Below are 72,089 nucleotides of genomic sequence, written 5' to 3'. Positions count from 1 at the left end.
GAGGCCCGCTGTATCCTTTTCGTGGTGGCTCCGCGGCCTGAATTGCGTAAACCCTTGCGCTTTCCTGTTTCTTGAACGGTGGCTGCTTGGAGTCGGACCCTCGGTGGTGAGAGTTCCATTTCCTCTTGGGGTCAGAGGTTCGCTGCTCGATTCCGCGCGTAGTCAACATACCCGCACGGATCGTATCCCTTGTAAGGGTAATGGCCCGCGCTACCGCCTCATCAAAGGTTGGAGGCGCTGCGGCGTTGAGCGGAACCCTAACAACAGGAGGTAACCCAAAAATATACCTCTCGATCTTCTTTTCCTCCGTGTTTGCCATGTCTGGCACCAACTGGCAAAGTTCGTTGAACCGGTTGTTGTAGGCGTCGATATCCGTTCCTACCATGGTGTGGTTCCAGAATTCCTGTTGTAGATTCTGGATTTCCGCGCGAGAGCAGAACTTTCTCATCATCATCTCCTTTAGTTCCTCCCAGGTCTTGTGGAGAGCAACTTCTCGCCCCAATGTTTTCGTTTGAAGCTTCCACCAAGACGAAGCTGCCTCTTGGAACATGCAGGTCGCGTAAAGGACCTTCTGGTTCTCACTACATCCGCTGATGGAGAGAACTGTCTCCATCTTGTCAATCCAGTTGTAGAGCCCAATGGCCCCTTCGGTTCCCTTGAATGGCCAAGGCTTACAGGCCATGAATGTCTTATAGGAGCATCCTTTGTCCAAGGCTCCTGATTCGGGTTCTGGGGTCTCATTCTGACGACCCTGACTAGATTCGGCCTTGCTGGCCTCATGTGTTGCGATCGCTTGCGCGATTATTTCCGCGAGTTCCTCGGGTGTCATGGTAATTCCTTTGGCTCTAGTTGGAGGCATTCTTGCTTTAAGAGTGAAAATATATCAGACTTAGCGCATGTACTCTGAGCACATAATGTTATCATTATTTACTAGACAGTGTGACCCGTGTTCCTAAGTGTGTGTATAGTTTCTTTTGAAAATATTTTCTTTGAAAAATATTTCATGCGATTCCCCAACGGTTATAGTCTAGGTTAAAACTTCTTTTCCTAGTTCGCTATAACCAGTGCTCTGATACCAATCTGTCACACCCGGCCCTGAGCGGCGGAAACAGCCGGGCGCGCGCGAGTGGGAATTGATACTTAAGCACGGGCCATTGCAAACATTCAAAGTAAGATTTTCATTGCGCATGAAAAGTTTAATACAAATACATTACATTGTTTAAAAATTACATAAAAACATCCAAGTATAAAAATTGTTGAAGATTTCCACGCCATATCCCCATGCGCGGCGGGAACAACCACGCGCATCGAAGGGATAGAACTAAAATCTTCCAAAAAGCTAGTTTAGATGTTCAGCGTGAGGTGCTCTAAGTGTGACTCCATGCGCTACCTAGTTATCTCCTGAAAGACACGTAAAAACATTTGAATCAGTATAAACTGAGTGAGTTCACAAGTCTTAGTAACTTGATAAATCGTATTGCATCATAATCTTGATACAAATCATTCTGAAACATAATTCTGATAGCATCATTAAAACACATGCTTGGTAAAACATAGTTATATCAACATATTCTGATAAAATCGTTCCGCGGGTTACGCGCGAACATTTCTGGGAACTGTGCTCGTCTATGCAAAGTGGCGCTGCCACTACGAGCTAAAATAAGTAATACCGTCCCGCGGGTTACGCGCGAACGTTTCAGGAACATGTGCTCGTCCATGCAAAGTGGCGCTGCCACTACGAGCTAAAATAATAATTCCGTCCCGCGGGTTACGCGCGGACGTTGTGCCGGAAAACAAGGCGCTCGTCCATGCAAAGAGGCGCGACCCCTACGAGCGGGTTCAAACCCATAGTACTGCCCCATGACCATACTAGGCACTCGTCCATGCAAAGAGGTTCGACCCCTACGAGTGGGTGGATCAAACCAGCAGTCCCTACCCTTAGAGTTCCAATGGTAAAGTGATCACTTACTCGAGTTCTAGCGCACATACATCGAAAACCTTAGATAACCGTTTGCATTACTCATCATGAAACATAACTTAAACACATAATCGCTTGCATAGCTTGTAAGTATACCATGATAAAACATTATTTAAGTACGTGTCCCTCGCCCCGAAAACAGTTTAAAAATAGTGAAAACAGTGAAAATAGGGGCTGTGAGACTCACCTGTGGTTCTTGTTAAGGGATTAATCGAGATTCGGGTTTTCTTGGTGTTGGCCTCGGAATCGAAGGTCTAGAATACGATTAAATAACAAGAAGTATATATATTAAGATCAAGAAATAGGAGAATATGAGGTTTGGAAAGTAGATCTCAAGTTTATAACCTCGGCTTACCTAGTAACTGGAACGGAATCGAAAATAACGGATGCTCGGGAGATGCTTAGTGCAAGTTTGCAGTTCTTTGGAGTGTGTTTTGGGTGATAATTTAGGTTACATATTTATAGGCAAACTCAAGGGAACACAATCCCTTGCTTTAGGGGATTGAAATCTTTTCATATCTAGGTGTAATGATGATAAAGTATGGAAATTATTATTGTTTATTGTTTACTTAAAAGTGGAGGAGTGAACAAAAGATCTTGATTTGATTTGGACAGGACATGCAGGTCTGGGGTTGGTGAGAATAGGGTGGCTGACAGTTGACTTTTCATGTTACAGTGTGCTTTTTCAGGTACTTTTATCAGTGTACAGTAAAAAGTGGAAAATCTCTGAAACACGCTACTGTTTCCTTTTGGGCGGGAGTAATCTCCTTATGTCTGGAGAATAGACTAAGTGTTCTGTGCGCATCACTTTGTGCGCATAGCTTTCTGCGTGAAGGACATTTCTTTGCTGCGGGTAGGTGCGTAACCTTCTCGCAGTTGGGGATATTGAGTTTCATTTGTAGATTCTCCAGGTGGTCTTGGTATTTCAACATAGTGATCAGTCATGTTGAAGTCAATTCCATCTTGGAGCTTCAGACAAACTAGCTCTCAATGTTCCCGCCATGCGGGGAGGTTAGTTCCCTTCCGCACGCGCATAAACGATCTAGGATGCACCCGCCTTAGCATCATGCGGGATGGTCAATCCATAGACAACATAACGTTAAGTTACATGAAAACATAAAGCCAAAACATTCACGCATGGCGCATATAACATATGCTCACGCTGGTTCTTAACATGGTGCGCTCGCGCAGGGCGCACATAACAAATGCACGCGCTGACTAACATGGCGCGCTCGCGCAGGGCGCACATAACAAATGCACGCGCTGACTAACATGGCGCGCTCGCGCAGGGCGCACATAACAAATGCACGCGCTGACTAACATGGCGCGCTCGCGCAGGGCGCACATAACAAATGCACGCGCTGACTAACATGGCGCGCTCGCGCAGGGCGCACATAACAAATGCACGCGCTTAATATTTACAATCACCTAATTATTAGGTTGATTACTTAGTTTAAGGGATTGGGAATTTACCGGGTGTCACAACTTCCACTTGGTTTGCATTATGGATCATGAGTTCACATCTGGCCACCTTTCGCATCCAAAGGGCTATGACTAGTTGGGCAATTGGGCCTTTTCACATTCACCTATTTATGCATGAAGTATGGACTATGGACTCGTATCCACTCTGACTATCACTAGAGGTGCACAAATCGGGTATTAGAAAAAACCGGGTTCAGGTATGGAACCGGGTACTGGAAAATCGAGTATTAGCAATAATCGGGTCGGATTTGGGTTCGGGTCCGGGTATTGGCTTGAAAAACGATACCCTGTGCCATCGGGTTCTGGTTGGGTATAGAACTAGGTATTCTAAAACCGGGAATTTGAATACCCTATTTTCGTGTATTGAGAAAACCCAATTTTCGGGTTTTTTTGTCCTTTTTTTCCGAGTATTTTTAGGGTGCATATTAGATTTTTTAAGAGGTTGCACTGTTTAGGGGTAATTTCGGGTAATTTTAAGGTATTTTTCGGGTATATATCGGGTATTTGAAATACCCGGTTCCGGGTATGGAACCTGTTCGGGTTTTCAGGTATTACCGGGTACAAATCAGGTCCAGTTCGGATTCAGTGTTAGTACCGAAATGCATACCCTATATGTACCCTATGGGTAAGGTCGGGTACGGATTTGGGTATAAAAAAACCGGTTCCGGGTTTTTTTCGGGTCCAGTTCCGGGTTCGGGTTTTTTGTGCATCTCTAACTATCACCATTCACAAACCTACTAAACCAAAACTTTATTATAAAATTAATTTCTTTTCTTCAACATACCCAACTAGAGGTGCAAAAATCGGTTTTTTTAAAAAAACCGGTTCGGTTATTAACCGGACCGGTATTTTTTCACCCGGAAAAAAACCGGTTCGGTTAATAACCGGACCGGTTAATAACCGGTTTTTTTATCTGAAAACCCTAACCGGTCTAACCGGTTAGGACCGGTTTAGAAACCGGTTCATACCGGTTAATAAACCGGTTTTTTTATTAACCGGTTTTATAAAAACCGGTTTTTAGGTTAACCGGTTTTTTTTTTTTTTTTTTTTTTAAATAACCATTATTTTTTCACAGTATAAACAAACCGGTAACTACAAGGCAAAATGGACTCACTCCATTCTTTGCTTTCGTTGTTAGGGTTCTTTGCTTGGAAGATTAAAAACACATAACTTTCATTTATAGCTTTTACATTAAAAATACAAACATTAAATCGTTATCGCATATTCGTATCTCAAAAATACAAACATTAAAGAATGCTTAGACACGATTACATTAACAACTTGCTGTTTCTTACTCATTATTTGCCTCCATGTTTGCTGTTTCTTTAACTAATTTTCTTCGCTACCCGATCCCGAGCTATTCCTTAGGTAATCGTCGTACGCGGCTTCTTCATCGGTCATTGGTTGAGTGTGTCCTTGATTGACCTCGTCTTCATACAAGCCCGCCTCATACTCCATTTCCCCCTCGAGTGAGCGTTGATGTTGTGCCCTATCTAAAGAGTCCAAGTAATCCTTGTAGCAAATCGACATCTCTACAGCAGGTGGAGTGAGTCGAGTCCTCCTAATCGATATAACCCTGCCAGAAACAGAAAAAGCAGACTCCGAAGCTACCGTGGAAGCTTGGACCGTTAGTAAATCTTTGGCCATGGCGGCGAGGATCGGAAACTCATCCTCCTTACCTATCCACCAAGCCAGCAAATCAAGACTTCTAAATTCATCCGGAGTCATGTGTTTCACAAAGTTGGTACCACCATACCTTCCAAGTTCACTGCTTGGGGTGTTTACCTTTTGACGTTTACCGGCGTCTTCCCAAATCATGTAGTACATCCCCATTTCAAGGTCGGTTTGGGATTGGGATTGGGCAACAGCTCTTAACGAGTCATGAATTTGGGAAGACGACCCGTATTTTGTAAGGTAAACATCATACATGTTTGACAAGGTGGTGTTGAAAGCATTCTTTAAAGTTTGGTTATAATAGGGGTTTTGATCGTCGTTTAACTCTAGCTCGTCACAAATTTTTTCTATTAAAGCTTCAACACCACCAACATTGATGCAAGGGTTTAACGCAGCAGCACATGTCAAAACAGCGGGTAGTTCTTGAAAATATTTTCGGAATTTTTCTTTCATTTTTACACCCATATCAAAATAAGGTGCACCCCGACAATGAAGTTCACTCAACTTTGTGCACATGACAGCAATTTTTGGTAAAGCAATGGGGCTTGTTGGATAGTAAACCCCGGATAAACTAGTTGTGCAAGATTTAAAAATTTGAAGGACCTCCGTAACGATCTCAATCAATAACCAGTTTCTAGGATCGTACGGTGCACATTTACCCCTACTTGACAAAATTTGATGAAACGCAATTAATGATTCTTTTTGTTGGATGGCTTTCTCAAACATATCACAAGTCGAGTTCCATCTTGTTGGACAATCCCAATTTGGCCCCAACCATTGACAATTAGCTTCTACACAAAATTTTTTGTATCTTGAAAATGTTTTATTGTTGCTAAAAACATCTCGTAACATTCTTTTAAAATTGTTTCTTTGCGTTTCGATCACGTTTAACCCATCTTGCACGGCCAAGTTGATAATATGTGCAATGCATCGGCTATGAAAAAACGCTCCATCACAAATAGGTTTATACTTTAATTTTAAATGGCCAACCGCGGCCGTATTGTTGGATGCGTTATCAAACGAAATTGAAAAGATTTTATGTTCAATCTTGTATTGTCGAATGACTTTATCCAAGAGTTTAAAAATATTTCTACCCGTGTGCGGGTAATCAAACAATTGAAACGCAACGGTTCGTTTCATCATTTGCCACGACTCGGGGTCAACCCAATGAGCCGTCACACAAATGTATGAGTCGGGCGAACCATTAGGTACCGACCACACATCCGTTGTTAAGTTTACACCAGTTTGTAAGTTTGAAAAGTATGAAATTAGTTCGGATTTAGCGTTTTTCCATGCTTTAAGACAATCTCTTCTAAGGGTCGAACGACTTACGTGTTGGTAGCGTGGTTGAACATACTTTTGCATCATCTCCGTGAATTGAGGGTTGTCGAAGTGGTTGAAAGGAAGTGTTTGTTGAATCACAAAGTTTGAAAACTGTTGACGTACCGCTTCAAGGTCGTACGTAAACACCGTTCCTTGATTCGTCATCTCCGGCTGCGAACTACTTCCCGATTCGTCCTTCAAGGCCTTGCAAAAGGGCCTTTGTACATGCGCTTTTAAAGTGGAGTTTGCATCTTTGCCATAAAACTTCAAACAATGTTTGCATCGAGCTTTTTGGCTACCGTTAGACATTTCGCATAGGTCGAAATGTTGCCAAACATCTTGGTTTCGTTTCGTGGGGATGACCCGAACGACCGTTTCTCCCGTGTTCGAGGCACCCATGTTGACGGATGAAGCAGCACTTTGGGAGGCCATGATAATCGACTACGAAATAAGAGCGTATGGAGTGGTAATGTGGTATAATTGAGCGTGAGATAACAAAATAATCGCGTATGAAATAAACGTTTAGAGCGTTTGGAGTTGTATAATCGAGTGTGATCTAACCAATACCCAACCTAAACTATATATAGATGTTTGTGGGGGTAAAATGGTAAAAAAAAAAAAACGGTCAAAAAAAAAAACGGCTATATAACCGTTTTACAACGGAAATAAACCGGTTTTTAACCGGTTACTAAAAAACCGGTTAACCGGTTTTTCTATAACGGTCATAAACCGGTATATAAAAAAACCGGTTAACCGGTTTTTTAGTAACCGGTTATTTAAAAAAACCGGTTTTTTTTATAACCGGTTTGTTAACCGGTTTGGGCTCTAAAAAGTGTAACCGAAATACAAACCGGCGGTTTGTAAACCGGTCAAACCGGTTTTAAAAAAACCGGTTTTTTTATTGGAAACCGGCAAACCGGTTCCCGGACCGGTTTTTTTGACCACCTCTATACCCAACCCAACCAAACCCAAACTTTTTACACCCATTAGCGACCTAACTTTTACCATTATTTATTAAAAGAATATATTTTATGATTGTTGTTTTTTATTAAAAGTAGTTAGAAATATAAAAGATAATAATTTATTTCAAAAATAAATAAAATATTTAAGTTTAAATAACAAGTTTTATATAAAAAATACTTACGAACCAATAGAAAGAGGTCAAATTCCAGACAAGATAAATCATTAATATTTATTTTATATTGGAAAATACATTTTTTTTAAACGAACTCTGTTTTTAAGAAAATTTATAAATGTGTGTTCATAAAAAAACGCTGAAGACGACTTTGTTTTTAGATTTTTATAAAAACTTAATTATTCGACATTACTAGAAAAAATTAAGATTAGAACTAAAACTAATTGTTGTGAAAGAAAAAATGAAAAGAAATTACATTCATTCATAAATTGATAAATGGCAGAGAACTTGCAAACTAGGTTGCCCTCACAAACTAGTTTGCTTCAAATTAAAGTTTTTTCAATTATTTTTTATTTCAAATAGCGTTACAAACTCATTTGGGGTTGCTAATGGGAGTGTTCTAAAGCACATGCGGATCGAGGTTTGTGGGTTTTACCCATTTGGTTAAACATTTCACGACTTCACATGTTCTCTCGAGTTTAATGTTGTAGTCTAGGATTTTGATTCATTGTGTTGTTGAATCTTTTATCCGATAGCTTGTAGTGTTAACAGTTGATTTAGCTCATTGCGTTAAGATCTGATTGTGCATTCAAAGACGTTCTTCCGCTCATTTGTATTCGTGTTACTTGATTAATGTGATTTCAGTTTATCGTCAGCTTTGACTACCATTTTGACCATATAGTGTCGTCAACATATAGATGATTATGATGAATCATATTTTCTCGATAGTGATTATTTGAACTCAGAACTTTTGTCATAATTTTTTATTTACGATAATCATAGGTTTTGAAAATTTTGTCTTCTTTATATATATTTTTATGATGGTAAATAAAAATTAAAAATAACATGAATTATGTTTACACACTTGTTAATTTTAATTAAAATATGGATTTGTTTATTCCTACATGAGTTATGTTCTTCTTCAGCTCAATGAAGCGGGCTATATTTAATGCAATATGTTCAACTGCTCCTTATGTTATGGAGTGGAATAATTGGGTTCCGAAAAGTATAAAGATGTCGTTTGAAAAGTGGAGAAGGATAGGCTATCGACAAGGGTTGGCCTTCTTTAGGGAACATACCAGCAGATCCGATTAAGTGTGGTTATTGTGAGGATCTTCAGGATATGGCGGACCATTTGATCACTTCTTGCTAAATTTCAAATTGAGTTTTCAAGCTTTGTTAGCTCTTGGTGTCACATACCCCTATTTTCGCTTTTTCAGTCCATGATCTTCTAGAAATTCAAAAAAACGGCTCCATTGGCTAAGAGGAAGAAGAAAGCCCTTCATGGTATAACATTGATGGCTTGTTGGTGCCTTTGGAAGGCAAGACATGAGGCCATTTTTTAAAACACGGTTACAACGGAGACTAAAATTATGGAGGATATCAAATCTTTGAGATTTTTTTGGATTAAAATTGGTCTTCGTTCAAATCTCTTTTTGGAAAGGTTGGTGTAATTTCAAGTTTACATTTGTTTTGTTGTTTGTGGCTCTAGCATATTGCTAGTTTGTGGAACTAAATTGTGAAAAGTATACACTACTTACATGATAAAGATCCAATCCCCTTATTTCCCATGAAGAAGAAAGCGTGGATGCGAGATTCTACTCATTTCCGGTTGGATCATTGGATTGGTCAAGATATGTTAAGCTCTATTTATTCAAGATTATATGCATTAGAAATAATAAAAATCGCCTTATTAAAGATAGGAAAAGTAATAATGCGTGGTTTTGGATTATTGGGTCGCTCACCAGACTTAGAAGTCATCCCGTTCTGGTTCATGCTATGATCGATGATGATACCACCGATTTCATTGGTTTGGGGGTTGTCAGCCATTGTTGATAGTGATGGTTGGGTTTTGGATGTTTTGTGGTTTGAGCAGTGTTAGACCCGCTCTGATAGTATGAGAATTGTCAGAGTATTTGGATCGTATATTTCATTTAAGAAAACACCAAATATAAATACAAGGAGATAGCTTAAACAAGGAAATAGTAAAAATGGAAGAATGCAAATCATGGGATGGCAATATACAATTTTCTTCTTTAGGTTTGGGATTTGTGCATGAATATTAGAGAGGGAGGGGGTGGGGGGTTGAAGAAGAACAATTTGATTCATTTCGGAACTTGCTTTAACAACATGAGTGATGAAAAATAATGATTCGTGGGCTTGGGAATATGAAAATCAAATGGAGTTTGTGATAAAATATATAAGAAAATCCACATAAAAGAAGGTGTTTCCCATATGGCCAATATAAATTATTTGCAATAGGAACATTCCCAAGAAAGTTAATATTTTTGTGTGGAGACTTCAATCGAATAGATTATCAACAAGGGCTAACGTTTCTAACAAATGTTTGGATATTCCTTTTATAATGTGCATGTTTTGTTTTGAACACATGGAGACAGCTAAGCATATTTTTATCTCGCGTGTTGCTGTTGAGAAGGCGTGGATCTTGGTTCGGAAATGGCTTCAGATTTTAATTATTTCACCAACACAACCTAATACGATACAAATTTGGCTTCAGCAGTGTAATTATTTGAACAAGAAAAATGTGGTGGAAGCAATTATTTTTATAATGTGGTGGGTGGTTTGGAAACATAGGAATTAAGCCATCTACAATGCTAATGAGCTAATGATTTGAAGGAGTTCATTGTTGATTCGATAGTCCATTTTTTATTTTTATCGATTGTTACTAGAAACAAAAACATTAGAATTTCGTGGATCGGGTGGCTTCTAAACCCTCTTCTTTTCATGTGATTTTATTTTTATGATGTTTGATCTGCCTTTTCTAACCATCATCTTTTACATATATATATATATATATATAAAATTGGTTGTTAAAACAAAAGAAATTTGTCATTTGAAAAAAAAAATCTGCCCTTAACCATTTTAAAAGCATTACATGTTTTCTATTTAAATGAAACGTTGTCCGTTTGCCTGTAATCAATACTTTTCATTTTAATTAAGATAAAAACAACATTTTCAGATGAATAACACTTGTTAGCATAATCCCAAATATTTATCTTTCTTTTTATCTTTTAAATTTCTTTTAGATTTTGTTCCAGTAGATCTTGATGTGTGGTGTGATAATATCATCTTCACTACTAAATAAATTAAAAGATTACAATAAAAGTATATCCCGAATATCTACAAAAATAAAACACATGTTTAATATTAAAACATTAAACAACCACCCCAACTCAAAAATGTGCTCGAAACTAGACAAGAAAGAGGTAAAAGTCAGCTAACAAACCTCCATACGGACCCACGAAGAATCAACTTAGATTCCTAGTACTCGGATGAGAGGATATATATACGGGTTTTTAGATACACCCCATAGTGTTTCCTAAACACCCTTCCATTAAGCTGTGGATCGGGCGATAAGCTGCTTAATGGTTGGGTGTTTTAGAAAGTTGTGTTTTTTTGTCATTTTACTGCTTAATTTTTTTCCTGTGCAACGGGTCCCTGATGGCTGAGGCTTTGGCGTCTGGCTTGTATTATCCTACGGGGGTAGTAGGCTAAGGTGTATTGCTAATCGCCGTCCAAAAACGTTTCAACACGTCATCTGGTGATTCGTGTATGCTCTGCGTGTAAACAGGGGTGGATATATCCTCAATTGTGTACAAGCCCAGTGCCCTGGCAAACTCCTCCATCAACAGATAACGCCAATTCTCGAAAATACAGAACCGAACCTCCGCCTTACTGGTATCCGCACCCTCAACCAGCATCGGGACCTGCAAATCTCCCTCCGGGCGTGGCCTGAAACAATATTTACATGTTGGTTAAATCTACTTTATTTATAAGTTAATTGAAAAGGAAAAAAAATACTTGAAAACGAACGTAGAGTAAAACTCTAACGTGAGATCCTGGTACGCTCCTTGCTCTGCGGTAAACAATCTCTCCCACGGTGTATCCTTCCCAACAATTCTTTCTATCCTGTCTTCTGCCCGAACCATATTTATAATTATAAACTCCCTAAACAAGGTCGAGGAAGGTTGTGGCTCCATTTTCCGAAGCTGCGTAAACCGGATTTGATAATCGGACTGTGGGTCAAACCTCAAATGCTCGTAAACATCAAGTACTTCGTCCCCAAAAATGTATGTATCCGCCATCTATGTTTAACACATAAATATAACCGGTTATTGCCAAACCCGTAAGCCAAACCCGTTTCCTTGTCAAACCCGTAACCCAAAACCCGTTTCATCATCAAACCTGCCCGTAAGCCAAACCCGTTTTCTAACCATCCTGTAACCCAAACCTGTTTCACTAACAAACCCGTAAGCCAAACCCGTTTTCTAACCATCCCGTAAGCCAAACCTGTTTCACTAACAAACCCGTAACCCAAAACCGTTTTCTAACAATCCCGTAACCCAAACTCGTTTCATCATCAAACCCATAACCCAAACCCGTTTATCATCAAACCCGTAACCCAAACCCGTTTCCGGTGAAACCCCTTAACCCAAACCCGTTTATCATCATACCTGTAACCCAAACCCGATTTCTATCCATCCCTTAAACCAAACCCTTAAATCAACCAATTTGATTAACAAACCCGTAAACCCTTAATCTAAATGAACACCTAATCAAAATAGAGTAAAACAGAAGTATCATAGTTACCTTATTGTTGTCGGGTCGGAGTTAGTGTTGTTAAAGACAGAAGAAGTTCGGGACTATTGGGGGACGACGATTGAGGGTTTTTGTGTGAAATATGGTGTTGTTTGAGATGGAATGTGAAAAGTGATGGTGGGCGGTGGGTTAGGGTTGTGTTTAACTTTGATCCGCGGCTTATCGCCCAATCCGCCGCTTAGTAGTATTTTTTTTAATTTAACTATCTAAGGTATAAATAAATTTTATATAAAATAATTTTATATATTCATAATATATAAACAGAATTATACTGATAAAAACACAAATTTGATATGGAAGCAATACTAAATTACAAAGTTGAATATATAAACGAATTGAAACTAATAACAATTAACAACACAAATTTTATATTAAACCAATAATAAATTACAAATTTGAATAAATACAACAAAAGGCACTGGATATTACATCAAATTCTATATAGAGACTAATTTCTAATATCATCTTCTGATAAGCACTCCAAAAATAGCATCAACACTGTAGTTTTTTGCCATGGCTTTCCACTCACCGGCACAAGTCACCGGAATCCGTGTCGGCCCACGGCTACAGGTTTGCCCCACTAGAAATGGGGAATAATCAATCATTACGCCCGGGTATCTCGGCCAACAACAGCTCCCCAGCCACCCGGAATGTCAATTCCGGAGCACTCCTACCGGAACTAGTACCGTAAACAGGTACCGTTATGCCCGCATATTTCCTCCATTAACTGGCCCTTGCGATTTATCATGCAAGGCGACTGTTTGTGGGGACACCGAATTCATCAAAGATCGGTGCCATCTTCCTTATTACATTGGAAACCCACCCCATGGAGGTTGATACGGGACTTTATTATTACAGAGCTACCAATGCTTCCCGACACAATCACCAAAATCCCAAGTAAAGGACACTGTCGGGATATATGAAGGGGGACTACTAAAGTGTTCCGCTTGCTCATGGCAGTTGCACTGGTAGCTCAAAAGTTCAAAATAGCATTTACACAGTCACCACTATTATTTTTAAAATATATGTAAACAACCGAATGCAAAAAAACAAGGTTGAAAAATATATATTTTTAGAATCTATTTTATATATATTAATATATATATATTTTAAAATCTTTTATATATATTATTAATAAATATATATTTATATATATATTTTTAAAATCTATTATATATATATATTATTAATATATATATATATATATATATACATTTTTAAAATCTATTATATATATATTATTGTTATTTTGTAATAATAACGGACTCCAAAATAACATTCACACAGCCACCACTATTTCAGAACGAAATATTATGGCTGTGTAAATGCTATTTTCGAACTCCGTCGTCATTATTTTCCGCCAACATATGGTTTTATCTGGGCGTTTATTTTGTAATAATAACGGACTCCAAAATAACATTCACACAGCCACCACTATTTCAGAACGAAATTATTATGGCTGTGTAGATGCTATTTTCGGACCCCGTCGTCATTATTTTCTGGTGGTGGTGGTGGTGGTTTTGGTGGTATAATCCGGTGATGTATTGATTGAAATGTTGAGAGTTTTTTGTGTTTTTTGGCGGGTTGAACGGTTGTAACCCGTGGGTATATAACAGGTTCAAAAAAAAAGATCTGATCCTCAGCGGATTGACCATTAAGACACGGATCCGATCTGCAGCAGAATCCACCGCGGATCGACCACTAAGCGGCGGATCCGATCTACTTTTTGAAGATATTTATTAATATTTTAATATTTTTGGTACTATTTCATATTTAAAAAAAATATTTTAACATGACATATTTAATTATTTACATATTATCGAATTTTTTTTAAATATCATTTCTTATATTTTTAAATAATTTTTTATCATGTTTTATATTTTTAAACATTGAAATTAGAACTTGTTAAAAATATATTATTTTAAAGTTATATATTGTATCGTGTTTTATTTTTTTAAATAAACATATTAACAAATATATTTGTTTAAATAATATAGTATTTTTAAAATATCATTTCTTATATTTTTAAATAATTTTTTATCAAGTTTTGTATTTTTAAACATCGAAATTAAAACTTGTTAAAAATATATTATTTTAAAGTTATATATTGTATCATGTTTTATTTTTTAAATAAACATATTAACAAATATATTTGTTTAAAAAATATAGTATTTTTTAAATATCATTTCTTATATTTTTAAATAATTTTTTATCATTTCTTATATTTTTAAATAATTTTTTATCATGTTTTATATAAACGGATTTATACTAATAAAAACACAAATTTTATATAGTAAATTACACTGGATATTACATCAAATTCTATACAACGACTAATTCCTAATCATCTTCTGGTTTATTATTAGTTCTTCTGGATAAGCACTCCAAAAATAGCATCAACACAGCATCTCTTTGTCGCGGCTCTCCACTCACCGGCAAGCAAATCACCGGAATCTGTGTCGGCCCACAGCTACAGGTTTGCCCCACTACAAATGGGGTAGAATCATTAAGCCTGCGTATCTCTGTTGGTCGGAGCACTCCAGCCACCTGGTTATCAAATCCGCCAGGATACACGGGATAACTTTAAATAAGGTACCCTATACAGGTACCGTTCTGGAAGCTCTAGCGATTTACCATGGGTGCCATCTTTGTTGATACAGGAAACCCAATACAGGCATCGGTGTCATCTTTGTTGACACAGGAAACCTCATGGTAAATCGATAGCTCACGTTTTCAAAATAACATCTACACAGTCACCTTTTAAAATCTATTTTATATTGTCGCTGGATGGATTTACGAAGGGGGGCTCATGGACCTCATCGTCATTATTTTCTGGTGGTGGTGGTGTTTTTGGTGGTATAATCTGGTGATGTATAGTGTTTTTTGTGTTTTTGGCGACTTGAACGGTTAGAACCCGCTGGTATTTAACATCTACGAAAATTAACTATGATCCGCCGCGGATCGACCACTAAGCGGCGGATCCGATCTACTTTTGAAGATATTTATTATTATTTTAATATTACTGGTACTATTTTATATTTTTTTTAATTTACATTTTTTATCATTATACAAAAAATATATTAATAAAAATATATTGTTTTAAAAAATAAATTATTTATAAGTTAGATATTTTATCATGTTTTATATTTTTAAATATCAGGTTTTATATTTTTAAATATTTTTTTTAAATTTATAAAAACACAAATATTATTTTAAAAATTAAATTATTTTAAAGTTATATATTTTATCAAGTTATTTTTATTTAATAACACAAACATTTTAACCCTAATTATTTATAATAATACAAAACATCTTAAACATTTTACAAATCATCCTAAATAAACTGTCTCTTGAGTTTGCACTCGCCAAGTTTCCCTTATTTGCATATACTCTTTTATATGATCTTCGTACAAAGACCTCCATTCGTGCGCCACTTTGTTGGCGTATCCTTCCCATTGACGTGCTGGTAGCGGCACGGGGAAATTCTCTTCTAATTGTATGTTGAGCCAATGATTATCCTTAACATTTAACACTACTATTACCGGAATCTGAGATAGTGGTTCCGGACTCATTCTCATTGGGAAGTAACTCTCACTGGAGGTCAGATGGAGGTTGATTAAAACATAGTCATATGTCTAAGCCACTACGTGTCCGTGCCGAGGTAACTTAAACCACCTACTCTTTTGCTGGAATAAAGCAGACGTTGAGTAGTCAAGCGAATCACGAACCGTGTCATAATTACCGGTTACCTCGTAGTTCAACCTTTGGCTCCACCAGGATTTGTTAGTGACCATCTCATTCCTCATGCTTGCTCTGACCTCCTTCCAGTTCTGTTGACGCATGCCTAAGCCGACAGCGATTGCTCTGAAATCGCAATTACCATATGGCTTTACATCTTTTATTCCTGAAATGAACGGGTATGCCCAGGTGGGAATGAGGTGCCTATAACTTTCTATAATTGGGACACCCATAGGGTCACGCAGTAATGGAAAACCAAAGTCGGTTGGAGTCTCATGCTTTTTAGATGAGCGTTTCGGTGGTTTAGGTATCTTAAACCGGGCATGTGACTGAGACTGGGAACACGACAACGATTGGGTGGGGGCTTCGGGTGTTGGTTGCCGTGACAGGGGGGCGTAGGAGTTGTGTCTGTGGGGATCAAAAGACATGGAGGGGGCGTAGGAGCTGTGTCTGTGGGGATCAAATGACGGGAGGGGGTGTAGGAGCTGTGCCTGTGGGGATCAAATGACGAGGAGGGGGCGTAGGAGCTGTGTCTGTGGGGATCAAATGACGGGGACGGGGAGTACGACCTGTGTCCGTGGGTATCAGTTGACGGGGAGTACGAGCTCTGTCTAGGGGTATCTCTTTTCTTGGCTTGTTGGTTTAGATTTGGACGCCCCCTATGGTCCTCTCGTTTCTCAGGCTCCTCCTTGTTTGATTTCCCAGGAAGAACAGACATTATCTTTGAGAATGGACTTTTTTTTTGCATTCGGTTGTTTAGTCCCAGAACTTGTTTTTTCACATCTTCCAGTTCCGCTTCATAGTCTGGTTCTTCGTGTCCAACAGAAGCCGGACTGAAATCGAGCTTCCTCCTAAAGGGGTCTATGTATTTTAATGGAATGCGTATATTGTTAATAGTGTGCCAGTTAAGCTTACAAGCACACGGCAAGCCCCATGATGTTTGTAACCGGTGGTCGCACTCCGCCCCCGTATCTAGTAATATGTCAAGCAAGGTCAGCTCTTTGTCAAGTTTAGCGATAGCAAAAAGTGACACCCTATTATGTAGCTTTTGAAACAAAGTCAACTGATGGTACTTCTTGATCCTAACACGGGAGTCTTCAAGGGTCGCCCTGATTTCTTCTATTTGGGAATTCACGACTTCAAGGGCAAACTCCGTAATAGAGTCTAGCGAATTGTTCGGCCCCGAAAGGTATCTCTTAAAGTTTGCGTGCTGGCCCTCTACTCTGTTTGTTGTATGCTCGCCGAAGTTTAGTCGGTCGTCAATCCAGCACGACACGAACTTCTCTTTGTAGGGTACCAACCAGTTGTCGCGAATATAATACCAAGCCTCTACAAACGAATAATAAAAAAAAACAATTTAGGCAATGTACAACTAGAATCTAAAATCATGTGTACATAAAGGACAAAGACTTACCACGTCTGCTGTGTACAGCTAACGTTGCTTCCATTTGAACGCAGTTGTAGTCGTACATAGATTTTGTTGGCGACTCATACAGTACTTTCCACCAGTAATTGAATGATTTAAAGATATCTTCCTGGAAAAGACTCTTATGTTTTCTCTGTATGTTCTGCATGATGTGCCACCTACAAAGGTTTTTGGTAGCATTGGGAAAGACTGTTTCACAGGCATTCATCAAGGCTTGGTCCTTGTCAGTCAGGATGACACGCTGCTCCCTGCAGTCGACGAGCATATCTTTAAGGCGTTCAAGGGCCCATGTGAAGTTACACTTTTGCTCCCTAAAGATAACTGCATGCGCAATACAAAAAGACTTTGATGTTGACGTGTGACAATCGTCAATTTCAGGTTAACCCCGTTAACTCAACTCCGTCAATTCAAACTTTAAGATCGTTGAATCTATAACGCACACTTCATTACATTTAAACTAGGGTTTAAATGACGCTTAACACTTACTACATGTGTAGTCTTTCGGGATTTGCACCGAAACGCAAACGAGTTGACGCGAACGATTGATAAATAAACGACAAACGTCAAAACACTAATTATGTGATAATTATGTGTTAGGTAAATGTGTGTTACTTGATTGTTATGTGGAATGTTAAACAAGAAACAAGAACCAACTAGTTTAGGCTATAGATGTAACACTTGAAAGATTAGGGACTAGAGTGTAACTTGTATTATTATAAATATAACCTATTCATAAAACCCTAACCTATTAACCCCCCACCCGATCGGCCTCTCTCCCTCCTTGCTCCCTCACGGCTGCCGTCCACAAGAACACACATACACACATCAAATCAAGTGATTAATCCAAGAACTAGGTGCTAGGAAGGTATACTTGATCACCTCTTACCTCTTTGTTGTTTAATTTTGATGTTTAATGGGTTAAGTATAAACCCTAATCGGCCGATTATGTTCATGTATATGATTGATATGATTGTTGTTAGTTGGATAATGGATTGATAACTAGATTGATGTTGTTGCATGATTCATTGTTGTCTTTGATTTGAGTTAAAACACAAACCCTAATCTTGTATGTATGGTGTAATTGAGATGCATGGATAGTAGTATTAGTGTCTAGCATGTTATATGAGTTATTCGTGATCCATGGCTAGTGAAATTGTTAAGTTTTGAGGTGAACAGAATCTGGACAGAATGTGTATACGATGTTCAAGTGACTGTAACGAGGTGTAAACGTGAAAATTGGTTGAGATTGTGGTTACTGCAGTAAACTAGGTTGAGTCTAGTTTTCATGAAGTATAAGTTTGTAATTTTTGGACAAGTATAAGTGTACTTTTATTATTTTACAAAAACGTGGTGCAAAGCTGAGCTGTTAGACCTGCTGTTAGGTTATGTTGTAAATGTTATATCTCATGAACTACGAGACCAATTGGGTTGGTTCCACTTCTGGAAGTTGACTCATTGAGTTAGGAACCAAACCCAAGTGGTCTTGCATTTATTGGATTTTACGTTTAACGGGAATCGCAAATAACATTCTGTTGCGCATGAATCTGACTGATATGAGTTTGCTGTAATGTTTTGGTCATTATAAGAAAAATATGTGGAATAAAAATAAGATAAAATATGTTCTGGAAACCTAAGATATGTATGCTTCTGTGGTAATTTTTGGCGAATTAATTGAGACGTTATGATCGGTGAACTAGTGCAATCTTTCAAGTAGAAATTCTGTCATAACGAAACTAGCTGCTGAGTTGTGTAGGAATGCATGAAATATGATAGTTTTTATATAATTGTTGTATTTTGACCAAAATACCCTTGCGGGGAATAGTTGTTAGTTGATTGCCATGAATTGACCAAATTGCCCTTATGGGGAATAATGGTTAGTTAGTCTTTGTTTGTTGACCAAAATGCCCTTACGGGGATAATTGCTAGTAAAGTATGTTATTAGTACGTGACACGAAAGTAATTGCTCACTCATGTATCGTATCACAATTGTACTTGTTTAAGTCACACACAATTCACAAACGAAACACGAAATCTGTTACGTGCATAGGTATTATGTGTCGAGTCTAGAGACTCGTTAAACGTACCGATACTTAGAAAATCTCTTTGTTATTTAGAACGCTAGAGAGTTTCTACGACGCACATCACTTGGTGATCTAGATCGGGATATTCTTCGCAAACAGTGAGTTTCACTTACCCCGCTCTTTGAACTGTTTTCAAACGTTTTTCACTTGGGGGAGATAACATACTCCGATAAACATATTTTCTGAGATAAACGCATATTTAAGATCTTGTTATAAATTATATATCACTTGTAAAGGCTAAGCGGCAAACGTAACATTTGAAGTCCCACACATCGGACCGGTTAATATTTGGAATAGCGAGTCACTGTTGAGTAGTACTACTGGGTTTGACAAACCCCACCCGACGTTAAGCTCAACTGGAGGTTGAGTGGGTGTAATTTTGGCTAACACTTACCATGGTCTGGATTGACCTGGTGACGGGCACTTGATAAACAGTCAGCTTCGGTCGCGAACCACTTAGCGATACTTGTTGTATAGATTAGCTACCTATCGATATATAATTTGACATAACACTATCTGGTAATGCAAAACACTTAAACGTCGTAACGGGGTTACGCAACACTTAAACGTCGTAACGGGGTTACGCAACACTTAAACGTCGTAACGGGGTTACGCAACACTGAAACGCCGTAACGAGGTTACGCAAAACGCTAAACGATTTATCTTATTTAACTTGTGAACTCACCAACCTTGTGTTGACACTTTTAGTATGTTATTCTCAGGTAGCCGAGGCGGGCGCGCGGTTTAGGAGCATGCATTAATTGAAAACATCTTTATTCTGCAAACTTAATTTTAACAGTTACATTTGGTTTTAAGTCGTCCTGCGTGACGCAACTTTTGAATTAAGGTTTTACGCTTCCGTACTTACTTACATTTAAACGTTTTTCTTTGGTTTGATTATAACTAATGATTCCGATCCTGCCAGTTCACACCCTCGGACGGTAAAACTCCGTTAGTGGATTTTGAGGGTGTTACAGATTGGTATCAGAGCCATTGGTTATAGCGAACTAGAAGCTGCATGCATACTAGACTATAACCGCGACGACCCATTAGTTATAATGATACGCACTGCATAGGTTTGTGTAGTCTTGAAATCTTATTTCTTTACCCCTTTCACTCATACGCGCGCATATACACGGGTTACCTGTAGGAATGTCGACGCCACCCTCATCATCATCCGATTCGATGACGCATGCTCACGGGAAGGAACCGCAGTTACCTACTGCCTCGCCACCCCGTGTAGTCCCGGAACTCGAAGCTCCTGCACCGAAGAGGTACCGCCTATCCGGAGGCCTGTATGAAAACGACGTTAGCTGGGATTGGTACCCCAACATGATCAGACGTATGGTCTACCGTGAACAAGTTCCCCCATTGCCTCACCCGAACCACCCTGCTTACCCTAACACTCTACCACCCATAACCGAACCTGTGGAGCGGGTTCTCGCAGCTGTCGTTTCTTGTTTGGAGCGTGATGTGGGTTACATGCGCTACACGAGAGAAAATGTTTCCAGACTGTTTAAAGACGGAACCGAGACTCAGGAGGAGATTGCCCGCATGGCAGCGGCAATGAAAGAAATGCAAGAGACTAGTAAGCAACAAACGAAGGTTATGATGAAGATGCAAGCCGAGATGATAGACTTGCAAGAGCAACTCCAAGAAGCAAGGACCCGAACCGAAATAGCACTCGAGCGTTGCGATGACCTACAAATGCAACTTGCTCAGAACGCAGCAGAACCTGAGGCAGAGCCTGAGGCCGAGCCCGAGGCAGAGCCTGAAGTAGAACCTGAAGATGATCCCGAAGAGGAGCCTGAGGAGGATCCCGAGGAAGATCCCGAGGAGGAACCCGAAGAAGAACCGGAGGAAGAACCGGCTGAGGAGGAGGCACATTCAGAAGTGTCCTCAGATGACGACATCTAGTGATGATGATACTTAGATGGAGGGGTTGTCTCCATCCTAACTATTATTTTTCTATGATTTTAAGGATTGATTGGAAATACTTTGTAGCAAATACAATGGTTTTAATCATGAATTTTTATTTAGACTAATATGTGGTTGTGATGTGATGTTGTTTCTTATATTTTTTTTTCTTACCTATCTTTTATTACATGTATGGTGTGTTGTATATGAAAGAAAAATTCATGTTTAACATTTTATACTGTGATTCTAGGAAATGGCCGGAAGAAACGCTGGACGGGGACGTGGTAACATCAGCATGACTGCAGCTGAACTCCAAACTCTGCTGAATGACCATGTTGCTGCCGCTTTAGCTGCACACGTTCAGAATCAAACAGGAGGTCCGAGTGGAACATGTACCTTCAAGAACTACCTAGACTGCAAGCCCAGTACGTTTAAGGGCACAGAGGGAGCTATAGGCTTCCTGCGTTGGGCTGAGAAGGCCGAGTCGGCCTTTGAGATGTGTAACTGTCCCCCTGCCAGTAGGGTCAAATTCGCTGCTGGGACACTTGAGGATTCCGCCCTCACTTGGTGGAATTCGAACGTCCAGATCCTTGGATTGGAGCTGGCTAACGCGATGAACTGGGAGGAGTTCAAAAGCATGATGCGAGAGGAGTACTGTCCGAGGGAAGAAATTTCGAAGTTAGAGTCGGAGTTTTGGTCGTTGAAGATGGTGGGTTCGGATATTGAAGCCTAAACTACTCGTTCGCACGAGTTGGCGGTGATGTGTCCGCTGATGGTGGATCCGCCGAGCAAGAGGATAGAGATGTACATTGATGGGTTAGCACCACAGATTCAGGGTATGGTGACGTCTTCCAGACCAGCCACGATCCAACAAGCGATCCGTTTGGCTCACAAACTGACGGATCAGGCTGTGACCCAGGGTGCGTTACCACCGAGGGGTTCGACTGTTAAAGCCCGTGACCACCAGAGTAACGACAATAACAACAACAGCAACCCGAACAGCGGGAAGAGAAAGTTAGACAACACCAGATCTTCATCCTCAAACCTCCCACCGCAACACCACTACCGTAAGCCCGAATTTACTCGGAGTTTCAACACTCAGAATCACAACAACAACAACAACAACAACGGTAGCGGGCAGGTTTCGAGCAGATATGCTGGGAAATATTCAAAGTGCAACAGGTGCAACTTTCATCATGTTGGTCAGTGTGACCGTGTCAAGTGTCAAAGATGCGGAAAGATAGGTCACCAAGCGAAGGAATGTAGAGTTGACCTTGCGGCGAAGGGTGCTCCTAAGCCACCGATGACGACTAAGGGATGTTTTGAATGTGGACAGGAAGGTCATTTCCGGAAGGATTGCCCCAAGCTGAAGCAGAATGACAATAATGGGGGTAATGGAAGTGACAGTAATGGTGGAGGAAATGGCAAAGGAAGAGCGTTTGTGATTGGATCGGGTCAAGCCCGCAATGATCCGCATGTGGTGTCTGGTAAGTTCCCTGTAAACGATTGTTTTGCTTCTATTTTGTTTGACACTGGAGCTGATAGGAGCTTTGTGTCAAAAGCTTTTAGCCAACTTTTAGACCTTACTCCAACCCCGTTAGACGCTAAGCTTCCTGTTGAATTAGCTAACGGTAAAATTGTAATAACAACTCATATACTTGCGGGATGTAAGTTGAAACTGTCAGGTCATGTCTTTGACATCGACCTTATTCCTTTTACGCTTAGTAGTTTCGATGTCGTTGTCGGCATGGACTGGTTATCCGAGAACCGAGCGGAGATTATATGCCATGATAAGATAGTCCATATTACCACCCCTTCCGGCGAGATCATTTCGGTCCGAGGCGAGAGAAGCGGCATGACCACCAGCGTCATTACCCTTTTGAAGGCACAGAAGTATCTACGAAAGGGTCATCCGGCAATTTTGGCGCAGATTGTTGAGAAACCCGCGGAGGAGAAACGAATTGAAGACATACCGGTTGTGCGAGACTTTCCGGAAGTTTTCCCGGAGGAATTTCCCGGACTCCCTCCTATTCGTCAAGTCGAATTCCAAATCGAGTTGACACCCGGTGCAGCACCCATAGCACGAGCCCCGTATCGACTCGCACCGGCGGAACTTCAGGAGTTGTCCACTCAGTTGCAAGATTTGTTGGATAAATGTTTTATCCGACCTAGCTCATCGCCATGGGGAGCCCCTGTCTTGTTTGTCCGAAAGAAAGACGGGACTTTCCGAATGTGCATCGACTACCGGGAGTTGAACAAGGTGACGGTCAAGAACCGTTATCCTTTACCCCGAATTGATGATTTGTTTGACCAGCTTCAGGGATCGAGTTACTACTCGAAGATCGATCTACGATCCGGTTACCACCAGCTGAGAGTGCGCGAAGAAGATATTTCAAAGACGGCTTTCAGAACACGGTATGGTCACTACGAGTTTTCGGTTATGCCTTTTGGCCTAACCAACGCACCAGCCGTATTTATGGATCTCATGAATCGAGTATGCAAGGCGTACCTCGACAAGTTCGTGATTGTTTTCATTGATGATATTCTCGTCTACTCCAAGAACGAGACTGACCACGAAGAGCACTTAAGGATAATTCTGGAACTACTGAAGAAGGAACAACTGTAAGCTAAACTCTCGAAATGTGAATTTTGGCTTCGCGAGGTTCACTTTTTAGGGTATGTGATCAACGAAAATGGTATCCATGTCGATCCCGGTAAGGTAGAGGCCATCAAAAACTGGGAAGCACCTAAGACTCCGACTGAGGTGCGACAATTCCTAGGACTGGCCGGCTACTACCGGCGTTTCATCGAGGGATTTTCAAAGATTGCTCAACCCCTCACCGCTTTGACTCACAAGGGCACTAAGTACAACTGGGGTGACGCGCAAGAATCCGCTTTTCAACTGTTGAAAACCAAGCTTTGTAGCGCCCCTATTTTAGCCCTCCCCGAGGGAACGGAAAATTTTGAGGTACACTGTGACGCATCTATACAAGGTCTCGGTTGTGTGCTGATGCAACTCGAGAAGGTTATAGCCTACGCCTCTAGACAACTACGGGTTCACGAGAAGAACTACACGACCCACGATTTGGAACTCGGAGCTGTGGTGTTTGCTCTTAAGATATGGAGGCATTACTTGTACGGTACCAAGTTTACCATTTACACCGACCACAAGAGTCTCCAACATATCTACGATCAGAAGGAGCTGAACATGCGACAGCGTCGTTGGGTCGAGCTGCTTAAAGATTATGATTGTGCCATCAAGTACCACCCTGGCAAGGCCAATGTGGTGGCCGACGCCCTCAGCAGAAAAGAAACGGATAAACCCAGACGGGTGAGAGCATTGCAACTCACGATTCATGCCAGCTTACCCGATCAGATTCGCGATGCGCAACTGGAAGCTTTGAAAGATGATAATCTTCCATCGGAACTCATGCGGGGCATGAGCAAGCAACTTGAAACCAGATCGGACGGGGTCCGATATTTTGAGAACCGGATTTGGGTTCCACGATACGGAGAGTTGAGAACTCTAGTGATGGACGAAGCTCACAAGTCCCGATATTCTATCCACCCTGGCTCAGATAAAATGTATCATGATTTAAAGACACTTTACTGGTGGCCGAACATGAAAGCCGACATTGCCACCTACGTGAGCAAATGTTTGACTTGTGCCAGAGTCAAGATAGAATACCAAGAACCATCTGACCTTCTGCAACAACCGGAACTCCCAATGTGGAAATGGGAACACATCTCAATGGACTTTATTACGGGTTTGCCTAAGACACCGACAGGATGCGACACCATCTGGGTGATCGTTGACCGGTTGACTAAATCGGCGCACTTCCTAGCAATTAAGGAAACAGACAAAATGGAAAGACTGACTCGTGTCTACATGAAGGAAGTAGTGTCGAGACATGGAGTGCCTGTCTCGATCATTTCCGATCGAGATTCTCGTTTTACCTCACACTTTTGGAAGTCGCTGCAAAGCGCACTGGGCACCCGTCTCGATATGAGTACAGCATACCATCCTCAGACGGATGGGCAAAGTGAACGGACTATTCAGACCCTGGAGGATATGTTGCGTGCATGCGTCTTAGATTTCGGAAAAAGTTGGGAACCCCACTTACCCTTGGTAGAGTTTTCGTATAATAACAGCTACCACGCAAGTATTAAGGCAGCGCCGTTTGAAGCGCTGTACGGACGGAAGTGTCGATCACCACTCTGCTGGGCAGAGGTGGGTGATAGCCAAATCACTGGTCCGGAACTGGTACTCGAAACCTCAGAAAAGATTGTTCAAATCCGAAATCGCATGGCAGCAGCACGGGATCGCCAAAAGAGTTACGCCGACAAGCGCCGAAAACCTCTCGAATTTCAAGTGAACGATCGGGTGTTACTCAAAGTCTCACCTTGGAAAGGTGTGGTTCGCTTTGGGAAGCGAAACAAACTCAACCCACGATATGTTGGTCCGTACCGGATAACTGAGCGCATTGGTCCGGTGGCGTACCGACTGGACCTACCAACAGAACTCAGTGGCGTACACGATGTATTCCACGTATCAAATTTGAAGAAATGCCTATCTGATGAAACCCAAGTAGTCCCTTTGGAGGAACTACAAGTTGATGAACAGTTACGGTTCATTGAGGAACCAGTCGAGGTTTTGGATTGGGAAACCAAAACGCTCAAACATAGCAAAATTCCAATCGTTAAGGTTCGTTGGAACTCGAGACGTGGACCGGAGTTCACATGGGAACGCGAGGATCACATGATGAAAAAGTATCCTCACCTTTTTGAAGGGCTAACCAAACACCGAAAACCGCGAAACCCGGCAAACCGTCAAACATCACCGGAGGTATGAACTAAATTTCAGGACGAAATTTCTTTCTACTAGGGGATGATATGACAAACTGAAAATTTTTCTTACTTTTTCAGGCTCTCATCACGACTTGACTCAAATTTTCGGGACGAAAATTCTTTAAGATGGGAATGATGTGACAATCGTCAATTTCAGGTTAACCCCGTTAACTCAACTCCGTCAATTCAAATTTTAAGATCGTTGAATCTATAACGCACACTTCATTACATTTAAACTAGGGTTTAAATGACGCTTAACACTTACTACATGTGTAGTCTTTCGGGATTTGCACCGAAACGCAAACGAGTTGACGCGAACGATTGATAAATAAACGACAAACGTCAAAACACTAATTATGTGATAATTATGTGTTAGGTAAATGTGTGTTACTTGATTGTTATGTGGAATGTTAAACAAGAAACAAGAACCAACTAGTTTAGGCTATAGATGTAACACTTGAAAGATTAGGGACTAGAGTGTAACTTGTATTATTATAAATATAACCTATTCATAAAACCCTAACCTATTAACCCCCCACCCGATCGGCCTCTCTCCCTCCTTGCTCCCTCACGGCTGCCGTCCACAAGAACACACATACACACATCAAATCAAGTGATTAATCCAAGAACTAGGTGCTAGGAAGGTATACTTGATCACCTCTTACCTCTTTGTTGTTTAATTTTGATGTTTAATGGGTTAAGTATAAACCCTAATCGGCCGATTATGTTCATGTATATGATTGATATGATTGTTGTTAGTTGGATAATGGATTGATAACTAGATTGATGTTGTTGCATGATTCATTGTTGTCTTTGATTTGAGTTAAAACACAAACCCTAATCTTGTATGTATGGTGTAATTGAGATGCATGGATAGTAGTATTAGTGTCTAGCATGTTATATGAGTTATTCGTGATCCATGGCTAGTGAAATTGTTAAGTTTTGAGGTGAACAGAATCTGGACAGAATGTGTATACGATGTTCAAGTGACTGTAACGAGGTGTAAACGTGAAAATTGGTTGAGATTGTGGTTACTGTAGTAAACTAGGTTGAGTCTAGTTTTCATGAAGTATAAGTTTGTAATTTTTGGACAAGTATAAGTGTACTTTTATTATTTTACAAAAACGTGGTGCAAAGCTGAGCTGTTAGACCTGCTGTTAGGTTATGTTGTAAATGTTATATCTCATGAACTACGAGACCAATTGGGTTGGTTCCACTTCTGGAAGTTGACTCATTGAGTTAGGAACCAAACCCAAGTGGTCTTGCATTTATTGGATTTTTCGTTTAACGGGAATCGCAAATAACATTCTGTTGCGCATGAATCTGACTGATATGAGTTTGCTGTAATGTTTTGGTCATTATAAGAAAAATATGTGGAATAAAAATAAGATAAAATATGTTCTGGAAACCTAAGATATGTATGCTTCTGTGGTAATTTTTGGCGAATTAATTGAGACGTTATGATCGGTGAACTAGTGCAATCTTTCAAGTAGAAATTCTGTCATAACGAAACTAGCTGCTGAGTTGTGTAGGAATGCATGAAATATGATAGTTTTTATATAATTGTTGTATTTTGACCAAAATACCCTTGCGGGGAATAGTTGTTAGTTGATTGCCATGAATTGACCAAATTGCCCTTATGGGGAATAATGGTTAGTTAGTCTTTGTTTGTTGACCAAAATGCCCTTACGGGGATAATTGCTAGTAAAGTATGTTATTAGTACGTGACACGAAAGTAATTGCTCACTCATGTATCGTATCACAATTGTACTTGTTTAAGTCACACACAATTCACAAACGAAACACGAAATCTGTTACGTGCATAGGTATTATGTGCCGAGTCTAGAGACTCGTTAAACGTACCGATACTTAGAAAATCTCTTTGTTATTTAGAACGCTAGAGAGTTTCTACGACGCACATCACTTGGTGATCTAGATCGGGATATTCTTCGCAAACAGTGAGTTTCACTTACCCCGCTCTTTGAACTGTTTTCAAACGTTTTTCACTTGGGGGAGATAACATACTCCGATAAACATATTTTCTGAGATAAACGCATATTTAAGATCTTGTTATAAATTATATATCACTTGTAAAGGCTAAGCGGCAAACGTAACATTTGAAGTCCCACACATCGGACCGGTTAATATTTGGAATAGCGAGTCACTGTTGAGTAGTACTACTGGGTTTGACAAACCCCACCCGACGTTAAGCTCAACTGGAGGTTGAGTGGGTGTAATTTTGGCTAACACTTACCATGGTCTGGATTGACCTGGTGACGGGCACTTGATAAACAGTCAGCTTCGGTCGCGAACCACTTAGCGATACTTGTTGTATAGATTAGCTACCTATCGATATATAATTTGACATAACACTATCTGGTAATGCAAAACACTTAAACGTCGTAACGGGGTTACGCAACACTTAAACGTCGTAACGGGGTTACGCAACACTTAAACGTCGTAACGGGGTTACGCAACACTGAAACGCCGTAACGAGGTTACGCAAAACGCTAAACGATTTATCTTATTTAACTTGTGAACTCACCAACCTTGTGTTGACACTTTTAGTATGTTATTCTCAGGTAGCCGAGGCGGGCGCGCGGTTTAGGAGCATGCATTAATTGAAAACATCTTTATTCTGCAAACTTAATTTTAACAGTTACATTTGGTTTTAAGTCGTCCTGCGTGACGCAACTTTTGAATTAAGGTTTTACGCTTCCGTACTTACTTACATTTAAACGTTTTTCTTTGGTTTGATTATAACTAATGATTCCGATCCTGCCAGTTCACACCCTCGGACGGTAAAACTCCGTTAGTGGATTTTGAGGGTGTGACACGACGTCACACCGACAAACTGAACGAACGACCACTTGTACATGTTGGTGTTGTACGTCGTGTCAATCAACAACAAATCTGGGAACGCACGCCACATGGTATGCGACTTCTCGTGACAAAAGAAAACTTTCTCCGTCCTATTGGTGGAAGGATTCTCCCATGTGTAAAAGGTAAACCCATGGGTTTGAAGAAAGTTTTCAAGTACATACGTTGGGTTTAACAAAAAATTAATAAATATTACAAATATTCTTATTAAACATCATTATTATAATAAAATGATATTATAAATAATATTCTTATTTAATCTTACAGAATATATATATTTTATATATGATAAAACAAAACAACATATATTCTAAATAATATATATTAAAAAGACACTTACAGAATAATAATATTCTGAAAACAAGTACCTGCATGGGGGCTTCACCAATTTTATCTTGGTCATCAATAAGCTTCACGACGTTGTATATATCCCTAGTAATACATTTGTTACCGGGAAACCTTTTCTTTATGGCTAACTTAATTTGAGCAGCCCTCAGACCCTGCCTATGCAACGTCGCAACCATATCAATTTCCTCGTCGGTCAGTTGCCTTAGTGCCGGGTGCCCCTCCTCAAACAAAACAGGTTCGTGGTTGTGCGTCTCGTTGACAACCTCTAGCTTCCAACAACCATCGGGCGCGTGGTACCTCCCGACAAGTTTAAATGGACAGCCCCTTTTAATACTCCCAGTATGCCTCACCGTTGCCTTGAGTTTTGGTTCCCCACCTCGATTGCATACACGTTCAACACTTCTCTCCCTTGAACGTTGGACTGAGATAACACAACCATGCTCACGTCCTGTCTTCTTAACCCAATCCACCAACTCAGCAACAGATTCAAAATACTGATATCAAATAATGTAAATAAAGTAATATTTAGTAACGTGTTGAAAAAGAATAATAATGATTTTTTTTAAAAAAAAGGTCATACATTATTAGTTACATAAGAAAATGTCGTCTCCCATATGTAACGATCAATATCATCATCATCATCATCATCATCATCATCATCATCATCATCATCATCATCATCATCATCATCATCATCACATCATCATCATCATCATCATCATCATCGTCATCGCCTCCTTCGCCGTGAGCCTCTTGAATGCCATCAACGACGTTGCTCGTGACTGGTCTTGCCATGTATGGTTGCTCTCCTAAAGGTAACTGGTACGAATTCTGGGTTCCGTAATACGGACTGTCTACATGTAACTGCTGCGAAGACTGACCATAAGACTCCTCGACTCTGGCCTCATAAGTATTCGACGATGTCCTATTATCCTCCGGCCACGAAGGGTGACTACCTCCGTATATGATATACCCCTGATAAAAATATTTGGCTAGACAACGTATAATATTTAAAAAATAACTAACGCGCTGTTGTACTACATAAACACACTAAACAACCTGGTCAGGATTTGGTAAGTCGTACTGCTCGATATTTCCATACCCCGGCTCATGGTTCAAGTCGGGAAGTTCATTCAAATCTGGCAAGCCCGACTGCTCCGGCTGATCGTTGTATGCGTAGCCCGACTGCTCGTCGTTCCCGTCACCAAACAAAATATCATATAAATCCATTATATTTTAACAAACACAAAACACAGATATTATAAGTTGGATCGGCCAATATTATAGAAATTAAACCATCTAAGATGGATATATGTAGAGAAAGGGAGACGGGCATGACAAAATCAAATTATTGATTTGATCCGTCGCGGATCGAGCGATCAGCCGCGTATCACGTAGGATGCATGACTGATTTGATCTGCCAATGTTGACTTGTACTCAATAAGTGGCGGATCGACCACTAAGCCGCGTATTTGGTACAAACATAATAAGACAAAAGCTGTTGACATAATAGGACAAAAAAGGGTGATCCTCGACGGATCTATCGATAAGCCGCGTAGTGGGTTGGTGTTTTCATTTTTGGGTGGTGTCTCTAGTAGGACCCTATATAAATTAAAGACAAAAGGTAAAAGTTAGGGATGGCAATGGGTCGGGTCTGGGACGGGTCTAGGTATTCCCAGACCCGGACCCGATTATAAAACCCCGTCCCAGACCCGTCGGGTATTTATCGGGTAAATACCCATCGGGTATCGGGTTTACCCGCGGGTTTCGGGTATACCCGTTAGTTTATTTGAAATACCCGTCGGGTATGTCCGACTCAAATCCCATCGGGTTTCTATCGGGTTTTGAAAATACAACACAAAAAAATTTATTTTTCTAGCTTCATGATACACTTAATTCAACAAAAAGATAATATTATACCAAAAAATATATAAAAAAGATCTACGTAGTTTATAGAGGATGAGTGAGTGACGGGATGTAATACAATATATATATATATATATATATATATATATATATATATATATATATAAAATATAATTTTAATATTTATGGAGGACACACAAAGGACAATTGAACACAAATACCATTTTTTTATTGTTACTATGTGTGTGTGTGTGTATATATATAATTATGCCGGGTATATAATCAAGTAAACGGGTCCATATTATCGGGTAATCGGGTATATTAGAAATCCCAGACCCGTCCTAGACCCGCGAAAAATTTACAAACTAATCCCAGACCCGTCCCATACCCTAATGGGACGGGTAAGATGTAAGGCCCCGTTACCGGTAGCCCTATTTTCGTGCTGGATTTACTCATAAACGCAGTTCTAAATATCAGAGTTAATTAAAACATTCGAGGAACATTAAAAACATTCAAACCATTACATTCCATAACCATAATTCTTGTCTTATCGAGCATTCATAGTCATATGAAAACAAAACATAGTCTTTTAAAATAAAACATCATAGCAAAATCTTCAGATGCCAGCTTCGTCCAACTCTGCCATGTGTCCTCCTCAAGCTACCTGCCTCATTCTACTCACCTGCGTGCATACTAAAAGTCAACTACGCTGAGTGAGTTCTAGTTAATCACATACTCATACAATACCTTCTTACATTTCATACTTAACCTCTTAACTTTCTTTCATACACACATAAGTGCATATACTTTCATTCTTACCTTCATACTTTCTTTACATACATAATCATACGTTTTAAAGAGCCTTTCGCCCTATAACCTCACAGATATTATAAGGGTCTGGTCCCTGACATCACATATATTATAAGGGTCTGGTCCCTAACATCACAGATATTATTAGGGTCCGGTCCCTAACATCACAGATATTATTAGGGTCCGGTCCCTAACATCACAGATATTATTAGGGTCCGGTCCCTAACATCACAGATATTATTAGGGTCCGGTCCCTAACATCACAGATATTATTAGGGTCTGGTCCCTCTTCGTTACCATACAACCATGCCTTTCCTTCGTTTGTTAACTTTATCGCATTCATACATATAAGCAAATACACTATACTTACCTTATACATAACACTACAACTTGACAGTACGTGCAATATCCGAAGATCGTTCACGTACTAACAAGCAATCATTCATACATTTCACATCATTCATATAAGGCATACACTTATCACTTAGGATAAGTGTACTAACAAACATATCGAGTATGCACACAGCCCCGAAAACATAACACAGAAGTGGGGCTAGAAACTCACCTGAATCCTGTTACGCTCTCCGTTAATTGTTATTCCCTTCTTGAGCTGTGCACGGCTAACTGTATAATATTTACATGTATCAATTAACTACTACTACTCATGTTGTATTTATATCTTTATATAACCCACAACGAACGGGGGTCCGGGGGCAGCGCCCCTGGCAGCGGGGTCTAGGGGCGGCAACCCCTAGCAGGGTCCAAGGGGCAGAGCCCCTGGCTGGGGTCGAGCTGCCAGGTCAGCTTGAAAAAATTTTATTTCCATTAACTGTCTTAACACATTTTTCATTAGGTTTTTAATTTATTTTCTCATTTGCTAACTCCAGCGAACTTATCATTAAGCGAACTTAACAATAAGCGAACTTAACATTAAGCGAACTTAAGCATAGGCGAAATTAGTGTTCGGCGAAGTTAACCCTAGGCGAACATATGCCAGGCGAAGTTATCAGTTAGGCGAACTTGTCACCAGGCGAAGTTATCAGTTAGGCGAACTTGTCACCAGGCGAAGCTATCAGTTAGGCGAACTTGGCCTTAGGCGAAGTTATCAGTTAGGCGAACTTGTCACCAGGCGAAGTTATCAATTAGGCGAACTTGGCCTTAGGCGAAGTTACCAGTTAGGCGAACTTGCTTGCAAGCGAACTTGCTTGCAGGCTAAGTTTGCTTGTAGGCGAAGTTGTGCAGCAGCCGCCGCTGTTCATCCTTAATCCCCAAAATCATCATCGTTTTACCGAGAAATCCATGGGTATGGCGTTAACAAGTCCCGCGATCATTCCCATGGCCTTGTTTGGGTAAAACTTAGCCCGGAATGACGTAAAGTTTGGACCTTTATGGTAAAAACGTTCAATACTAATGTTAAGGGTTCATTAATCGAGCCGTTTCCATTTTCGGGTTCATTACACTCGTATTTATCATCAAGTTTACAACTTTATGTTTCGTTTATACCCGATCTACTCTCGTTCTAAGTTTCAAGACTAAACGTTTATAAAAATGAAATCTTTAGGATCAAAACATACCTTTTATACGTTCGGTGTGGTCGCGGTTTGCTTGGTTATCTCGTATATTGAAGATCTAATAATGGTCGGCTTGATTTTTGGACTCGAATCCGCTCTCTCTCTCTCGGCCGTATGAGGTGTAGTGTATGTGTGTGTTTTTTAAGTGTGTAGAGATTTATGAAAGATGGAAATGATAGTTAGGGTTTTATGATGGTTTAAGGGGATATTTATATCCCTTAAAGCCCATGGACCTAAGGCCCATTACCCTTAATCCATCTTAATTAATCTAAGTCCATGATCCGTTCTTTACTCGGTACTACTTATTTAATAACGCGAAATCACTAAACGTAACTTTCTTTATTTATCATTATAATATTCAGGATGTTACATAAGACCCGTCCCAATTATGTCGAGTATCGGGTATTACCATCAGGTTCGGGTTTCACTGCCATCCCTAGTAAAAGTCAACAGATCCTCAAGGATTCAAGGATCCGTTATGTAACTTTCAATAACATGGATTTATGAAGTATATAACTTTGTTTCTTCAATATGTTATGTTTTGTATAAAACTGATTACTTCTATACATTTTCATCTATATTTTAGTATCATATATTTTCATAAACCAACATATATTTTTTGAAAAGTATGAACCCATATATATTGATGTAGGTAGAAATATTTAATACGTTTCAGTTTAAACTTATATTAAAATTTATATATAAAAAGACAAATTATAAAAAAATATATGGAATATCATATAGTAAAGGTTATAAAAAGTTCTAATTTAAATATAAAAATAAATAGTCACATTATTATAATGGTTTATATTTAAGACGTCTTACCTTATGTCAACTCATGCGAGATCATATCTTTTTTCTCTCTCTCTTTCTATTTTTGTTAATCCATCTCATCACTAACTCACAATATGCATTTTTGCTTGTCCGGCAACTCGGTGACTTTATCCTTTTCTTTCATGTCTTCTCCATTTAGACGTTACACACATAAACAATAAAACATTAGGTTTGAAAGGGTTTTTATATTTTTATTTATTTTTAACAACACAAAAAGATGCATTTGCAATATAAAAGTAAATCAGTAATAAATGTGTATATGCTTTATAATATATTATATCTTAGTATAAACCTTTTATGGTTTATAAAGTTGAATTCATATTAAAGTTATTTATTTGGATCGCTTGTTACTCAATTAAATGATTTATTAAGAAAACCCTCTATATATTTTTATTAACTCATGAAATTCTTATATCTAAAGCTATATATTAATATAATAATTACGCAATACATGAATGTAATATAATTACCTAATATCATATATAATTATGCAACATATCAATATAATTTTGTAATATGACATATAGTTATGCAACACACACATACTTAAATTGTATAGATCAAATATAAATAACTTTTATCATAAAAAATATATAAATAATCAGAGTAATAATGTTAACATAAATGCAGTTATTATTATTATTCTTTAACTTTTAAACTATAATAATAATTGTCAATATTTTATTTTTATAACATAATTATTCTAGTTCAAAAATATAATTACATAATTATATGCTCAAATTCACACTAATTTGTAAAAAATAATAAACTAAACAAAAACTATATAAATTCTAAAAGAAATAATTAAACAAAAGAAAAAATAAACACTGATTGTGCCCTTCTTTTCTCTGGTCCATAACTAACGAATAAGAAAAAATAAACACTGATTAAACAAAGGTACACATTCCTCATGTAACTCGTATAAAAAACACTTTTTTTATCCAACTTAGTAGTCAGTATTACTACTAGATTAGAAACCCGTTTATCACTCGTGTTAAACAAAGTTAGGGGCAATTTCATAGAATAGTAACAAAGTTTTAAAAGTGTTCCAATTAGGTTACTCAACTTTAAAAAGTGTTTTAACTAAGTTACTCAACTTTCATATTTTATTAAATTAAAAGTTTTAACATGTTCTTTTAGCGTTTTTCTTTTTTGTTTCATATAGAAAATATTTTTATCTTTTTTTTATGTTGACATTGAGTGGCGACGTGAATTTTATTTTTTATTTTTGAATTTTAATATAATTAACGTTTTTTATTTTTTTTTTAAATGTAACTACATATATTACAAATTCCGACCCCCACACCTTATCCTCCATTTCTTTCTTGACGTACAAAAAAACCGGAGAGACTCAATTTGAAGATTTAGTGACCCGATTAAAGAAAAATATGCATGAGTAACCTAATTAGAACACTTTTAAAAGTTGATTTACAAAGTTAGAACAAAAATAAAAAAAATCTCAATGTTCCCATGGTTTTCAAAATTGGGCTTAGAAGCCCATTAATAATAAAAACAATAATAATAACTACTTCCACCCCACCGCTACTTGAGTTCGTCACCTTCCTTCCTTCTCTAAATTCGTTCATTCATCTCAAACAATGAAATATTATTATTATTATTATTATTATTATTATTATTATTATTATTATTAACCAAAATTCACTCTCACCGCTTCTTTTCATTTCAAACATTATTATTAATAACAATAATAATAATTTCTACTTAACCCCTCAATTTCACTTCTAGGGTTTGATCAGCAATGGCAATCAGAGGTGCCGGTGTTCGATGGTTAGTTTGTTCAATTCCGAACCCAATTACCCATATTAATTTACGATCGGATTGATTTTATTATTTATTAACTTGAAATTGAAATTGATTAATTAATTATGCAGGTACGACGGATTCTTTCTGTCAATGCTGGCGTTCAGCATGTATCCTTTGAAATGGGTTTATTATTATATTAATATTAATAAGTAATTATATTGTGTTTTTTGTTTAATTGTTTAATTCTTGACGATCGGATAGGCTCATGCTGACTTTCAGTTGGCGGCAGTATAATCGATGCAAAATGCCCTTTAACATGTGGATTGCGGTTTGTCAACTTACTTCTAAATCTTGATTCTTTATTTTATTCTGAATTCTACGTTTGGATGTTAATATTAAGTTGAAAATCTTGTTAATTTCAATCTCAATTTGGGTGTTTTTTTAATTAATTTGAAGTTAATTTCAGTCAGAATTTGGGTTTTTATATTAATTTGAAAATCTTTTTGATTTTAATCTGAATTTGGGGCGTTTTTTTTAATAATAATTTGAAATTTCAATCTAAATTTGTGTTTTTTTTAATTAATTTTAATCTGATTTTGGATTTTTTTTGTAAATAAATTGAAAATCTTATTAATTTTAATCTAAATTTGGGTTTTTTTTTTATTAATTTGAAATTCTTGTTAATTTTAATCTGAATTTGGGGTTTTTTTTATTAATTTGAAAATCTTGTTAATTTTAATCTGAATTTGGGGTTTTTTTAATTATTAATTTGAATATATTTTTAATTTTGATCTGAATTTGGGTGTTTTTATTTTCTAATTTGAAAATCTTGTTAATTTCAATCTGAATTTGGGTTAATTATTTGAATGTTAATTTGGGGGGTTTTTTTATTAATTTGAAATTCTTGTTAATTTCAATTTCAATTTGAGTTTTTTATTCATTAATTTGAAAATCTTGTAAATTTTAATCTGAATTTGTGTAAATTATTTGGATGTTAATTTGTGTTTTTTTATTAGTTTGAAATCTTTTTAGTTTCAATCTGAATTTAAGTCAATTATTTCGATGTTAATTTGTGTTTTTTATTAATCTGAAAATCTTGTTAATTTCAATCTGAATTTTGTGTTTTTTGTTATTGTATGTTGATTCTAAATCTTGTTAATTTCAATCAGAATTTGTGTTAATTATTTGGATAATAATTTGTGTTTTTTGTTATTTTATGTTGATTCTAAAACTTTTTAATTTCAATCTGAATTTTATGTTAATTATTTGGAAGTTAATTTGTGTTTTTTGTTATTATGTAAATTAGGTTGATTATGGATCTGTGTTTCTTTTTCGGCTCTTGATGTTTTTGGATAATTGGATTTCGTCTTCAGTTCGACTGTAAGTCCCAAAAATTATCTTTATTTTGTTCAAATTTAACTTTATGCTGTGATCTATTTTATGTGTTACATAGTTGGATAGTTAATGTTTTGATTATGGAACTGTTTAGGGATTATGGTCGTGAGTTAACCGGCGGTCGTTTATTTGCAAGGATGCTGCTGATAACTATTTTATATGGAGGTTTATATCCCTTTCTTTGGGGATGGAGTGTTGTCGGTGTTATATGGTTTTCGGGTTCAACAAACTGCGTACGTGCATATTATTCATTTACTTTAATTAGTCAATCGCCAGTTGACCCGTGAACGGTTGTAACATTTATACCTGTATTTATTGCAGTTGCCTGATAAGAACCAGAAATGGGGATTTCTTTTATGGTTAGTTTTTAGCTTTTGCGGTCTCATTTGCATTGCTGGCAATTTCGGGAAGAAGGTATAACATAATCTTGGTTATAATAATATAAACTTATACATTACATGATTTTAAATATTATTATTGTTTTCGGTTTTCCAGTGGTTACTTAGAAGGCAAGCTCATGTCCGTCGTACACCACCAGGGAGTCGTGTTTCTGAGCCTTTGGTAATAGTTTGCGTAATGCGTTATGTTCATTCTGTTATTGGATTTTGAGTGGTTAGTAACTGTATGATTATATTGTTATTATTATTCAGGTGTTGCTTAATATGATCCGTCAACCCGATTGGGTGTATGAAGTAGCTGCTCACGAGGCGAGAGTGCTTGAGCAAGAAGTCAATCCGTATAATAACGGAATGAACAATGCAAACTTGGTAACGATTTTGTAATTTTTTTTGGATATGTTGTTAGTTTAATATATTAACGACTTTTTAAATTTTGGTGTGTAGAGGGCGGCAGTACAAACCGCGATTGAAGAGCTTCCGGTTTTTATTTTAAATGGCGTCCCGCCCGACTGCAGCGACTGCCCAATATGTTTAGAAGAGTTTGCTGTCGATCAAGGGGTAACGTACTAACGTCTTTGTTCTTATTATTTATTTATAGATTATGGATTACGTATGAAGTATGAACTGATGTAATGATTATTAATATTTAATATGTAGGTTCGGGGCTTCCTTGTGCGCATAGTTTCCATGTGGCGTGTATCGATAAATGGCTAATATTAAATTCCAAATGCCCTCGTTGTCGTTGCATAGTGTTTCCATTTTTACACCTAAACAACCCGACAACCATCCCGGTTGATACCGACGTTCCATCCACCTCAACAACTCACTCCGTGAGATCACAGCCGTCTAGCTCAAGTTACCTTGCAAGAATGCAAAGTTTTTTCATGCCTGCTCAGGTGGAAGAAGATGCATCGCCATCTGTTTCAAGTTCGTCGATCACCAGCTCCAGCTCCAGTGACGGTCCAGATGGTGATGCGGAAATTGTGGAAGTTGGAGGTGAAGCGTCGTCGATGCAGTGAGTGTTTCGGGCCAGAAACTGTAAAATGTAGTTTTTGGTTGTGTTTTTTAGAGTTTATATATGAGCTGTAGGACTCAGAAAGTGTGATATACGTATTTGGCAGAAGTAGATATGTTTTTGGATACCTTATAAATTTATTGGTTCCAAAAACATATCCATACTTTGAAACTAGAAATGCCATATAGACTTCCTATAATGTTGTTTTGTGGATTTACCTTATGTGTGGTTGTTTTTTGGATAGATGGTCGATTTCGAGTCAGGTTTTATATTCTACCTGTAATGGGTTAGGAAAAATAAAAATTTAGCTAAAAAGAAAACGGGTATACTTTTTCCGCATTTTAAAAAACTAACGTATTTTTGAAATTTGGTAATTGATGTTTTTATTAATGGATATATTAGTTAAATAATCCAATTCGACCCGACTCGATTTAGCATGTATTCGACCCACCTATTTGATATCTTGAAGGAAGCAACTATGTTATCATTTTAAGTTTTCACCTATTTGCGAGTTTGGTTTTATTCTACTTGTAATGAGTCAAGTAGGACAAATGTATTTGATATTTTGAATGACGCAACTAGGTTATCATTTTAACCTATTTGTGAGTTTGGTTATGTTTTACATGTAATGAGTCGGGTAGGACAAATGTATTTGATATCTTGAATGACACAACTAGGTTATCATTTTAACCTATTTGTGAGTTTGGTTATATTCTACATGTAATGGGTCGGGTAAGGCAAATGTATTTGATATCTTAAATGACGCAACTAGGTTATCATTTTAACCTATTTGCGAGTTTGGTTATGTTTTACATGTGATGAGTCAGGTATGGCAAATGTATTTGATATCTTGAATGACGCAATTACATTTGCAATTTAGTGCCTTCTTGAAAAACTTGATTACATATATTTGTAATTTGGTACATGAAGTTTTTGTTAGTAGTAGATGTATTAGTAACATGTACTGAAAACTTGTTTTAGTATGAGCCATTTTGACACACCTATTTGATATCTTGAATGAAGCGCAACTAGGTGGTAATTTTAACCTATTTGCGAGTTAGGTCATAGTCTATGTGTAACGTATTTGATATCTTGAATGAAGCAACTAGGTGGTAATTTTAACCTATTTGTGAGTTAGGTTATATCTTGTCTTTAACGGGTTGATTAAGCATGTATCAACCTATTTGATATCTTGAGTAAAGCAACTATGTGGTAATTTAGTTTAACCTATTTACGAGTTAGGTTATATTTTGTTTGTAACAGGTGAAGTAACTCGGATGAAAAATATAGCTAAAACGGAAACTGATAGATTCGATTACTTATAGATAGATCATTTATGAACCGATATAACTAATTAATAGGTTTGCGGGATAGTTTTCACTAGGCGTGCATCTATAAGTGACTTATATTAAACACGAAATGCTTCAATGTCGTTGTTTAGTAGTTTATCCATCCACCTCAACAACTGATCACGACATGAGACACAACCATCTAGATCTAGTTATTTGCAAGAATGCAAAGTTTTCTCGTGCCAGCTCAAGTGGAACATGCACCGCCATCTGGCTGTGGAAGTTGGAGGTGAACCGTCGGAGCTGATACAGTGAGCGTTTGATGCCAGAAACTGTAAAACATAGTTACATAGTTTTTGGTTAGTATTAAGAATCTATGAGTTTTAGGATCAGAAAGTGTTGTGCTTATTTGGCAAAAATAGATAATGTTTTTGGTTGCCTCAGTGCAATGGCTGTAAAAGCATGTCTATAATTTCAACCTGGTTTCTCTTTAGGACCATTTTTCGATTTATGCGTATCATTCTTGTGTAGGGGTCATGCTAATATTCTCAGTATCGTTTCAAGTTTATCGGATACCCCAAAGGGACATTTGAAACTAGTAAATATCATATGACTTCCTATACTTGAATTTAGCATATGTCTGGTTATTTATTTGGAGAGGTGGTCATTTTAGCCTATTTTCGAGTAGGGTCAAATAAATAATTCAGCTAAAATGAAAACAGTATCTTTATTGCTTAAAAAAATTAATAACATATCTTTGTATTTGATAATACATTTAAGATATTAATATTCTACATGTTAATTATTTATAAAATGCATCCATGTTAATAATAAATATAGTAGTTTGATTAATTTATATTTTATAGATTTCTAGTGTAAACGAGCTTAAAATATGATTTAGCATGTGTTCGACACTCCTATTTGATATCTTGAATGAAGCAACTAGCTAGATGATAATTCTAACCTATTTTGCGAGTTAGGTTTTTTTTATTCTATCTCTAACAAGTAAAGTAAATTAGGTCAAATGAAAAAAAAAAAAAAGTGAAAACAGAAACTAATAATTTAAGTGCCTTTTTAAAAATCGTCATTACATATCTTTGTGATTTGGTACATGAATTTTTGTTAGTAATGGATATATTAGTCGGATAATCATATTTGACCGACTCAAATGTAACATGTATTGAAAACTTGTTTTAGCATGAACATGTTCAACCCACTTATTTGAAATCATGAATGAAGCAACTAAGTGGTAGTTTTAACCTATTTTACGAGTCAAGTTATATTATGTCTTTATAAGGTTTAGTAGATTCGATGAAATACATTAATTAAACTTATAAAGTTGATCAGATGAAAAAATTTAGCTTAAAGGAAAACTGAATAAATTAGGTTCATTTTGTTTTCGTTAATACTAGATACATAATTAGTCAATTAATCTAATTTGACCCGGCTCAGATTTAGCATGAATTAACATGAGCTCATTTTTAGTCTTGACCTGCTTATTTGACATCTTGAATGAACCAACTAGGTGGTGATATCAACCTAGTGAGTTATGTTATATTATATCTACAACGGATAAAGTAGGTTAGATGGAAAAATTAGCTAAAACGGAATAAATTTGTGACTTTTAGAAAGCTCATTAATATTTTGACCCATTCGATATACATATTTGACATCTTGAATGAAGCAACTAGGTGTAGGTGGAACATTTAATCTATTTATGAGTCAGCTTATATTATATATGTAACGTGTCAAATATGTCAGATAAAAGATTGGTTGAAAATACGTCATTTTAGAAAATTCAATAACAGATCTTTGTAATTTGGTAATGGATTATATAACCCAATTCGACCTACTATATCTAGCATAGTAGCGTGCATGTTTTAACACGAACTCATTTTGACCCGTTCATATATTCAGCCGACTTTATTTAGCAACCAGAAAACGTGAGATTCAACTTAAATTGAATCCCACGTCATACATAGCTTGTTCTTAACCGGTTTCTTCATCAGTAACCTCGGCTGTATCAGCAACCCACCCGAGATCAATGGTAACATCAAGAAAATACAACATAAAAACCAAGAAAACCGAACAAACAAACATAGGTATAGCCCCAAACAACCACAAGAACAAGGGGAATGAAAAGTAGAATGCCCGAAGCCCTAACGACCAAAAATAACTTCCCAAGTTAACCGTGGTGCTAACATACTCGGCAGTGAGCCTGTGGCTAGTAAAATTGGTGATCTTGTTGTATGGAACATTAATCAGCATACTTGCATGACTAAAGTACCTAATTGATTGAACATTCATTAAGAATGATATTAAGAAGCACACAAGTATGCTAAAGAACTTGATGGTTAACCGGACCCTGGTTCCTTCACCAAATGTTATGCCAATCGTGTGGTCGTTGATGCTCGTGTTGTTCTTGTTGTTGTTTGTGGTTAAGTCGTTGGTCATGAGGACCGCGATCAGTGAGCTCAGCATGATCGCGGTTGAGGCCAATAAGGTTGATGCCATGATGTTGTTTCTTAGTGTTTGGACTGCTAGAACTCCTGTCTTTTGTGTGTCCTGTCACAAAAGGTCATTTAATATAGGGAAGTGACAAATATAAATAGTTGTGTTAAATGGGTCGTCTACGTCGTTTAACAAGTCTAACCCCACATGAACCCGAAAATTTTACACGACGTGGAAAATCGTGACACGCACATGTACCTGAACGGCTGAACACGACATGTGTATTCGTTGGTTGACACGAACATGATTAGTTTAAAATGTAAATTAATTATTATTTCCTTTTTGTGTATTAACATTTTAAAAATCTTAATTTATATACTACATTTTAATTTTTAAGCATTTAAATATATGTGTTTAAACTATGTCCATTTTTTGAAAACTTTTAAATTTTGGTATTTAGAAATAACAAAATAGTTTAGGTTATTATACAAGCACCTCTCAAGAAAATAATAAATAAATGGGTTAAACATGTCTACCCAAAAACCTGTAATATAAACAACATATAAATGGCTTATATGTTTAAACTATGTCCATTTTTGGTTTCGGAAACCTGTCATGTCGTCATGTTTAGCCTGTTAAGCCAAACAAGTTCATGGGTTTGACCAAAAACTAACCCAAACCCGTTTTGACTAAATTCAAATACATGAATTTCGTGTTAGGTTCATGTCACACTCACTACACACACACGCACATATAACTGTATACAGACATTAAGACATACCTCCATCATGGAGCTACCCAAAACCGGCGATTGATAGCATTCATCCCAACAACCGTGCTAGTCGGTTTACGACGAATCTGACAAAGAAGCCAGACGTGGTAGACCGACATTACAAGCAAACCCAAGGGCACCAACACATAATCCAAATCATTTTCCTCCATATTTGAGATCAATTTGCATGTACTAATTAAATGTATTGACAAAAGATGAAAGAGGTTGTGGGTTGTTATATATACTCCCAAAAGTTTTCAGGATCTTTCCTGGAACCCGTGAATAACCATTTTGACTAAATTAAATATATTACCAAAATGTATATACTTTGTTTAAAAATTCAAACTTATAGAATATATATTGTCTGTAGTTTATCCTAAACTAGGAAAATGAGTTACGTTTAAACTTGTCAAGAAAGCTATATTGTTTTAACTAAAGTTACGTCTTTCTTTTTAAAGGACTTTGATTGTTTGATATAATCATCAACAGCTAATATGAGTTGATCAATGGTTCAATAATGTTAATAAGTGTAACATGTTACCTGTTAAAAATAGAAAAGTAATTAAAGTATGAAACGTAAAAATATGATGTTGATGTATTTATGAGAGGTTGGTGGGCATGTACATGGGGAAGTAGGAAACCGAAACAAAAATCAATATGGAGGCATTAAAGGCTTACACGTAAAAGCTTAAAATATATATATTTGTTTAGAGAGGACGGAACACCCATATGGATAGAATGTATGACTTTCAAGCCAGATTATAATACCGTCGTCACTCCATGTGAGTAAGATGCATAACTTCATTTCATAGTAAAGATTTATCATATAAAAATTGATTTCTATTTATGGTTATTGTATTGTAGGAAAATTACAAAAATCAATAATTATTTATTACACATTAGGGGGGGGGGGGGGATGTGGTGGCATCACTCATCACACGCCCCACCCAATCAAATGATGTCACATCACCAACCCCAAATCCATCACATGTGATGGTTTTTTACTAGGGGGGGGTGGTGTGGTGTAATGGTTTTTTTTAATGAATACTAAATTAAATAAAGAGAAAACAATATTTTACATTAACTAAAAAATAAAACAAGATTACATTAAACAAAGACAACTAAATTAAAAAAACCGACAAAAAAACACTTGCAAATTGATGTATAACATCGTTATTGTCTAGGGGGATCGGCGGACATTTGAGACGGTTGAGATCCAAACATTTGAGACGGTTGAGATCCAAAAGTTTGAAAAGCATTATTTGGGTAATTTTGGGTAGAAAAGGGGGATTAAAAGGTCGGTTTTGATACGATTGGTTTTGGGACGGTTGATAATAATGTTGTTGTTGGGAAGGTTGTTGTTGGTTTTGGGACGGTTGAAAAGGTTGGGGATAATAAGGTTGTTGTTGGGAAGGTTAGTTTGTGTTGGGTTCGTCTTGTAAGCGAAATCTCGTCGGTTCGCCTAGAATTTGTCGAACCTTTGGTCGGGTTTGGGTTTTCTTTGAACCCGACCCACGTTTCTTAGAACCCTCCATTTGATATGTTAAAAATGGTGTGTGTAATAGAAGATTTTGAGTTGGATTTGTGTATGTTTTGAAGATATATTTATATAGGTAAATAATGTTTTTTTTTTATTTTCCAAGCATCCCCAACGGCTACATCCCCCCCCCCCTAACGGCTCTTTTCTTGGAAATGGAACCCTCATCCCGCGTGACACCCATCACGTAACTATGTCATTTTCCGCGTGACAAGGGGGCGGTGGCGGTGTTGAAAGGGCCACCACGCGTGATGGATCATCCATCACATGATGCCCCGTCCCCCCTTATTATCACATATAAATACCATTAACCCTTCAACATTTTTATTCACTCAAATTTCTACCATTTTTATTCACTCAAACCTCAATGATAAATTTCTCAATGATGATCTAGGGATAGTCATACTTCCGAACGATTCCAATAACGATATTTTCTTCAAATGATAGTAGCATATAATTTTTCAAAGATCTCATCGAGCAAGCCGAAGAGGAAGACATGATAACATCATCGAGCATTCCTAAAAAAATTCGTTTGGCATGATCGTGTAAAAAGATAATTTAGCTTACATTTTTATATTTTAATTTTTTGGTTTGAGTTGTCGTATTTTATTTTTCCGGTTTTCAATTATGTAATAACTTTAATCTAATTAATGAAAATTAATTTTAATTACATTTAATTGTTTAATTTATTTTAAATTAAAAAAATTATAGGGTACTTGTAAGTAGGTGTAATGCCAGTAATTATGGTTTATACATGCTTAAGAGTATAAATAAGTTGATAGTGCATGGGTGGTACCCATAAGTACCAATTCCCCATATTAATTGATTTAATGTATGTCTCATTGGGTTGGCGCGTGCGATGTGATGAGTGTCACCGAGTCTCTTTAAAAAGTGCAATCTAACCCGACATGTATTAAAAGGTGATTATAATAATTGTTATTAACATTATTATAACTATGTAAATATGTAGTAATCATATAAATAAGTAATTAAATAAGATAATACTTAATTTAAATACTATTTAGTTATAAAAATATAAATAGTAAAATTCAATTTTAAATCTTAATTAAAGTATTATAATTATAAATAAGATAATATTTATATGGTAAATTAAATAATTTCATGTGCATTAAATAATGGTTTGCTTTGTCTCTTTGTTTTAATAAAATTTAACTTTAAAAAAAAGGCACTAAATAATATATTAAGTTGGTGAAGTTTATTAAATTAGGATAAATTAGAAACTATTATATACATCACTTGCACCCAAAATTAACTAGTATTTTTTCCATTCGGTGGACGGGAATATCAACACGAGAATGTGGCTACATAATTCAATAATATAAAATATAAATATGTTAACCGTAAGATTTTGACAACATCAGTTCATTTCCATTCTAGAAAGGCTCCGGTTCTTTTTCTTTTCTTCTCTATACGACGGATCTACACAACATAAATAACTTGTTTGTTGGAAGTTCATAAACTCAATAAGGCATAAATACATTACAAGTTGAATAGAAGAACTTCATGCAAACTACCTCGTCGTTGAACTCACGAGAAAGTGGTGATTTGTACAGACTGTGGGATCCGGATGATACAACTTCAACACTCTCACAGCATGTCTGAAAATAAGCAAGACCACAAGTAACAATAGAAAATATATAAAGTTTACATTATAATTGCAACTACAAATATAACATAATCATCTTTCTAATAATATGATTAAGGTGTTGTTTGTTTTTGCAGACATAAATTGTCTGCAAGCTGATTTCATCTGTTTTCATGTCTGTAACTGAAGATGTGGTCTGAAGCTCTGCAAGCTGAAAATATAAGACTGTTTGTTTTTATAAGTTGATATTGTTTGCATGAACTGAAAATATGTAACTGTTAAACTTATCTCATTGGATAGAAATCATTTAACATTCAAGTTACATAAAAAATATAATAATAAAACCAAGAACCTAAGAACTAAGAACTGGGGCTCTTTGATATTTACATTTAAACCAAGAATATAATCACACAAACTCAAATCTAACTATACTATTAAAACAATAGAGTTTAACTCAACATGACCTTTTTCTATTGGTGTATTTTTAAACTTTTCATTTTTATCTACCACTTCTCTAATTTTCATGTGCATAAAAAAATTCTATAATAAATTAAAATACTAGACAATCAATGATTTTTAAAATCTGGTCAAACATTTCATAATTAACCTATTAATGTAATTATGATATTAATTATTCTAATTATTATAAGAATTCAAAAATTTACTAAATCATCTCATTTACATTATATAAATCTCAAGATTAAAAACCCCTAACCATTTTAATATTTCTCTCTCTCTCTCTCTCTCTCTCTTTGTTTCAGATTACTATCTCCACCATCGCTAATTCCTGTAAGGGAGATTAATTATTTTCCGGTAAGGTTTTATTTGATACCTTTAATGGCCGATTCTCTTATTATTCATTAATTTATTAACAATTTTTTTTTTGTTTGTATTGATTTTAATTATTATATAACTTTCTTATAATCTCTTTAGGTTCTATATCAAAATCAAAGATTCAATGGATATGTTGAACTATTACGGTTTCCGGTAAGGTATTATGAAAAATCCTATAATGCCTGATTCTCATATTATTCATTATTTCATTGTCCGTTCTTTTTCTTTGCCCTTTCAGTTATTGGTTTTATTATCGTTGCATCCATTTGGAATTAAATTATTTCTGTTATTTTAATTATTCATGTTATAGTCATTGCAAAATCAATTTTTCCGGCTATTGATAATTATGCTGGCTAACATTAATTTTACATTTGTTCACATAATTCAAATATTTCATAATTGGTAATTCAATTATTATGTGATATTAATTGTTATTGCATTTAATTATAATTATTCCGGTTAATAACCAAAGTTCCATTTAGTTCAAATAATATATTGTTTAACATTTATTTGATTTTATCATTTCAGCTTTTGGCTCCCAGCTAGAATAGCTAACGTCATGGATGGAGTATTTGCTGTAAAAATGTGTTACTTTTTGTACAAGATTGGATATATATTATTATTCATGTATTTATGTATTTTTCACAATTCATGTAATTTAATTGATTTTTATATAATCAATCTTATATTGTTGTTGGTCAAGGTCTATTTAATATATTTCCATGATTTTGAATCATTTCAAAATCGTTTTAATATATTTCTCTGGTTATCATTATTGGTCAAATTATATTTAATATGTTTCCATATTTTTAATTTAAATTTAATATCATAGACAATTAAATCACCAGTGTCGACGAAATTTAAACAAAAAAAAATTATACTGTCCAATATTATCAGACTTTATCTTTTAAAATAATACACATTTATGTATTTATGTTTTTATTTAATACCCATTATTTTTTATTCATATTGATAACATATTTAATAGTCATTTTAAAAACCGATTTTCACTATTGTTTTTTGAAAGTTTTAATGTTTTGATACTATTAATATCATTAACGTTTCCAATTTTAATATTTTACTATTTTAAGATATAGTTAATGGTCAAAAACAAATGCAAAAAACTTAAATTCAAAGAGCTTCACATATATAGAAAGTATAGCTATTGTTAAATCAACAATTATTGGTCAACATAATAAAAATTATTATTAAAATTAAATTTTAGATATATGAGAATGTTGTAAACCCCTTATCTTCAAAACAAAATGCATGAACACTTAGAAATGCATAAAATATGAAATCTAATAATGATATATTTGCCTTTATATAATTTATTTCTGTTTTTAAGAACCGAATTTGACCACTTTTTTTAGTTTTAATATTCTCCGATCTCAATAAACTTTTACATTTTTTATATTTGACCAATTTTTAATTAGACATAAGTGTCAAGAATTACCGATTCGTCTAAGTTATTCCGGCCAAATTAAAAAATAAACTAAATAGAAAATAAAAATTTTTCATCTTTTATATTTGACCAATTTTTAATTAAGCATAAATGTCAAGATTAATGTATAAAATTGAAAATTGAATTACTAATGAAATTTATTGTTAAATAAGATAATGAAGCTAAAGTCTTAACTATAATTTCGTGATAATTAAAATAATTAATATTATATTGTTTAGTTCGTAAACTTATAAAAAAATGGAAATTTTTTTATAATAATATTTACATTTATTTATTTTTGTTTTTAAAAACCGAAATTAACCACTCTTGCAATAATCTTTTATAGGTTTTAATAGTCTTCATTGTCAACAAATTTTTCATCTTTTATATTTGACCAATTTTTTTATTAGCATAAATGAAAAATTTAATGTAAATCCTGTTGCAATTTAGTTGACCAATAATTTCTAGCATTTTAAACGACAACATTTTATTTTAAACACGTTAATACACTATATTGTATTAAAATATAATTTTTTATTAACTAAAGAATAGTAAATAAAAATTAATATCTTATTAACTAAAAATTAGGAACTTATAACAGAAAATTATAAATAATTTTTAATATATCTATTATGAACTACATTATACCTTTTTGATAAACAAATTTTTAACAACATTGAATGTATGTTTACACATTTTTTTTCTATTTTTTAGAAATGATACGAAACAGAATTTTCAGTTATCCAACACTATTTTATTTTCTTAAAACCAATTAAAATGTGTGTTTTAATTAAGATGTGTATGCGAATCAATTTATGTTAATTAGAGGCGCAAATATATTTCTCAATTATTTTTTTACTTATATTTAGTTTACTCAATTTATATTGTTTTCATACTTAGCAAAAAAATTCACAAATTTAGTTGTGGTCCATAAAAATCAGTTTTTTTGATTTCTAAGGAAGATCATACTAATTATTTTTTTATATTTTAATTTGAACTAAAATTTTCATAAACACATTATACTAAATAAAATCAAAAATACCAAAATTATTTTGACTCATAGATTGGTTCTAAGTCGGTGTGACAATAATGTTACTAAGGAATATGAATCAGAAGAACGGTTTGTGTAATGGAACTAGATTGCGAGTAATTAATTTGGGTAGGCGTTTTTCTGAAGTAAAAGTGATTTCATATACTAATATTGGTTATCGCATTTATATAATTTGTTGTGGTCTAACACCTTCAGATAAGAAACTTTCATTCAAATAGAGAAGGTAGTATTTTTCAGTTGTAGTATGTTTTGCAATGATTATTAACAAAAGTCAAGGTCAATCTCTAACAAAAATAAGATGGAGAAGATGTTAATGGCCAAGTGCATGACTTTGCAAGAGGAAAATAAATAGATTGGTTGCATATGGACAAGATTTAGGGAAAGTCTATTAAACTTATTTCCAAAGAATACTGTAAAATGAGAAAGCTCAGTTTCTATAATATATTAAACTATTTTCTAGCAAAGATCATTATGCAATTTGATTTTGTATTACCAATATATCATATGTTGGAGACACTTGTCTTCGTGGATATAAAAGTTATTAATACAGATCAGTAACTAAAACCAATATTTTAATATTTATGCATATTGTTGGGCTCAATGAGAACTACTAAACATTTAAGAACCACTAAAAATTATTTTATTTACCTTTTGTATGTATTAAAAGATGAATACATTATTAGTATCTTAATAATGGAAAATAAAATACGTCACTATATCGAATGGTTGCCACATCCGGACTGTTATTAGCAACCATATGGATATGTAGTTAGGCATGCCAAAATGTATTGTTGTGCAAGTTCATGTCATGATTTAGAACATGTTTGAGCTAATATGGGTTATTAGCATCTTGAGTTCAAGTCATATGTTCAAGTCAGTATTAGAATGTATACACGTTATGGCTCTATGAATCGTTAAACAAGCTATATAAGCCAATTGATGTTTCTAAGTGATAACAACGAAATGCTACAAATTAAAGTATAAACCTTGTATACAAGGAAGTATTTACGGAGTTGTAAATATTAAATTTATGATACCTTTGTTAAATAAATAGTTAAATTGTATAGACTTTTGTTCGTATTTATTTTAAATTACACTTCAATTAGTTCTTCCTACATCTTGTTAAAGTGAAAGGTACTTAAACTATCAAAAAAACACGAGGCTCACAGTTGGATGCCAATCCTTACATGTTGAAGAGATAAAATAATTTGCGAATTAACTATAGGATATAGGTGAAAGGAATGTTGGGGGGGGGGGGTTCCAAATGACGACGAATGAATGTAAAAATTCCCAATGATCTTCTAATTAACAATTCATTATATCCAATATATGATTTAATGAACTTACTTTCAAGAACAAGAAATATTGTCGGTTAAAATTATATGCGTTTATTAGACGATTTATATATTTCCACCCGTGGTGCCCACGGGTCAATAACCTAGTCAAAACAAATATAACAAAATATCAACGTGAAGATTCACCAACGACCAATCAACAGCAAACCCAGATCTAAAACCACATCAAATCAAATACCCATTAACCAATTTGATCAAAAGACAATAATCAAAAGCAAACCCAAATCTAAAACCACAGATCTGAACCGGAGTCGAGTGAGGTGCTCTGTTTTCCGCCGATGAGATCACCGGCGCGGCGGCGTTGACGGTGGCCGTAGGACGATTCATGATGAAGGAATCAAATCAAACACGTTGGTTATTTAATCTGAAATTGATGGGTTTGTGCTGTAAGAATAGAGGAGTGGATGAGTATTTGGTGCAGATTGTGACATTCGTCAATTTCGGGTCTCGTCTGTATTCGTTTTTGTATTCGTTTATCATGTAAACCGACCCATTTTGTAAACCAAAGCTTATGATATAATCAAAATGATGGTTTTATGTTACAATACTGTTTTACACTTGTTGGGTCTTGAAAACATTCTTTTTGGTCCTTAAAACTCCTTAAAATGACTTAAACCAAACTTTGGGGACTATTATTGCCATTTACCAAAAACTTGTTTGACCATTTCAACCATCACATGCATCTTTACCCTATTTGTATGAACCATACTCTTACCATTATAAAAGCAAGGCTCCATACACCATTTTGGTTGTTCATATTCTCCAAAATCTCTCTCAAATCCAAGTATTCATCTTCAACATTTTGTTATTTTGATTTCTTAAGGTCAACTAACTATAGTCTTTCTTTTTAACTTGTTCATCTAATATTACTAACACTTGAATATGGTGGTACAACATATATATAATACACACCCCTTGTTTTCTTTATTTGTTACTTCACCGACTCCGGTTGGTTAAGTTTCGAATGTCAAATGGCAAGGCTTCATGGAGGACTTCGTGTTCTTGATATATACATACACACACATAACTTATTATACATATCACTTATGACTAACTTCTAACACTTTTAGTTTGTTCATCTTATTTACAAGTTCCATGGTGTGGGTTTGTATAAGACTAACCTCGGTTTAACCGAAACTAGTCCAAACCGGAAACCGAACTTTTGTTTACTAATTTTGTTAAAATAGTTGTTTAAACATGTTTATTGCTAGATTTGAGTTTCAAAAATCATTTTTACAAGTTCTTTGATATTAAGTATATGGAATCCATCTATGAACTCGTTGGGAGATGGAAACCGAACTAAACCGAAACTTTTGCTTAAAAGACTTGTAGTTAACTTTTTAGTAGTAAAATTTAAGTTTTCTTCATTTATAAACCAATATACAAGTTCTATGATATTTGGGCATGTAGAAACCATCTATGAACTATTTGTGAGATGGAGACCGAACCAAACCGAACTATACCGACTTTTACTCGCTTAAGACACACAAGTGTGTTTTTAGCTATCAAGACTTGTATATTTCTTTAAAAATAGTTACAAACTGATTTTAATTATTTTCTTAAGTACTTGGAATTGTTGGATCCAACTTGATCTCATCACATAGTTTGGACCGACATAACCGAACACTCGCTTAACGTGCGTTGTTAGTTCTAAACAATAGATCTACATACTTGGTTAAGTGTTAGTATATTTTAATGAGTTATCTCATAACAATTAATATGTTGGAAAGTTGACTTTGGGTTTGACCATTTGTCAAGACCCGAATCGGCAACCCGAACACTCGTTAAAAACCCGTTTTAGTATCTTTGTCCCAAAGGAACTTGCATTTAGCATTTTTCCCACCTTATTACTTATCATTGGTTAAGTAAATATTAAGGTTAGATACTTTAACCCGGTTTCGAGCAAACTTACATTTTTAAAGGATTGTTATTATAAATTCTTAAATAGTTACATTTTAAACCTTGAACTTTAATTGTTTACTTTTTGCAACAATTATTTTATTTAATGTTTGATCCCGTACTTAAACAATAACCAACAGTCAATAACGATTAACACAGATCTCAGATCTGTCAGTTATAATATTATAGATCTATCTCATAATCAACCTTGATTTGGTGTTCTACGTATGTGTATATATTATCAGTATGTATGTATGTAATTATAATGTTAATTGAAGCTTGAGGGAGAGTAAATACTTTAAACTTTTCTGAATAATATTATTTCTCTCCAAACTCTCTTTACAAGTGAACATTTGTTCACTATATATAGAAGACGATCTGGTTCGCTAACATCCCCTAGCGAACCAGCATCCCCTTCGTTAAATAAGTTATCTTAACGAACCACCCCCTGATTCGTCAACATCCCCTAACGAATCAGGAGGGAATACATTATAATGTCTTAGTTCGCTAACATCCCTAACAAACTAGACTTATCTTAACGAACTAGTCTTAGTTCGCTAACATTCCTAGCGAACTAGACATAATCTTAACGAACTAGATCAAAATAAACATTAAATATTACATTTATTATCAAATAAACATTAACGATAAATACAACGACTCTAGACGCAAAACCGTGCACTAACAAACACCCCCTCGTCTTGAGCTCTTTGTCTTTAACTTATTTGAAACGCTTTGTCTGCCAATCTCTGCAACTATGAATCCCATGTTCATGGCAAACACGAACGACATGTTGGAATTGCATAGCCAGGTCGTAATATTCTTGGCGTTCAAACAAAATCTGCTTCCTGTGTAGCACGTCATTGTCTGTCTCTGATAAATTAACCAACCACATCGGATCGATTATCTTGATGAGCTCAGTCTGTAGTCCTCTACCACGAACAATAACGGCCTCGCCAGTACTATTGTCATAGTACCAACGGTTGAAAGACAGATAAATATCTTGAGGCATTGTCTTCACAGGAACCCTTTTCATTGTCTTTGGTGGCTTCACTTTCAAGACAAGTTTCTTCCAGCCGGTCCTTGGATCAATCTCATCAGTACGTTTACGTCTTGGGACCTGGGGCTTGAAGAATTTGAAGCCATGATTGACCTCGAACAGTAAGTGTTGATGAAACCACTCAGCAGTTCGGTTACCCCCACGATTGATAAATGGACGTCTCGCGAGGGTGCATACATCCCAACGCGGTAGTGTTAAAACATCCATTATCCTCTCGTAATATTGGACACCTTTTTCCCATTTAACAATACATACCTTAAGGTCTTAATCATAGAGCCAGGAGACAATATCACCATGTACCTTAGAAACAGTCTTGAAGGTAGTCATCTGATTTGCCTCAATCCAAGCGGCAACAGTATCCTTTCTTTCTTTATCTACATACCGATAAGCACTGATGATCTTACCCACTTTCTGGCATTTGAACCATCTTTCAATGTAATCATCAGTCACTTCTTTGAGTGAAGGAACAGTCCGTTGCACAATCTTCTCCAGTTCATTCTCAGTCACCTTAATTACGTCTTCATGAAATACCGGAGCACCTTGATCGACATTACGTGTTGATACAAGTCCGGGTACTCATCAGCTGTAACATCCTCCATCTCAATCTCCTCGTTCTCATAAATAAAATCTGTATTCATAAATAATGGATCAACATCCATTTCTTCCTCATTGATCACTTCGACATCGGGCTCAGTCTCTAAATCAGTCAACTGATCGTCATTCAGCCCAAGCAGAATCGAAATCTGCTCCCATGTCAAAGATCTAACCACAAACTCACCGATCTGTATCTCATCTTTGTTCACCATACTTCTAACTATCCCCAATTCATCAATAAATATCAACGTGTTAGCCTCAATCATTTCTATTAGCTTGGCAGCTGTTAGATCTTGATATGAAATTATCTGCTTGTTCGTGCGATTGTTTAGGCTCACCTCCTGCTTCAGACTCGTCAGGATCATCATCATCATTTTTGAGTTTCTTGAGGGCATCTTCTTTACAAGTTAATTGTAAAATTAACTCATCTTGTTCTTTTAATTTCACCCCCTGAGACTCAACAATCGTACGCAACGACTTGGTCTCCTTCTGACAGAACGAAATATAACTCATCATTTTTCGTTGATTCTCAATGAGTCGTTCTTGATTGAGTCGGTCAGCTGCCATTTGATTTTCATATAAATGTAGCAGATTAAGCAACATTTCCGTTTGACGTCCAGGTGACAAATTGTATACAGATGGATGAACTGGTTGAATAGGTCCTTGAGGCCGAGTGATTCTCATGAAAGAGACATCACTAGGCGGAGGCGGAGGAAGAGTAGTTGTTAGTAGAGGAGGAGGTCTCATTGAAGTGGTAGAAGAAACAGTCGACAGCCTAGCAGGAGGCCTCGGTATCTCGGTTAACGCCATTTGAGGAATTAAACCGAGTCTCTCATGTGACACCATCGTCGTGGTCAAGGTAAGCATCAGAGTGCTAGTAGTCAGCGGCACCGCCGAGCTTTGAGTAGTTGATTGACGAGGTGGTGGTGTTCCAATAATTACACTAGCCCCAGAAGACACACGGGGCTTCTTTGGTGGTTCACCGGTAGCTACAACCTTACCCTTTCGTTTTCTTTCTTGCTGAGCTTTCAAGGTAGCAGCTAGAGCAGCCTCAACTGCATCTTGTTGTTCTTTCAGAGCTCGATCACCAGCTCCAACATCACCATCACCGTTGTCACCATCATCATCTCCATCATCATTGTTCCCACCTACTCCCCCTTCACGCTCGGAATCCGAATCATCATGGATCCAGCGCTCATTAGGAGGACATACATAATCCGGATTGATTATATGACCAATCATCCGTTTGTCCTGTGGCTTATCCTTTCGATAAATCAACATCCGATGCACCGTTTCATCTTTCATATGTTCCATATCAAGAACATCGTTCACCAATGATCGATCAATCACCAAATTCGGTATCAAATCCTGAATGATTAGTTGTAGAAAGCGAGGATACATTAAGAACTTCTTTGACGGTAGAGTTTGCTGAACTTGCTCTTTCAGGTGATCAAAGATGAGTTCTGAGTAGTTGTAAGGCTTGTTCAGGATTAGAGCAACAAATGCCGATTGTAAGCTCAGTCTACATTCATCGAAACCACCGCGACGTCCACTCTTACAATGAAGCAAGACATGCATCAAATACTTGTAAGGTGGACACAACCCATTCTTGTTCAACATTGACCGACGAATATCACCCCCATAATTTAATCGTGTAAATAAACCCCTAACCAACGACCTGTGAAATTCACTTGGGTAATCATCAGTATCATCAAATTAAAGTACCCGACGAATGACCTCAACATCAATCATAATAGGAATCTGATTAATTGAAGCTCGAACCCAGTTATCTTCCTCAACATATTCCGCCGTGTTCCAAAATTGTCTGATTATACTAAGATACACCTTAGGTTTAGCTGTGATTGCAAAGTGTATCTTTGAACGGCGTAAGAAGTTCAACATAGCTCCAAACGTTATCAAATCACTCACATCTTGATCAACATAAGCACAGATGTTGTGCTTCTTATCAAAAGGTAATAAAATCATGTCAGCTTGTTGATCCTGTTGTTGTGGTTGTGCTTGTGGAAGTTGTTCCTGTGGCGGTTGATGTTGTTGTTCTTGTTCAGCCATATTTAACTATATAAAGAAAACCGAATATGAGAATAGATAACACAAATAATAATAAAAAAATGTGTAATTAGACGATTTAAATCCTTTACGTAAAATGGAAAAAAAATTTAAATTTAAAAAACATTTTTTTAAATGTCATTCGTTAAGAATTACACTGATTCGTTATACAAAGATAACGAATTAGGCGATTCGCTATCAAGTAAATATCTTAACGAACTGGACCTAGCGAATCACTAATTAATTTTAACGAACTAAACTCTAGTTCGTCATATTTTAAACGAATCAAACTCTGATTCGTGTGACATCTTATTCGCTAAGCTAGTTCATGTAAAATCTTAACGAATTGGACACGAAACAATTCCAATTCGCTAAGACTAACGAATGGTCATAATTAAGACTTTTTCTTTGACTTCACAAAGTCAAGGTCAAAATTAACAAGAACAATAATGGTCAACATCTTAAACTCGGATTCAATTAGGCCATAACCATCGTTGAACCATCAAGATAATCAGCTCGTTGAGCTCGGAAACACACTAGTGAATGTAGGTGAATGAGATTGAGACTCAATACCCAAATGTGCTAATAATCAAACGAACCAACAGTGAACATCAAGAACACACAACAATAATTAACCCAGCAAACAATAATCAAATATTGATTAGAGTCCACCAAGGGTATCGGAAAATGATTTCGATCATAATGATATCAAAATCATACAATTAATAACATAAATTATACACAAAAAAAAATTTCAAAGGTTCAAACCCCTTAAACCTCTAAAATTTCATAATTTAGCAGTCAATACATGACCATTTTTGACGAAATTGATATCGCCAAGATCAGTTATACCTTAGACACTCAAATTGATCTTTGAATTATCCAAACGAAAAGATCGAAAATTTCAGAGAGAATTTGAATAGTTTCTTAAAGATGAAGAAAGAAGACGAACAGTGGAATGCTATTCGTTTTCTTGTCATATATAGTAGTGCACGAAACCCTAGGCACAACTTGCACGAATCAGACGATTCGTTTAACTTAAAGTTAGCGAAGTAGCCCATTCGTTAACTCAATTCGTTACCTTATGTTGGCGAATCGCTACGTGATTCGTTAAATTAAAGGTAGCGAATCAAGACATGATTCGTGTCATGATTCGTAAATATGTATAACGAAGGGATGATTCGTTACAGAGTGCGGAAGCGAATTAGGTTAGCGAACCAGAAGCTAGTTTGCTAAAGAACCACCTAGTTCGTTATCCATAAATAACGAATAGGAGTTTAGCGAATTAAACCTTTTTATTTAATATTAAACTCTTTTATTTAATTTTAAATTAAATTATTAAATGAATAAATAAAGAAATTAAATAATAAAAATTAAATAGATGAATTAAGTAAATTATCGAGAAACCCTTTTAACCCGACAACCAAATACATTAAGCTTTTTCAGATTTCCGAAACTTAACTTAAAAATTTATTTAAATAATTTGTATAAAGAAGACAAAAATATTTTTGGTATTTTGTAAAGATTTAGAGAATTAAAGAATGTATTTACAGAAGCATATCCGAACTATTAAAAAATAGACAATCTTTTTGTATTTTTCAATGATTTTATCAAAAGCAGTACATATTTTTGTAATTTTGTTGAGTTTGAGCAGAGAATCATATTGACCAAATTGCCCTTCCATCACAGTTTTATATTTCAGCGATATTATGACTGGCGATAAGTCGGTCATTGGTATTGTTGTCCACATAAATCTAATAACACACATTCAAGTATTTTTGTGATATGATTAAATAGTTCAATTAAAGCATAGAATATCAGAAACTATCAGCCTCTAATCTCGGTTCAAGCTTAATTTGATTTTTGCCAAATCACCCCAACTTGACTTAAACCATTATATTGTTGATCAAAATTTTGATACCAATTGTAGAAATTTTGAGCAATGCATCAAGTTTCCTTTACTGTGAGTGAGTATGCACGAGTCCATCTGTCGGCTTACATACATTGTATCCCCTGGGGTCCGTTTCTTAATGGTATTAAGACGCACGCAAGGGAGGATCAATTGTTTGACTAACAGCGGATTTTGATCGAGTCAGTAATTTAAATTGTACGAAGTACAGCGGTGATCAAGTTTAATGACTTTGGGTTTGCTCTAGAAAGCGAGTGAAATATTCATGCATATGAATACCCAGATGGTTAAGCCGCATAAAGACTCACAGTGTCCAGAATCTTAACGCTTGTTATTTGCTTTATTTGATTTTTGGGTGATCAACAAATATAAGGCTTGAGTATGACTGGTTATTACATTTCTGCCATCCTCAACAAGACTTTTGCTAGAGACTAACACCCCTTTCAATTTGGCGTTTCTTTATGTTTATATCACATACTTTACTCTACTAGGTTGTTTTAAGACCTACCAATGCACCAATGCAATTAAACACGCAGTCTTTTAAGCTTACTTTTTACTGAATTTGGGGTCAAGATAATCAATGTACTATCATGTTCCCTTTTTGCTTCAAAAACTCAAAATTTTGAGGAGCATAAAAAATAAAGAAAAGATAAATTTAATCGCCCTAATTAACTTAAGAGTATAAATAAATGGCTAACCAACAATTCACGAGTGAATCATAGGACCAAGACATGCAAGCATGCTTCATAAACTTAAATAACCGACGTAATTTTCAGCGAGAAAATAATCTAAAATCTTTTTGGTTTTTCGTATTTTTCTGTACAAAATATACATCACATTCTTTTTGGTTTTTCAAAATTTTAAAATGTTTTTGATTTTTCTAAATTTTAAAGGAAAAACATTAAAGAACAGAAATCACAATATTTTTGAATTTTTCTTTAATTTTTTAATATTTTTGGATTTTATCTATACAAACGAAAACACATTCTTTTTGTATTTTCTAGATTTCTCCTCCTAAAACCTAAAAACATAAAAAATAAGACTAAATCTATAAAACAATTAAAAGATAATTATCCTAATTTTAGGATCTCAGCAAGGGTCTTCAATCCATTTAAACCAAGCAAAAAAGTAAAACGTGTTTTATCAAACGCTTTGGTAAATAGATCGGCTTTTTGAAAATCTGTGTGTACTTTCTCAAGATCAATTAATTTCTTTTCATAACAATCCCATATAAAATGATACCAAATCTCGATATGTTTCGTTTTAGAATGTTGTACGGGATTTTTGGTGATACTAATAGCAGCAAAATTATCAATCAAGATGGGAGTAGTAAGAAACTTCAAACCGTAGTCGCGAAAATGTTGTTGTATCCACAGAACCTGGGAACAGCAACTCGAGGCTGCAACATATTCAGCTTCGGCGGTTGAAGTAGAGACCGTTGTCTGCTTCTTACACTGCCAGGAAACAAGCCGGTTTCCTAAGAATTGACATCATGCAGTCGTTGATTTGAAGTTGATCTTGCATCCTCCATAATCTGAGTCTGAGTAGGCGGTAAAATCGAAAGTATTATCTTTGGGGTACCATAACCCGATGTCAGGATTTCCCCGTAGATATTGCAAAATACGCTTGACCGCTGCCAGATGAGTCACTCGGGGACTAGCTTGGTACCTGGCACACACACAAACAGCAAACATTATGTCGGGTCGAGAAGCAGTTAAATACATTAGAGAACCAATCATAGCACGATAAAGGGTCGGATCAACGGTATCCTCCAATTCATCCGGTGATAAATTGTGACCCACTGGAAGAGGAGTTGAAGGGATTTTTCCGACAGTTATCTTGAATCGGCTCAAGACGTCGTTCATAAATTTAGTCTGATGAATGAAGATTCCCTTATCAGCTGATGAACCTGCAGCCCTAAAAAGAAATTCATCTCTCCCATCGAGCTCATTTCGAACTTGGTTTGCATGGACTTCTCGAACTCCTTACATAAAGTGTCGTTTGTAGACCCAAAAATAATATCATCAACATAAATCTGGACTAGAAGAAGATTATCACCAATAGTTTTATGAAATAAAGTGCAGTCAACAGTTCCTTGTTTGAATCCATTATCAGTCAGATGGTCGGCGAGTGTGCCATACCAAGCTCTCGGGGCTTGATGTAGACCATACATAGCCTTGTTTAAACGGTAAACACGTCTGGATAATCAGGATCTTCAAAACCAGGTGGTTGTTGAACAAACACTTCCTCATGTAGTTCACCATTGAGAAAAGCACTTTTAACATCCATTTGATAGACCTTGATATTCTTGTAAGCAGCATAAGCCAGGAAGATTCGAATCGACTCTAATCTTGCAACTGGAGCATATACCTCAGTATAATCAATACCCTCTTGCTGATGAAAACCTTGCACCACTAGACGTGCTTTGTTTCTGACAATCACCCCTCGATCGTCCTTTTTACATTTAAATACCCACTTAGTCGGAATAGCTTTCTTGACTCTAGCAGGCTTGTCTATTAAATCCCAAACACCCAATCGTGCAAATTGCCATCTTGCATAGCTTCTACCCAAGAAGGATCATCAAGTGCCTTACGAGCTGTCGTTGGCTCAACTTGAGATAGAAAGCAATTGAATTTAGCAATATTCACAATTCCCGAAGAGTGTAAATTAGTGTAAGCACACAATACGTTATTGTCGCTTGACGAAGCAACTTGATGACGTGTACGAATGCCCACATCAAGTTCTCCAATGATATTGTCCTGTGGATGATATCCATGAATCCAAAGAATAGGATTTTCAGGAACAACAACATTATCAAATAAATTAGTGTAATGTTCACCCAATTCGAGAGATGAAGCATTATCACTATCAAGATCAATAACTTGAATCTCAGCTTGATCATCATCGGAAGAAGTAGAAGCACTGTCAATAACAACTGGAGGAACAACTTGGGAGTCTTCAGTTGGAGCATCTGGTTGAACTTCAACTGCATTTGAAATTGAAGAGCTTGGAATGTTCAAATGTTCTTCAAAGTATGCTCTAACCAGATCTTCATCGATGTGTTTAGCCGAAGGCGTAAAAGAATTAAATAAACTATCGTAGTCAAACATCCAGTCTGGACCTTTCCCTTGAGGAGGAGTGGTGTACTTTTGACAGTCCACATGGTACCATTCTTCAACACAACCAGATGTAAAATTAAATACTCTTTTCTTTGGAGATGCATATCCCAAGAAATATCCTTCGATAGCCTTTTCATCAAATTTACCCGATTCCTTCTTCAACATTGTACACGGACACCCAAATGGTTCCAGGTACTTTAAATTAGGTTTTCTGTAATTTAATATTTCATAGCTTGTCTTCTTGAGTCGTTTTACTGTTAGAACCCGATTAAGTGTATAACAAGCTGTGTTCACTGCTTCATTCCAAAATTGAATAGGAAGCTTTGAATCAGCAAGCATTGTACGTGCAGCTTCAATCAGAGTTCTATTTTTCCTTTCAGCAACACCGTTTTGTTGTGGTACATAAGGTGCACTATATTCTCGGTGAATTCCCTTTTGAATACAAAAGAAATCCAACATAGTGTTTTTGAATTCAGTACCATTATCACTTCGGATTCTCCTCTTGTACAGTGATTCTATCTTAGTAATAAGGTTTTGTACCAAAACAGGTGTTTGATCTTTTGAACTCATAAATAACACCCATGAATATCTTGAATAATCATCTGTCACTACCAGACAATACCAGTCTCCAGAAATACTCGCACGATTCACTGGACCAAACAAATCCATATGAAGTCGTTCAAGAGGAGTATTAATGGAATTCAATAACTTAGAAGGATGTGTCTTCTTCTTCTGCTTGCCCTTTTTGCATGCAACACAGTGATTAGATAACTTAAAGTTCTTTAACGAAACACCCTCAACTAAATTATTTGCCATTAAATAATTCATCTTTCTAACATGAATGTGACCCATTCTTCGATGCCATAGAATCAAGTCTTTCTCAGTTGCTTTCAAGACAAAACATGTTTCGATCGATGTTGATATCTTAGAACTCATGTTTAAGACATAAATATCATTTGATCGTGGTGATCGCATGACAACCATGTCCTCGGGAATAATAAAACCCGGTTTCAAGATAAGACACTCTTTGTCAGTAAATATTGTAGTATACTTTTTATCACAAATCTGCGATACACTCAATAAGTTATGATCAACCTTGTCACAATAATTTACTTTTTCAAATGTAATATGACCATTTGAAACGTCACCCTCTTGTGTGATCATACCCCCAGAATTCCCAGCAAACGCTACATAACCCCCTTGAATATTTCTTACGTTGGTTAATAGGTCGAGATTTCCGGTGATATGACGAGAACATCCGCTATCCATGATCCAGTTTTCACCAGAAATGGTCTTGGATGGACCCTACACATAAACAAAAGTGATTAGTTCAAAAAGGCAGCCCAGGCCTCAGTCTTGGGCACCTTTTGGTTTTCTCCTTGATCATTAACTTTAACAGTTTTCAATTGTTGTTCAGCCACTTGTGAATAAGTTACTGGCTTCTTAGACTTTCGTCTTAAGTATGCTTCCTGAACAATGTTTGAATTCCTGTTTTGACATATAGGTTCAGTTGGAATGAATTTTGGTTTCACTTGACCGTGTGTCTCATTGATATGAAACACCTTCCGAGGATTCACATCAGAGAATAAAATATGAGTATCATCAGCATATGCCACAGGTCGTTTCAGAATCTCCTTAACCACTGGAATTGGCTTAGATTTGTCCTTGATAAAAGGATGAAGATTCTGAAAGTTTTGCTGACTACAATTCCTCACAACATGACCTTGTTGACCGTATAAAAAACACGTTCGCATGTCCACATGATGATGTTTAGAAGAAATTGGAATAGATGATTGATGATGACTCACCTTTTTAGTCATGCAGTTAGCAAACTCATCATTCAATTCAGCTTTCTTCTTTAAATAGAAATCTAAATTAGAACAGTTTGAAAAGCCTTTTAGTGTATCTGTTCCAGTTGATTTCACAAAATTAATCTTCTTTTTCTGTGTTAAAAATTGTTTTGCCTTAGTCAATGGATCAGATGAGACTGATGTTTTCGCTTGAGCATACACACGTTCAATTTCACGAACCTTGGAAGTTTCATTGTAAAACACACTCTCAATTAGCTCAGGCTTAATGATACTAATTGGAATATCTTTTTCAGTGAACATTGTGTCCATTCCCTTTAACTTAAAAACTTTAGCAGCATATGGCTTAGAACTAGAAGGATTAATGAAACGCATTAAATCCTCATCAGAAATTTTCGGTTTAACTGACTTCTTTGCCTTCATAGAGTTCACTTTCTTTGAATTTTCCTTTTTCTCTTGAGGTTTGTGTGAACCATACACTGCTTCCTCAAATTCGTGAGGTTCGCACAGAATATGATTAGAACTGGGAATGTTCTTATTCTTGTGTATAATCTCTGGTTCAAACACATCCTTGATAATGACCTCGTCATTGTGTTCAACAAACACCTTTTTGCTTTGGACATGAGATTTTTGAGGAACAGATTGGGTTTTAACATCTTTAGATTTAACAGATTCAACATTTTTTGAAATTACAGATTCTTTCAAAATTACCTCTTCTTCCTTTCTAGCAAAAGGATTCATTTTATAGTCGTTGTGAAATGGTGGAGGAATTTCTACAAAACCTATACCCTTTTTAGAGTCCTTTTGTTTCCCAGAAACTTCAATAATTTCATTCAACAAAAATGAAGAATTTCGAAATTTACCCAACTTGTTCTTCAACTCAAGAACCTCATTGTTCAGTTATCTTAGAACGATGTTTCAAGATTTCTTGAAACTTTTGGTCATTTATTGTCATTTTCACAGATAATTCGGCTTTCAAATCATGATTACTTATAGTCAAAGCCTCAATCTTTTCTCTTGAGTTAACTTGAGAATTCAAGGATTGTCTATAAGTATCTTTCAATGATACAATCTCTTTCAGCAAGTTGTCATTTTGAAGTTTTAATGAATCAATTTTAGACTTGTTATAATCACAATCAACACATGATGAGTTAGAATTAGAATTACTAACCTCGCTTTGTTTAACCATGCAAGCAGATGAAGAAGAATCACTGATCTTTGCCATACAAGCAAAGTTAGTTGGAAGCTTTTCACTTTGAATATCAGATTCAGACTCAGTTTCGGCGTCAGAAGAAACTTCACTTCCACTTACATCTTGTGTGTATTCAGACAAACCAAACATAGCTAGATTATCTTGATTATCATTGCACAGTAGTCGTTGTGACCAATCACTTCCATCAGCTAACACAGCATGTGATCCAGAAGAAGATGATTTCTTTTCAGTATCATTTTGATCTTGATTTCTTGAACCATTGTAGTCTTTCTTAGGTTTATCACATTCCTTTGCAAAGTGCCCAAATTCTTGACAATTGTAGCATTTCACCTTTAATTTATCAAACCCAAGCTTCTTGCTTAATGAAGGAAGATCTTTGCCGGTTCTTTGGATAAACTTCTTCACTTTTCTAACAATCATCGCCATATTCCACTTTAGATCCATGAGTTCCAAATCATCGGAATCAATCTGATCATAATCTTCATCGGTTAAATCACTAGTAGCAATCTTACTACTCACCAGATTCTCATAGGAAGACATAAAAGCAGACAAGAATGCGAAATTCTGTTCAGCCTCCTTTATGTTTACATTAGGTTGAAATGAGAATTGTTTAGTAGAAGGTGAATTTCCCGATGTGCCAGATGAACCAGAATTACCAGATATATTTCCAGCAATGTAGAAACAAGCTTGTGGATCTTTAAACGAAGCATTTGTATTTTCACTTGCAGCAGCTTGAGTAAGAAAAGCGGTTAATGGAGATATGGTTGAGCTAAGAGGCATACTTCCACCATAGAATGAAGGATCATGAGTATCCTTTGAAGACTTCTGACATTTCAGATCATATTCTCTGGCTTCAATCTTTTGCATAAATTCAATAGCAGTCAGATCTTCATTTGCAAAATAATTATTTTCCTTCAAAACCATCAAGAATGTGGAATAAGAACTTGGAAGTATACTCTTGATAGTATCAATTTTATCACTTTCAAGAACTTCAATCTGCATCTTGTCCATCTCAGCGATCAAGTGATTGAATCTTGTCGTCATTTCTTCAAACGTCTCACATTTCAATAAATTAAAGTTTCGAAACTGAAACTTAAGCATTACCTTTTTACTCTCTGCTGTGTTACCCATACTTCTCATGCGAGGATGTTGAAATAAAGCAGCACATCTTTTTATACTACCCACTTGATGAAAGATAGTTTCAGGCAAAGCCATGGTTAGAGTAGAATAAGCTTTTATTTCTATCTCTAATGCTTTCTTTTCTTCAACAGAGTATTGTGAGATAGCCTTTGGTGTAAAACCCGTAGTTTCATCTCCAATCATAGGTATAGTATAGACTTCATCTAAACAATAGGAACAATCAGGATGCACTGATCCTAAGTGAGCACGAAATCGAGTTTCCCACTTTGCAAAATCACTGAATTTCATTACTCTAGGACATTTGGAATGTGAACCTATTTCAGTATCGAGTTGTAACATTTGTTGCATCAACATGTTCTGAGACGCCAATGCATACATACCAGCCATATTTGAAAATAAACAAGTGTACAGTTATAGCGAACTACACACTGTGTTTAACGAATCAATGAACAGGTATAACGAACTGTGAATAGTGTAGCGAATCAAGTCTTAACGAATGAGGTGAGTGTGTTAGCGAATCAAAAGTCAACCTAGCGAGTCAACTTAACGAATCACAAATAAGGTTAACGAATCACCTAAATGGCGAAACAGATAACAAATGAAATGTAGGTTTAACGAATCACAAGTCAACTTAACAAATTGACCAAATGAATTTACCAAGTCAACTTAGCGAATTGACCAAATGAATTGACCAAGTCAACTTATCGAATTGATCGAACGAATTATAATGAATCAGTTCAAAGAATCAGATGAATTTAGCAAATTAAGCTAACGAATCAGCTACAGTTGATAACGAATCAACACTATAGTGAATCAGGTTGTTACAACCGTTTGTAACAAACTCTGACACCTTATGCCACGTGGCAAAGGTTGTTATGACACAAATTCCAAGACAAACACGTGTCACACGAATCGGTTAATCTAGTTTAACGAACTAGATAACACGAATTGATTAACTCACACGAATCAGGTAGCGAACTGATTAGCGAATGGAAAGAACCGATAGCGAATCAAATTAAATGACATAGCGAATCGCCTGAAACCTTATAACGAATCGCATTCATCTTCAAATCTTCAAACATTCAAAAACAATTTTCCAGATATATGAAGATCAACCCAAATCAAACCCAGAAACTTATCGATTCCAGATTCGTAATACTCACTCAATTCTTAACCAAACTTAACAAGTAATATACCAAAATGCTCGTAATCGCAAAGCGAATTTAGCCGAACACATCTCGTAATCAATTACCCTAATACGCTAATCAATTTCAACCAAAACCAATCCCCTGTTTACGGACTCAAACCGAAAACACAATAAACCTTATCAAATCCAATCCTCAATCCAATTCCACCCAATTGAACATTATCAATACCTTAACCATCACAAACTCAATCTAATTCATTCATAATTCAATCAAATCAACAGTGAATTGATTCAAATTAAAAAAAAAAACAGAGAACTCAATAATAATAACAATTCGTAAACCAAATCAAGCGTATAGAGCACCGAAAGCTCTGATACCACTTGTTTGATCCCGTACTTAAACAATAACCAACAGTCAATAACGATTAACACAGATCTCAGATCTGTCAGTTATAATATTATAGATCTATCTCATAATCAACCTTGATTTGGTGTTCTACGTATGTGTATATATTATCAGTATGTATGTATGTAATTATAATGTTAATTGAAGCTTGAGGGAGAGTAAATACTTTAAACTTTTCTGAATAATATTATTTCTCTCCAAACTCTCTTTACAAGTGAACATTTGTTCACTATATATAGAAGACGATCTGGTTCGCTAACATCCCCTAGCGAACCAGCATCCCCTTCGTTAAATAAGTTATCTTAACGAACCACCCCCTGATTCGTTAACATCCCCTAACGAATCAGGAGGGAATACATTATAATGTCTTAGTTCGCTAACATCCCTAGCGAACTAGACTTATCTTAACGAACTAGTCTTAGTTCGCTAACATTCCTAGCGAACTAGACATAATCTTAACGAACTAGATCAAAATAAACATTAAATATTACATTTATTATCAAATAAACATTAACGATAAATACAAAGACTCTAGACGGAAAACCGTGCACTAACATTTAAAAATCTTCAAGACAACCATTCTAAATCCAAGATTTTATTGTCATTTAGGCCTTTCTCGTTAAACTTCATCCATCCAGTTATTCATCTTTTACCGATCAAGTTTTATACTTGAACTTGGGTAACTTCATACCCCGTTTTCTATCTTTTGTTTTGGGGTGACATTTCATACTTATTCAAATAAAATGCTTTATACTTGAGTCTTAAACCACAAACGTTGTTGTATACTTTACTTGAATAATTGCTCGATTTAGTGTTCTATGCTTATATGCCTATGTGTTTATCGCTTTCGGTTGGTGGAATCTATAAATCCTAGACTACTTGGCATCCCCTTGTAGCAAGGTGTCGTTAACGTAATGCAATTAACGATATTCTATTAAATCCTAGACTACTTGGCAATCCCTTGTAGCTAGGTGGCGCTAACGTAATTCTATTAGCGATTGTCAATTTATCCAAATTTATAGCTATTATTTATGGTTTTGTACACTAGTTTTGTGGCTTTTCATACTATATATCTATTGTTCAAACTTATGAATTGCTCACCAACCTTTGTGTTGACAACTTTATTTTATGAAATGTTACAGGTTTGCATCTAGGTTGATTATGGAGTTCGGTGAAGAAAATGACACAAATACCGTTAGGATATTAGCAAAAATGAACAATATTTGATTTGCTATATTTTGCTATATTTTGTTGTATTTGACTTATGAATATTTGGTTATGTGACATTTTCGATTTTGTGAAATGAAATGGGTTTGTTAAATATTGTCGCTTTAAATAGTGTCATGCGCTTATGGGAAATCGTTACACCTCGGCATGTTCCGCCGCCTTTGGTCGGGGTGTGACACAGATGTTTTAAGCAAGGGTTCCTTGCTTTTATTTTAAGATAAAATAAGATAACTTCAGATCTGTTTTAAGAAAAAAAACAAACATCTTCTCCATACTAACTCTAGGATTCACAAATCAAAAATCGAAATCTCATTTTATTTTATACACCTTTATATTTATTTCCTTTTATCCAAAACTTATCCCATTTTCTTTATAAATGTTAGCATGCCTCCGCTAAGACGCCAACCGCGATATGACTCCACCCGACGTATGGCCGCTCTCGTCGCCAAGCAAATGGCCGCGGTGATTCCCGAACTTATGACCCAAATACAAGCAAACCAACCCGCACCCGTTGTTGCACCTATTGAACCCAAACCCGCATCCTACCTGCTTAAACAATTTACAAGTGCCAACCCGTCCGAATTCTTTGGAACCAACTGTGTGACTACCTTGTTGCAATGGTTCGAATATGTGGAGAATGTGTTTTTACACAGCGAATGCCTCGAAAAGAAAAAGACAAACTTCGCTTCAAGCATGTTTAGGGGAACCACCCTAACATGGTGGGGTAGTGTTATGCACCTCCAAGGTACGGATGTGGCCATGGCTCTTCCATGGGCCGAGCTCAAGGCACTTATGAAGAAGAAATTCTGTCCCAAACACGAGCTCCAAAAGCTTGAGGAAGAATTTTGGAACTTAAAACAATAAAGTGGTGATAACACCGCTTACTCGCTCCGTTTCCACGAGCTAAGCGTTCTTGTACCTCACTTGGTTACCCCACCCGAACGTGAAATTGACAAATATATTGGGGGTTTACCGATGAAAATCCGGGACTCGGTCATGAGTAGTAAACCCGCGAACCTTGAGGAAGCCATCACGTTAGCCGGTTGGCTATCGGAAAATCACGTGAAGGCGGGTACCCTAACCCTCAAGAAAGCAAGTGAGAAAGACAAGCCCGAGCCCGCACCACAATCCAAGGTTGAACCAGCACCACAAGCCATAAAATATTCAAACTCCTCCCGACACAACAATAACAACAACAACAACAAGAAACCCAAAAACAACTACCGAAACTTTGCCGTTACCCAACCTCAACAACAAATCCAAGCTCCCCAAAACCGAAGATCCTATACCGGTCCTTACCTGCTATGTAACGCTTGCCAATTTCACCACCCAACAAACTCGCCTTGTCACCAATGTACCATTTGTAACCGACTTGGCCATCTTAACACCACTTGCCGATCCGCCCAACGAACCCAACCCAACCAACCTAACCAACCAAACCAACCAAGAACTTTTCCCCAAAATTCCCAAAACCGATATGCACCCTACCCACCAAACCAACCCCAACCACCCCGAGCTTGTTACAATTGTGGAGATCCAAACCATTTCCGCAATAATTGCCCTCGCCTCACCTTTGCTAACCAAACCATGACCGTACCTTACTACCAAACCCAAGCTTACCAAGTCCAAACCTATCAACTCTAAATTCCCTAACTCAATGCACCACTCATCCAACCCATCCAAGCAATTCAAGCACCACCTCCACCTCCACAACAAGCACCTCAAGTCAACCATGGTAATCAAGGGCGAGCTTTTATGATGAATGCAAATCAAGCTCAAGTGGAAAACGATGTTGTGAACGGTATGTTTTTGGTGAACTATCATTTGACTTCTATTTTATTTGATACCGGTGCCGATAGAAGTTTTATTTCTTTGAAATTTGAGTCGAAACTTGCGATGCCTCGAACTAAGCTTTCCCGACCGTTCTCTGTTGAAGTCGCCAATGGCAATTCTATTACCATCAATTCCGTCGTCCGCGATTGTTCTCTTATTCTTTCTAAGCATAAATTCTCCATAGATCTCATCCCGATGCAAATGGGTAGCTTCGATGTCATAATAGGCATGGATTGGTTATCTTTGCACCGTGCCGAAGTCGTTTGTTTTGATAAATTCATTCGCATCCCGCTCGTCAACGGTAAAATTCTTAAGGTCTTTGGAAACACAATGTCACGAAGGCTAAACCTTATGTCATGTGCTCAATCGCAAAAGTACTTACGCCAAAAGTAGTTCCGTTTCTAGCTCTCTCGGTGACAAAAGACAAAAAGGAAAGGAAGATCCAAGATATTCCTATTGTTCGTGATTTCCTTGATGTCTTTCCCGATTATGTTACCGGTCTTCCTCCCGTTCCTCCGATTGAATTCCAAATCGATCTTGTGTCTGGCGCGATGCCCGTGGCCAAGGCTCCTTATCGTCTAGCCCCGTCGGAAATGCAAGAACTATCAAACCAACTCGAAGAACTTTCCGATAAAGGCTTCATTCGTCCAAGCTCTTCTCCTTGGGGTGCTCCCGTTCTCTTGGTGAAAAAGAAGGATGGTTCGTTTCGTATGTGCATTGATTATCGTGAACTTAACAAGCTTACTATTAAAAATCGTTATCCATTGCCACGTATCGACGACTTATTCGACCAACTTCAAGGCGCAACTTGTTTCTCCAAAATTGATCATCGATCGGGTTATCATCAATTGCGTGTTCGCGAAGAAGACATTCCTAAAACCGCTTTCCGTACTTGATATGGACATTTCGAATTTTTGGTTATGCCCTTCGGGTTAACAAATGCACTCGCGGTATTTATGGACCTCATGAACCGCATTTGCAAACCATTCATTAATAAATTCGTTATTGTCTTTATTGATGACATCCTTATCTTTTCTATATCTAAAGCCGAACATGAACATCATTTGCGTTCCATTCTCGAACTCCTTACGAACAATTCTATGCCAAATTCTCCAAATGTGAATTTTAGCTCGAGGAGGTTCAATTTTTGGGACATATTGTAAACGACAAAGGTATTCATGTTGATCCCGCTAAAATTGAGGCCGTTAAGGATTGGAAAACTCCA

At 36.4% G+C, this 72,089-nt stretch overlaps 2 protein-coding genes, 1 non-coding gene and 1 pseudogene across 4 annotated transcripts; 1 reads left to right on the top strand and 3 right to left on the bottom strand.

Annotated features, from left to right (window-relative positions):
• Nucleotides 1–15,847: 15,847 nt before the first annotated feature.
• On the bottom strand, nucleotides 15,848–29,626 carry LOC143557659 (uncharacterized). Its single transcript, XM_077046684.1, has 4 exons — nucleotides 29,443–29,626; nucleotides 17,365–17,697; nucleotides 16,520–17,279; nucleotides 15,848–16,076 (listed from the first exon to the last, which is right to left on the bottom strand). Exons 1-4 carry the CDS (start codon nucleotides 29,624–29,626, stop codon nucleotides 15,848–15,850), a joined length of 1,506 nt encoding a protein of 501 aa, XP_076902799.1.
• Nucleotides 29,627–36,290: 6,664 nt separating this feature from the next.
• On the top strand, nucleotides 36,291–39,334 carry LOC143557081 (E3 ubiquitin-protein ligase SIS3-like; annotated as a pseudogene). The gene is made up of 10 exons (XR_013139505.1): nucleotides 36,291–36,319; nucleotides 36,424–36,462; nucleotides 36,557–36,623; nucleotides 37,602–37,675; nucleotides 37,785–37,923; nucleotides 38,012–38,104; nucleotides 38,186–38,251; nucleotides 38,341–38,457; nucleotides 38,533–38,659; nucleotides 38,746–39,334. The product of XR_013139505.1 is annotated as an E3 ubiquitin-protein ligase SIS3-like (transcript).
• Nucleotides 39,335–40,877: 1,543 nt separating this feature from the next.
• LOC143559072 (U6 spliceosomal RNA) lies at nucleotides 40,878–40,979 on the bottom strand. Its single transcript, XR_013139867.1, has one exon. It is a non-coding gene; the product is annotated as a U6 spliceosomal RNA (small nuclear RNA).
• A 1,187-nt stretch (nucleotides 40,980–42,166) lies between these two features.
• LOC143557071 (uncharacterized) lies at nucleotides 42,167–44,016 on the bottom strand. The gene is made up of 2 exons (XM_077046239.1): nucleotides 43,625–44,016; nucleotides 42,167–42,957 (listed from the first exon to the last, which is right to left on the bottom strand). The coding sequence occupies exons 1-2, from the start codon at nucleotides 43,631–43,633 to the stop codon at nucleotides 42,382–42,384; spliced, it is 585 nt and encodes a 194-aa protein (XP_076902354.1). The 5' UTR covers nucleotides 43,634–44,016; the 3' UTR covers nucleotides 42,167–42,381.
• Between the last annotated feature and the right edge of the window lie 28,073 nt (nucleotides 44,017–72,089).

This window comes from Bidens hawaiensis, unplaced genomic scaffold (genome assembly GCF_021521415.1).
Source record: "Bidens hawaiensis isolate Kalapana, Puna unplaced genomic scaffold, B.hawaiensis_p1.1 tig00001087_1, whole genome shotgun sequence".
In the NCBI taxonomy this organism is placed as follows: Eukaryota; Viridiplantae; Streptophyta; class Magnoliopsida; order Asterales; family Asteraceae; genus Bidens; species Bidens hawaiensis.
The sequence above is the reverse complement of the archived record's forward strand: the minus strand, read 5'-3'. Positions and strand labels throughout refer to the sequence as shown.

Bases quoted from the DNA above. Each gene is read 5' to 3' on its own strand.
- LOC143557659 (XM_077046684.1), bottom strand. From the start codon at position 29,626: ATGGTTGCGACGTTGCATAGGCAGGGTCTGAGGGCTGCTCAAATTAAG. The intron at 17,698-29,442 runs GTAAGTGTCTTT...TTGCGCATGCAG, and splicing joins TTTCAGAATATTATTATTCT to TTATCTTTAGGGAGCAAAAG. The intron at 16,077-16,519 runs GTCGTACTCCCC...TTGCGATTTCAG, and splicing joins ACTGATACCCACGGACACAG to AGCAATCGCTGTCGGCTTAG.